General features: G+C 42.2%; 1 protein-coding gene across 2 annotated transcripts; it reads left to right on the forward strand.

Moving 5' to 3' along the window:
- Nucleotides 1-10,365: 10,365 nt before the first annotated feature.
- GLRA1 (glycine receptor alpha 1) lies at nucleotides 10,366-41,723 on the forward strand. 2 transcript variants are annotated; one of them, XM_088447161.1, is made up of 7 exons: nucleotides 10,366-10,407; nucleotides 19,844-20,067; nucleotides 20,321-20,403; nucleotides 26,026-26,163; nucleotides 27,446-27,660; nucleotides 31,956-32,102; nucleotides 40,903-41,723. In XM_088447161.1, the coding sequence occupies exons 1-7, from the start codon at nucleotides 10,393-10,395 to the stop codon at nucleotides 41,215-41,217; spliced, it is 1,137 nt and encodes a 378-aa protein (XP_088303287.1). In that variant the 5' UTR covers nucleotides 10,366-10,392; the 3' UTR covers nucleotides 41,218-41,723. The 2 variants fall into 2 exon arrangements, with proteins under 2 accessions (XP_088303287.1, XP_088303288.1); XM_088447162.1 differs by having other exon boundaries at nucleotides 40,927-41,723.
- The last annotated feature ends 30,366 nt before the right edge of the window (nucleotides 41,724-72,089 follow it).

Here is a 72,089-nt window from a genome sequence, read left to right on the forward strand (position 1 = left end):
GCTGACACCTGGGTGATCGGTGAGCTCACTCCCCTGGTCAGCTGGTCCCAGGCTCCTGGTCTGTAACCCTGATCAGCTGTGCTGTAAACTGAGATGCCAGGGCCACGGTGCTGGAGCCCCAGCAACCAGCTGGCCGGAGGAGAGAGCTCACCAATCAGCGGACCCCCAGCTTCAGGTAAGTGTCTGAGGTCTTTTTTTTTACTATTTTTTTTTTTAACAGTGATCAGCTTGTGCTCTATTTAGACCACAAAGCTGATCACAGAGGGGCCGGCTCCCGGCTCTGCTCTGCCTGTCAGAGTGGAGCAGGAGCCGGGGAACCCTGCTTAATGCCATTTCCAGATGGCGTTGTTATTGCAGGGCTCCCACCCGGTATTTTTTCACAATGCCCCCTTAGTAAATTTCAGGCAGTTCCAATTTCCCATTACAAGTATGAGAAATGCGATCTGTTTGCTAAAGAAATTAGAATTTAAGGGCTTGTAGTAGTTTCCACGAAAACTATTACAATTGCCTTTTAATACATTTCAGTTAAACTAAAATAATGTGAAAATAGTGTGAAAACCTCCTTTTCACATTATTTTAGTAAAAAAAAAAATTGATAAATAGAGCCGTTAAAGTGAACCAAAATAACATTACACTGTTCCTAAGAAATCACATATGTAATAGCACCATCTCTGGACAGTGACAACTATCAATTGTTTTGGACATTGTGTTAAAAATGATTCTAGAACTGAACTTCTTGTATGTGCTTGTATCTTATTATTATGATCAATTACTTACTAATGCCTTTGTATGAGCCTTTGTTAAGTTTTTTCGTGCCTTAGTATAAATGACATATGTACTTGACAACTTTTACATTTTAAAGGGCAGGATGTGGAGGGCATGGCACTTCAAATTTGTTTCATAGCAGCCTTGGGGAGCAAATCATGTCACAAACTACTACCCCCCTGGGAGTGCAGGAGAACTTGAATTCTTAAGTCTCCTAGACAGAGAGAGTAGGCAAGTGATGTGTTGTGCAATCTCTTTTGGACATCTCTCACTGGGGGAATAAATCACCTGTTTTTTTCCCTCCAGCTGAGGTCTTGGTTGCATTGATCACATTTGAGGTAACACATAATTAATCCACAGAGCTGACTCTGGGGGCAACAAAAAGAGTATAACTCCCTGACAACCCTCATCCAACAGGGTCTCAATGACATGAGGAAGGGGATGAGCGGCTCACGGTCAGAAAAATGCAACAATTTTTGAGGTGCCTGAAGGCCGAACTTTCAGGCATTTTTGGAAGAAATGCAGCAGAACTTGTGGACTTCTGGGAGAGGATGAACTATCTACACAATTTAAGGGGCCTACACACGGTGCGATTTGCAAACGATCCAATCTTGTTTGCGATTTCCCTTGAACTCCTGAACAAACGATATTGTGCCTACACATGGAACGATTGTACAAACAGCCAAACAATATAAATGGGTCATTAACGACTGCAAATCCTTAGCGGTATATCGTTTGCAGCAAACAACCTCACGATGCATCTGCAAGAATTTAAATAATGGGAGGAATTAACTAGGGGGTATATAAAGCGGGCATCATTTTAGGTCTGTACACATTCTGCTCTGTGACTAGTGAGGCTTGGTGCATACCTGCTGAACGCTGAACATTGCTATTCTGCTCTGCTTGGTTTTTGGCTTGCCTTTAACAAAGTGTGTTTATTCTGCATTCTATTCTGTGGTGATGGATTCCTATCGCTATAAGCTTTTGCTAACCCATGCCTATATGAAGCTAAGAGATGAGTGAGCTGAGGAAAGGAGGAGGAAGAGGTCCTGCTGGACGAAGGAGTGGCTGATGAGAAGGGACACTTGCTCCCACATGCCGCTGCTGATGGAGATTAAGAAGAACAACCCAGATGATTACCGCTACTAACGGCTCATGGATGACGCCACCTTCCAAGAGTTGCTGCGTCTAATGACCCCCTATATCTGGAGGCAGAACACTAATATGAGGAGGGCCATTCCTACTGAGGAGAGGCTGATTGCTGCCCTGAGGTTCCAGGCTACAGGATGGGGCCCTCATTTCCTCCCAGGCTTTGGGCGTCATCATTACGGACACCTGCAAAGCCATTGTGAATGCCCTGAAGTACCAGTACTATAAGGTGAGTAAAAACACTACACATGTATTTCTTGTGAAATAATTTATTTTTTTTCCAAAATGTAAAAAAAAGCAACCAACATGGCTGTATATTTGCAACATGGCAACCTTTATGGCTACATATTTGAAATGTGGCAACCAACATGGCTGCATTTTCTTAAACTGTCAACCAACATGGCTTAAATTGTTAATATAAAAAGTGAATTAGCAACAAGTTTTATCTGTCCCAATACATATGCTGCTCTATGGTATATGATGGGTCAGATGCCGGATTGAATAGGCCAAGAAACACATGGCGCAAGTGCAGATTGTGGCCCTGGCTTCCAACAATCAATGTGTTTAGTGACCGTTTCTAATCTGCGTCATCCCCACTGTATACCATAGAGTAGCTTGGGAGAGCTAAAACTTGTTGATATTTTTAAAAGCAAATATAAAAATTTAAATAACTTTTAATGGCTCCTCGTCCACCTCCAGCATGGCTCAGTAGAGAGCCTCTGAGGATGTGGAGGGGTAACTGGGTTGGGGAGTAGGGTAAGTGGGTTGAGGAGTAGGGTGGGATGGTGTTGGACTCATGAGTGTATTGGGCTGGGAGTGGCTGGGCGGTTTGAATGTTATTTGGAGGGACCAATCATCTGAAGTGGCTGGACAATTGGCTGGGGCAGAGGCTCGTCAGTAAGCCTTGTGGTGCTGGTCAGTTATTTTGCTTTATCCCTTATCACTGTTTCATATATTATTAGCTCGGCATGGATCTGTTTTTCTGGATCCATAGCATGGAAAGAACTGGCGATATGGGTGTCCAGATTATCAAACATATCAGGCGGTTTTTGGAGGGCTTCCTTCACTTGTTTCAACCTATCAGTCTCAGTCCTGATGACTGAGACTGATAGGTTGAGGCCTTGTGCTTATATCTTTGCTTGGGAGGAGGCTGACTGCATTCGCCCTTGCTCTCAGTGATGGCAGCCATTTGGGGGGTAGGGCTCAGGTCCAAGTCAGGTGTACAAGACTGTTGGAGGGGAGAAAAATTTGCATAAATATCATGTTATATTATTATTTCTTTCATATTTTATTCTCAAGTCGGTGAAGGAGTGGCAATCCATTGCTGAGGAATTTGATCGGAGGTGGAATTTTCCAAATTGCGGTGGAGCGATCAATGGAAAACATCCGCATAACCCCACCTGCCCACAGCAGATCTTATTATTAAAATTACAAGGGTTTTTTTAGTATAGTACTCATGGCGCTGGTGAATGGCAAGTGTGAGTTTATATTTGTTGATGTAGGGGAAAATGGCAATGCTTCTGATGGAGGATCCTTTAAAAAAACCCTCTTCTATAATAAGCTTACTTCCAAACACCTGAATTTGCCAACTACAGCAGAAACATAGCATGGCCTAAACTTTAATTTTGTGGCTTACGAGGTGTTTGCACTACACAAATACTTGATGAAGCCGTACGCGCAAAGGGGCCTGACTAAAGAAAAGCGCATCTATAATTACAGGCGTGTTGAGACCGCCTTTGGCATCCTAAGCAACCGTTTCAGAATCTTCCAGACAGTCATCAATCTACATGTCGACAAAATTGATTTGGTTGTCTTGCACAATCTTCTGAGAATCAAAGCAACCACCCAACATAGGACATCTGGCCCAGCTATGCCAGACGTCCCGGACCAGCCAGAGGAGACAGTCCAATTGCCCTCTGTGTCACCACCAATGAAGATAGAAACAATAGGGACTGTGCAAGCTAAAGAGGTCAGGGAGCAATACCTGGCCTATTTTAATGGAGTTTGGGCAGAGCCAAGGCAGGAGGACTATCTCTAATTAACCATTAACCCTAACACTCCCTTGGTGGCGCCTAACACTAACCTCTGGAGGGGGTACCTAACCTAACCTCTAGTGGTGCCTAAACCTAACCCCCCCTCCCCACACCCTAAACCTAACACTCCCAGGGGGGTGCCTAACCCTAACCTCCCCCCTAGTGGCGCCTAACCCAAACCCCCCCTTCCCCTAGCCTAACCCTCCTGCGGGGTGCCTAACCCTAACCTCCCCCACAGTGTTGCCTAAACCTAACCCCCCTTTTCCCTGTCGGGATATCGTTGCGGCATTTTGCCGGGCAGCGGGATGCAGGCGGTGGGATATTGACGCCCAGAATTCCATCTGTCGGCAATGTGACCACATACCATTGGAGGTACAGTGGGTTAATAACATTGGTGGTCCAGTGGGTACATTAATGGTACAGTGGGTTAATAACATTGGTTGTGAAATGGGTACATTGGTGGTGCAGTGGGTTAATAACATTGGTGGTGCAGTGGGTACATTGGTAGTACAGTCGGTTAATTACATTGGTGGTACAGTAGGTTAATAACATTGGTGGTGCAGTGGGTACATTGGTGGTACAGTGGGTTAATAATATTGGTGGTGCAGTGGGTACATTGGTGGTACAGTGGGTTTACATTGGAGGGGCTGTGGGTTCACATTGGTGGGACAGTCAGGCACACCGACAGACGCGCAGGGCACGGATGAAAGGACGTGTCCTAATTAGAGATTTTTCCAGAGCTGCGAATCAGCACTACATGCTGGGGAGGGGAGTGCTGTGAGCCCCTCAGCCCAGCGTATAGCCAGTGGGGGGTGTGATCAGTGAGAACACTCTGCCACAGGCATAGGAGACTGCTACGGCTGCTGCTTAGCAGGCGCAAGCAGTCTCCGAGTGCAGCCCAGCACACAGCAGCGTGTACTGGGCTGCCGTGATGTAAGAGGGGTGGTGGCGCCGGGCCCCTCCAGCAAGCCCAGGCTTGGTAATTAGTACCCGCTCCCCCCACCCCTCTCGGCGCCCCTGGGGACAGTGGAATCAGTGGTGCAGTGAAATATATTGGCGCTATGTATACTCACTAAATACAACAAGCCAAATCTCCCCAGATGATCCATGCTGCTGCTGTCTCCGTCGTCCTCGTTGTCTGGCACAAAATGGAGTAGGGGAGTGGCCAGGATCAGGATTGTGCATACACATGAAATTATGTGTGCCAAATCGTGAAAGATAGGTCGATATCCTTATGCAGGTTCAAGAGATCAGCAACCACGATCAGCAACAGCGGGAGCGCGCATCGGCATCGTGATCATCCCCACACATGGCACTTTTCAAACAATTGGTTGTTCCAATCGGTCGAAAACGGCCAAATGGTGTAAAAATTCATACCGTTTGGGGGGGCCTTTTGTGGACTACCATAATGGCAACCACTCCTCATGAGTTGATGCAAACCAATTGTTTCATTTGCAACATAATAACATTAAGATAAGAAGAGTCTGTACCTTTTACAGGTCTTGAGGTCTTTGCAATGGATTCATTCTGGACACTTCTCTATGGTAAATCAGACTTTCGGTGTGCATTAATCGCATTCACCACATACTGCACAAAATGCCCCAGCTTACCCATGCTACATTGTCTATATGGAGATCAAGTTTTCCTGTTAACAGAGCACTTTGGAAGGCAAAGATCCCATACACATGGGAATTGCTAAGAACAATTAGTCCTTTAAATCCTAACCTCATTGTTCTACTGCTAACGGCCCAAATAAAAGGCTGAGGTCACCATTTTGATTGACCTGGATTGTTCTTTTGTTTTAGATAAGTATTATGAGGACAAAAATGTCAGATGTCTAATTCTTGTTGGGACTTTGCGCAATAGGTTGACTACTCTTGTCTCATTATATGCTCCAAATCGAAACAAATTGTATTTTTTCAGTGCTCAACTTTCAACAATACTCTAGAAAATGTTAACAGACTATTGTGGAGTATGACGTATTAGATGTGTGGCAAGTGAAATACCCTACGACTCGTGACTATACTTTATATTTACATTTCTATACTTCATATTTTCCATTTCCATGTGTCATACTGCGGAATAGTTTTGGCGCTTGCAAATAAAAGGACCTTAAAGCATGTTAGTAAAGCGGATATTCTTCCCACGTCTTGTTCAGATGTATCCCCCTTTTGTTAGATTGGAATTGTACAGGATTTAGGGGTCTATGTACTAAGCCTTGAAGAAAGACAAAGTGAATGGAGATAAAGTACCAACCAATCAGTTCCTAAATGTCATTTTTCAAACACAGCCTGTAAAGTGACAGTTAGGGGTAAATTTACTAAGATTCGAGATGGTCCCGATTTTCAAAGTGATTTATCTCGCTTGTACTCACCAAAATTCAGGTGATTTAATCCCTTTTTTTTTTTGCAAATTTACCAACAGGCGATTTGAGGCTAAACGAGTTTGCTGATGGTGAAGCAGAACGAGATATCTCTCCTGAGTAATTCGTTTTGCAGATTACTCTCCCGAGATTGCAGTGTTTTCTCTCTGCAAATCTCTCCCGAGCTAGCAGCCAGCACATATTAGTGAGATATGTGTTTGCTACTTGTGTGTTAAACTTGTACAAAATAGATAAATGACGTGAGGTTCCCCCCCAAAACACTAACCAGCCCCGGGCTTTCCAGCCTGTCCTGGTTCTAAATTTACAGGGAAAAACATGTGTAAATTAAGTACCAGCAATAGGCAGCAGGGACAGAGCTGGTTTTAAATATACGGAGAAAAAAAATGACGTGAGGTACCCTGTATATTTCAAACAAGCCCTGGACCCTTTCTAACGGGGACTGATGCCACAGCCAGGGGTGCCCTTTCACCGGGCCCCCCAGCCGCAGCATCAGCCCTGACCGTTAGTTAGCCCAGGCCAGGGATCCCTGGGGAGTTGGGGACTCCCCCAATAAAGGGGTTACCCTTTCCAGGGCACCCCTGGCCTAGGCTGATACCCGGGGCTATCCCCGCCACCCCTGGGTGGTGGGTGGTGGGTTGATAGTGTTAGGTGTAATGTAATAATTAGATTTTTCATCATAGTCTTTACAGTGGAACTACAGGTCCCAGCAAGCCTCCCCCGCATGCTGGTACTTGGAGAACCACAAGTACCAGCATGCGGGGCATTAAGGGCCCACTGGTACCTGTAGTTCACCTGTAAAGAGATTGTTAATAAACCACACAACAGACCGTGATAATAAAGCTTCATTGCATCCATAAACACACTTACACATACTCACCTGTTTCCAGATGTTCATGTCCCCTTGTCAACGTAAAGTATCCCATCGAATTACCTGTAAAAAAAGATCCAATGCTCACCTTTATGTCCCTCGAAATCCAATACGGGCTCTTGATACAGTGTGACAACATGCTTCTGTATGCTGTTACACTGTGCTAATGTCTGCTCGTGGGAATGAGTTGACTGATTGGCCAGCGGCTAACATTAGCGGCCGCTCATTGGCTGGGACCCATGTGGGCTTAGCCAATGAGCTGCTCCTCCACGTGGGTCCCAGCCAATGAGCGGCCACTAATGTTAGACCATTCATGTTGCTGCATGCTAAAAAAGAGCAAACCAGCACACCACAATGTTGACATTGTCTGAATGTTGACATTGGGGTTAGGTATACGTGGGTGGTGGGGGATGGTGGTAGGGGTTAGGGCAGGTATACCCACCAGAATGTCGCTCTGTCAGACGACTCCACCGGAACTGACAGTCAAATGACCACTGGGACCCAGAAGACGCTGCTGGAGCTTTCAGGAGCAAGGTAAGCCACCACTGAGCCATCAGGGATGATATGTCGGTATTCTATCATGTCGACATTTCATCAGTGTCATGGGCAATGTTGACATTATGACCATGACAACATACCGTTAAAAAACAATGTTAAAACTATGAATGTCAATGTTATGAATGTCAACAGATCATACCCGACCCACCCTACTACTCCCCAACATTCCACAATGGATATTGTAAATTTTTTTAAAGAGCTCCATCTACTGGCTTTTGACCAAGCATGAAGTCGATCACTCAATGCTGAATGGACTGAAGATGAGGTCCGCCATACTATTGACTCTCTCGCTAAAGACATGGGTATTATTATTGCTCTATTAAACTCAGACCTAAAGATTTATGTTGCACCGCTGATACCGGCATGATTCAAGAGGACCAGATGGGGTTTGTACTTTGCAGACAGGCCTCAGATAATACACACTGTGCTATAGTATACTATATACTAGGACACTGCCTGTTGAAGCTTGGGTAAAGATTTTTTCAAATGGTTTCGGAATGTGAAGGTGCCATACAGAAAGTTCATCTAATTATTTCCCAGGCTTTATAACAGCGGAGAGACAGAGCAACAATTGGCTCTCTATTTCTAATTTTGTTACATGATTTGCAGTTATCTAGATGATACTCTCCATATAGTTGCCCAGTCCTCAAACTTTTCTGGTCAGAAATTGAAGCAATGATCAAACGGGTGACTGGAGGAGTAGCATTGATTTTTACCCTTGCTATTGCTCTACTGCATTTATATCTGGAAGAACTCTGATCCAGTGAGACATATGTGATGAGTCATATTCTAATTGCCACTAAGGCAGAGATACACAACTTTGGCACTTCTCTGCCTTTCCCACTATGCAAATTATAGAAGTAAATATACACAGACATTTGCATGACAATTGGGCACACATACTCCCCTGCAGCCTCTTCTTTGTTGAAGTAGTTTAACTGGCTTAAATACCATGTTGAAAAGTGGGCCTCTTAAAGTGGATTGTGCTGCCAGGATTGGTGTGTATATTAGTTCAATGTTAGTTCTGTTCTAGGGAGGTCAGCTTCCATTTCCATTGTATTGTTTGTGTGCTAGGTAATTCCTGATGTTCTGGATGTGGCTCAGATTTTAATTCTGTTGAGTGATTTATTGTACCTCTGAGTTGTATATGTGTGTTTGGGTTTTTTTTTTTTTTAGCGTAGAAAATGAACCCTCTTCCCTCTCCCTTCACCACTGTATAATGGTGCATACACACGGTCAGATTTGTCAGATGAACGTTGAACAATTTTTACAACGAATTGAACGATTGCATCAACGATGAACGATTGAACGAATTCTGACAGTATTAAAATGCAAGAAATCGTTCAAATCTGACTGCAAACATATCAGATTTCAGAGATTGTTATCTGACATGCAGGAACGCGTATCATTCATCGATGCATTCCCCACATGTCAAAGATATGAACCATTGAACGATTTTTAGAATCGTTATCGTTCATATATGAAACAAAATCTGACCGTGTGTATGCACCATTATATTTTCTTTTCTGTGCCCCAGTTTTTTTTATTGAAAAAACATTAATATTATTATTTTTATTTTTTTTAAATGATCTGCAAACTAATGTATACAGTACCTCTGGTCCTAGTCTGGTTAAAAGTTCTTAGAGTAGAATAGTATAGGGCTTATTTATTAAAGAATATTTGCAGGAAATATTAAGGATCCCCAGGGTGTAAGAGGGAAGGACTTCAGAAGATATCGCTGAGATCTGCCGCGGTCACTCCATTTCTAACAGCAAATCAGCTGCTATGCTGTTGGATTTATCATCTAGTGTGTACCGGCCTTTATATTGAGAATGAGAACATGCTGTAAATAAGTTGTTACTTTCACATTTTGCACCTTGGGGCCTAGGGCGCTTGCCTCCTTTGCCTTGTTTTCCAGTCTGCTCTACTTGTAGCAGTCAGGATTTTATTCATTTCCCCTCTTCAAGCGTGTTAGGAATTGCAATCTCTCTGAAACATTTGGAATTTAGAATTAAAGTGGCTATTTAAATAGTACATTTTAACAAAATAGTTTTAAAATGTTTTTTTTTTTTTAAAAACAAAACAACAAATTCTGTATTCAAAAATAAAGCAAATAAAGGTACATTATAAATGAAAATGTCTTAACAACAAAATCTATATTCAATAATAAAGTGAACCTAGGTACATTATAAATTATTTTGTATATCATAGAAATATCTTTATATACAACTATTCTGTTTGAACCATTAATAAAAGATTTAGGAATCAGTGTGATAAAAATAGAACTAATGGTCAAATCTTGCAAATTGGCCTGGAAGCAAACCTGCAGGACATTTGCTGATTTCTAGAATTAATATGCACACCATCATTCTCATCAAAAATACATCTCCACAAAGTCACTGGAGTATATACCAAGTTAATGTCACCAGTCTCTTATCAAGATCATACTTGCACCATTCAGTTTGATTGGTGTGGGTCTGCATCCCAGGCAAACTCCTCAAATGCCCTTATTGCAGTTCATTACTGTGTGACCTTTCCAAAAGAATTCATCTTGAACACTATAAGCTATCTGTCTCTCGACCATGCATGAAAATGGCATGCTGGATAACAGCACTCTCTCATACGGATAGCATTTCATGTGCATGACAATTGTAAGGTCTATAACATTCATAACAAAGCCCTGTTGTGTCAGCTTTTAATTATATATTGGCATGAGCAACGATATATCACTCAAACTAAATGAGACATTGATAGAACCATTTGTATTGAAGGAGCACTGAAGGTCATATATTAAGAGTAGTGTTCTTATTCTGCTCCTGCATCAATTTTATACTGTGCATGATTTTGAAACTATTGTTTATACCTGTATCCTATATATACACACATATACATACACATATATAATATAGATAGAGATAATATATAAGTAGAGCTGAGCATGCAAAATACACAGCTGGTACTTGCCTTTAAAACAGTGGGTGAAGTAATGATTACTGTGTTTTTTCAACTATATGTCATGCTGCTGGCTTGCAAACAGAAAGTTGAAGCAGCTGTGCTTGGGTGGGATTTGCAGGCATTGGGGCCTGCTGCAGCATAGGGAGAAGCCGGTACTGACAGCAAGCAAGGTCACACAATCCAGACTCATGAATCAGAGTAGACATAAAATCCTAAATCTTCAGGCAAAGGTAATGGCAGATAAAGCAAAGGTTATGGATTTCAGAGATCAATGAAAGTTGAGGTTTAGAGCAACAGATAAAAACAGAGGTATTATGCATGCATTATCATTATTTACTATATATATATTTATAAAGAACATGCACCCTCTAATGCAGTCATTCCCAACCTCGGTCCTCAAGGCACACTAACAGTCCTGGTTTTAGTGATATCCAGGCTGCAGCACAGATAATTAGTATCCCAGTTAATTTGATTTAACTAAGTCACCTGTGCTCAAGTATGGCTATCCTAAAAACCAGGACTGTTAGTGTGCCTTGAGGACCGTGGTTGGGAACCCCTGCTCTAATGGTTGGCCAAGCCTCTGTGGTGGCTGGCCACACACCCTATGGAGACTGGTTACACCCCTACCACTGCATTCCCCTGGTGGGCCCTCCATGCCCCAGTCCGACTCTGGTCACAGGTGACATCAACTTAGATCTGTACGGGGGGGAAAGGTGAGCGCACCTATTGATATTAATTGTGCATGTAAAAGAACACAGATGGTTCATATTATTAAATGTTGCGATAATGGCAATCAAGCAGAAACTCATGTCCCGCAGATGCATTGCACAAATAGGTGCTTAAATGATTGTGATACAGGCATGCGCATATCTAAATGACTATACAGGTAGGACCCTGACCATTTTGCCTCCCCCATGTGAAGATTCCCAGGAGTCTTTAAATTAGGTTATATACAAAACTGATTATGAAAGTGTTTCTTGAGTGTATCCGTATGTACATTTTTGGCTGGGATCCAAGATCTCTCTTCTACTAGGTTTTGAAGACTGCTACAAAGGTTAGATATTACTTCAGTTCCTACTCAGGTCCACCATCGATAATAAATAGGAGGGGATGAGAAGGAGAAATTGATGGTGTAGACTCAGAGAAGTGCTGATTTCAATAGCCAAACCTGGAAGACATTAGAAACTTGGGTGATGATGATAGAAATAAAGCAAATGATCTTGTGTTCATACATCTAGTAATCTCATAGGGTCCAATTTATTTGGGATTGACCCAATTTATCTGAACGTATACAGAGTTGTGATATTCATGGTGGGTTGTCAGACTCTATTGCCAACTTCGAAATCAGGATCTTGCTACAATTTTTATCCATAAAGTATCTGCCTTTGGAAACTACACAATGTAAGGAAGATCAAACTTCTTCCCAGATTTGTTTCATATGACAAACCGTAAGCCACCTTTCTATGGAATGAAGTAATATGAAGGCAATTAATTTGGGTTGACTGCAGCAACACAGAAAAAAAGTTTCCATGGATGAGTGTGAAGAGTTATGAGCAAACTCTACTTATGAGCAAACTATTACTTTGCTAACAGTAAAGAATCCCTTGTTGATATGTCAGAGGAAGCTGAAAGACCCCAAGAACCTTTTTAGAGATTTTTAGAGTCACAGTCCAGCCTATAACTGCATGAGCCTTTATTGGATCCATATGAAGACTGTCCTTAGAAGTAACGTAATCTGGGTCTGACGCTTCTGAGACAAATTGCATATTTTGAATGACTATGACTAGGGGGCCTATTCATCGAACGATAAATGGCCCGGTAACTAGTGCTAGTTTCCACGTATTTAGGTTACCAGGCTATTCATCATCAGGGGTCCAATAGGACCCCTTAGTATTCAGCAAACTCCGAACACTGAAAGTTTTTGGAGTTTGCTGCCGAGAATAAGCGGCATCTTCAGACTGCGCTTGTACTCGTAGCCCCACTGCTTCCTATGGGATGGAGTTCCGAGGATGTGAAGAGGGATCTGAGCGGATCCCTCCATCGCCTTTTCACTACCTCCCCGGTGGCTGTGCGCATGCGTGACCTGAGGCCGCGTTTGCGTAGATGGGACAACGGGGAGCAGGTAATTAATGCAGCTACTTCTGTAGCTGCGATACTAACCACAGGGACAACTGCTTTTCGGAGCAGTTGTCCCCGCACCAGAGCAGTGATGAATTCCTCCGGTGTCATGTTTCCCCCGCTGCGAGTTGGATACTTAAGTATCCCTCGCAGCGAGTTCAAAACTTCATCATCGTAGGCCATACGGCCTTCGATGATGAATAGGCCCCTGTATTTCTAGTGTTCAGAAAAAGACAGTGAAAAAAATCATAATATCATCGAGACATAAAGCTACAAATTTACCTAAAAGTTTTCAATAACCTGGAAAAGTGGCAATAAAATTAGTAACCCAAAATGCATAACCTAAAATTAGAAGTGCTTGTTTTTGCTGCCATCTTTTATTTGTCTCCTAATTCAATTATTGTAGAAGCATTTAAGATCAGATTTGGAAAAACTAGTGATTTCTTGGCCTGATTCAGAGATGGACACAATATTGATGTTGGACGCAGTGGAGGATATATATGCTCCAATGATGAATAGGCCCCAAAGTGAGCTGATGTGCTAGGCTATTGTAGTATAGTATAGTATGCGACTGTAAGACAATCATGGGGCCCTTCACCTAGTGAGCCTAAAAAAAGGTGATAATTGTCATCTAGCAGCCATGGATGAATGCTTTGACCAGTATCTAGACCAGTGTTTCCCAAACTCATTCCTCAGAGAGCACTAACAGTGCATGTTTTCCAGATCTCCTTACAGAATCACAAGTGAAATAATTAGCTCCCCCTGTGGATCTTTTAAAATGTGTCAGCCAGTGATGAATACACTTGTATATCCACTAAGACAAACGGAAACCATGCACTGGTCTAGAGGAACAAATGGAATCTTTAGACTTTCAATAAAAGTGCAATCAAGAACATCATTAACCTACACTAGCATCTGCAAGACATTTCAACTGGTTCTAACAAATTTTTCTGATTTATTAGACAATATTAGCTTGCCTAGTTTAGCTTCGTCAGATTCACATAGACAATGAAATGTCTCTATATACTTCAGCAATGATCAATTTTTTCAACAATAGAGACAAAACCTGAGAGTGGAGGTATTGTCTTTCCTCAGGTGTTAATCGCAGGGCCGTAGCAAGGGTAGTGTGACAGCACCGCAGGACAGGGGGCACTGTTTGGGTCTGACAATTTTCTGTTTATTATCATTCTCACTTGTAACTTCCTCTTATTTTATCCCCAGCATCTCCCGGCCTCCCCTATCTCTTCCCTGGCCCTTCCCCATGAGTCCATGGCCTTTTTTGGGTCTGTTATTTCTATATTTAAAAAAATAGGGGGGCGCCAATGCTCTTTCTGGCACAGGGCACCAAAAAGTCTAGTTATGGCTCTGGTTAATTGTGAGACCTCCATCTGCTTTGGAGGTTTTGAGCAGATTTCAACATATTAGGAAAAGGAGTTAACACAGAGTAGCGTAATAAGTCATGTTCTTTTATACAATCTTCTCTCAATGTTGGATAGTTGAATGGATGACTCCAAATATTTAGAAGCAAGGTAATGAACTAAGTAGTAGGCTTGGAATAACCTGTGATACTTTCTGATTCTAGCTGTACAGTAATTCACATCCTAGAGCACAGGTTCTCAAACTCAGTCCTCAGGACCCCAAACAGTGCGTGTTTTCCAGGTCTCCTCACAGAATCGCAAGTGAAATAATTATCCCCACCTGTGGCTATTTTAATATGGCTCAGTAAGTAATGAATACACCTGTGCACCTGCTGGGTGACCTGGAAAACGTGACCTGAGACTGAGTTTTAGAACCACTGTCCTAGAGACTACAGTCCAGATAGTATTGTTTTTCATTCTTATGGTCGTGTTTAAACAAATAGAAAAATCATTCAAAAGCCCTAAAGCTTCAAAAAATTAATCTATGGCTAAGGGGGTTGGACTGTGATGATCAAGGCAAAAAGCTTAAAGCAATATAATAAACAACCTATAATAAAATAAAATGATCAGAATCCCAAAGATATAAATCTGTCGATAGAATACTAATAATAGATAAACCGCACCAATTGGCAAATAAGCACAAGAAATAGGGGTATATTTACTTAAGTGCGGGTTTTTAGAAGTGGAGATGTTGCCCATAGCAACCAATCAGATTCTACTTAAAATGTATCTAGCACTTTCTAGAAGATAGTAGCTAGACTCTGACTGGTTGCTATGGGCAACATCTCCACTTCTAAAAACCGCACTATAGTAAATATACCCCATAGTACCTTGCTAAAACTATGACATAGACATTAGCAACCATAGATTGCAGAATAAAGTTGCAAAATTATTGGTATCAAAAAAAATATATCTATTGCAAAGATGTTGCAGCTTAGTTTAAAAAGAGAAGATTCTCAATGTTCCAATTTTATGATTGTCACGGCTTGTCCCTGTGTTTAGAAACTCACACATCCATAGTGAATATAGACAAGCTTGTAAGCAATACACTGGTGCGGTTTATCTATTATTTGTATTCTATCTACAGATTTATATCTTTGGGATTCTGATCATTTTATTTTATTATATGTTATTATTATTTTATTGTGTTTTATTTTTTGCTGTTTTATATGTAATAAATGTCTATTTTTTTATTTGGCTAGCGCCTCCAACATCCTCTTATATTCTTTTGGTTACATTTTTTTTGGAATTCAGTATTTCCCAATCTGTGTAGGGACAGCTGTCAATTTCTTGCTAATTAAGCACTATACAACAAGAGTTATTTTTTGCTAACTAAAGGCGGGTATCCACTACCCGATTAAACAGAGCGATTGAATGATAACAACATCGTTATCGTTTAATCGCTCGTTAATCGGGCACAAAAATGAGTCATGCAAATGTTAGAAACGACCAGCAATGCGCGCTCCCGCTGGTCGTTTCCAAAATCAATCATCGCCCGAACATGCTGGTCAATCTGCCGATAACGACAGATTGGCCATGTTTGGGGATGATGGAGGGTGCCTACACTGAATGACTGATCGTTCAGTGTAAGTACTGCAGGGGATGGGGAACGACGATACAATTATGATGTCGTAATCGTACTGTCTTCCCTGGGTCGGGTAGTGAATGTGCGGCATTAGTACTATACACTAATAGATATATTTACCCAGTAGGTCAGCGCCTAATTGTTTGTGTATTTGAGAAAGCTTAAAGGTCTCCTTGCAGTAATGATACAACTCCCAGGAGGAGATGTACTAAGACTTGGAGAGAGATAAAATAGAGAGATAAAGTACCAACCAATCAGCTCCTGTCACTTTACAGGCTGTGTTTGAAAACTGACAGGAGCTGATTGGTTGGTACTCTGGACCTCATTCAAAGTCGGTCGTTGCGAACGTTCGGTCGTACGCCACCGATGTTCGCTAAACTGCGCATGCGTAAAGTTCATAATAGCTAGTTTGCGCACGCGCATTGCGATCAGAAATTGCTCTCTCCTTGCACACAGCCAGGTCGTTAGTTTGAGTGACAATATGAGGCGTTTGTGGGTGGTAACAGGGGAAGGTGCTTGTGAACGGGGGAGTGGAGATCCAAACACAGGCGTGCTGACTATGCAAATGGCGTTTTATGGGAGTGCATAATTAACTAAGTAGTGTCAGGGCACATGTGACATGGGAGGTTTTTACACTGACTTGATCGTAGTGCTTAAGAGAGGGTATGGTCAACCTTAAGCTCTACGAACAGCTCTGATGGTTCCCGATGGTCTCGATTAATCCTTATGTGCCCGGAGATGATGTGTAGTGCGAACGAGAAGGGGGCGTATTTTTAGTCTTACGGCCGCATCCTCCCCTCGCACGTCCAGCTAACGATCCCATCTTAACGACGCAACTTGCGAGCACTTCATTTGCATATCCGGCCCCTTTTACCTTACGACCAAGCAGCCGCAATGACCGACTCTGAATGAGGACCTCTATCTCTCTCCACTTTATCTCTCCCCAATTCTTAATATATCTACCGCCCAGTCTTTGTTCTTTTGTAACAAATAAAATGGTCCTTAACTGAAAGTAAAGTTTTCATCTGCCAGAAAAGTCCTGAATAATGGTCCTCTGTGAATTAATCTGTATCAAAGCTGACGGTCCAGTCATGGTCTGCACAAAGCTAAGCAGTAGAAATACAGGACTCAAAGCAACAGCAAATGAATCATATAGCGGACAATGAGCAACTGTAAGAGCGTCTATTTAATAGGCAGCAGGCACCTGTCAGAGAACACAGTTAGGTCATGTTACCAAATGTCAAGCTAGACGCACTGGCTAACAACTCATGCGTGCCCATATAGATGAAATACAAGAAAGGTGCAGACGTTTTTACTTATCAAGTTGATAAAACGTGAGATGGAGCATGCTGCTTTTAACTGAGCTGCATTAATTTGAACTTAACTAATGTAGCGGCACAGCCAGTGTGCTGGACTTTACAAAAATGTGGCAGCATGCAATGAGTAATTTCTACAAATGGTATACATTCTTACAAAGTTGTTCTGAAATTTTATTTAACGTAAGATTTCACCCTTTAGTAGAAAATAGTAAAATATATTTGATATTTCTTTGAAGGGGAAACGCACCATTAGAGACCATTATATTTTATGCAGATTTGTTATTTTCTTGTCGCTCTTGATTAACAACAACAGATAAGCTCAGTTCTGTGCGTTGGAAACAATTGGACTGACACAACAGCTCTGTAGAATATAAAGTGGAGCAAGAAAGAAACAAATCTGCTAGGAAGGCAGAATTCAGCTAAGACTGCACTTTCCAAGTACTCTAAAGCCTTCTGCTTTTACTTTATATATTGTCTGCAATGTATGCCCACAAATAAACACTCTTAGATCACATGTACTGAAAGTAACATCGAAGTAAAAGGTTTTAGGTTAGTTAATTAGATTAACGCTAGCCTCTTCTGCATTAATGGATCGCACCTCTATTTACAGAGTATTGAGCCAAATCCTAATAAGAATGGAAGATAGCATAATCAAATTAACCTAATGCACCAGTGTGTCAATAATAGACTGGTGTGTCAGCAGTTTCACTCAGCATTGAAGGAAGGTGACTAAAGGAATTAGAAACACAGCTTTTCACATACAAAAATCCACAATAAAATCGGCCTGCTGTCTGAGATGTTTCAAAACTTGTTTTTCTGTATTTTGTGATCATGTTTGCAAAGCTTACAGCTGCACTACCACCTAAATGATCAAACATTGGATTTTGACAATTTAAAATGGCTGCAAAAGGGACTGTGTGAACGGGAGGACCTGTCCCTCTATCGCAAAGGACAGCTGTTACTGGGAGAGCTGACCTTTTGCGATTTTCTAGATACATACCAGTGATATTATCGCCGGTATGTAGCTAATAATTGGCGGTATGTACGGCATTGCAGATGTGATGTTTGGTAAATCCCGCCCTTTATATCAAACATGCCTACTCTCCCAGAAATGTGGGCCACTCTCTGCTCATCCACCAACCACACCATGTAGTGGGTGGGGCAGTCATCAGCGTTGCAAAGCCAGGAATTCCAGCAAAACACAGCTAGGGGAGGGACCTCAATTCATCATGGGCCCACCACCAAGTCGTCTACCAGGACCATCTTCTCCTGGGAACTCCCAAAGAGGATCTTGATAAAGTCAACAAGTACTCTTTATAAATAACTGTAATTTAGACTAACAGGACATTATAGAAATGGATGAACATTTCTACATGCTTGCGTAAGCTAGCAATATCACATAAACACCAAAGAACCTGATGGATCTGGTGGCTGTAAATCACCAAGCACTTCTCTCGCAAGCACTTACTGTGTTGTCTACTTATCCCACTTGTCAAACATGAGGATATATAGGTTTGAATTGTAAATAACAACTATTGAACTGTCTTGATGGTATCAGCTAAGTTCCGCGATTCTCTTTAATAATCAATGTTATTTGTGTGTTACACATGGAATATTATTTATATTTCTTATAATCCATAGTAATAACAAAGTGTACTGCTTACCATTTTAAAATATTTATTGGGAGAACCATGTAATGACCTTGAATTTCAGCAAGTAATCACATTGTCCCACAGGCACTGCATCTGTTATAGTCTGCCCTTGTGGAGTCATGTTGATGTGTTAATGCTATACAATCCCAACTGTAAGCAACACTTTGCCAACATGAATGAGTTATTGGAAGAATTACAAGCAACATCATCATGTAAATATGTTTAATATCACATTGTGATAAGCATACTATATTGCTATTTTTGCCTCTAGTCTGAACATAAAAACTGGAGTGTTATTTTCTCTTCACTGGTTAGATTAAAAGGTTACAACTATGGTGGTTATCATTTATCACCTTTGCCTCGAGAAGGATTTAACAAGTAGGTTCAGTGGTAATTGAAAATACAGGGCATATTAGCACTACCACATACGGAGGGACAAGATGACATAGCTCCAACCCCTGCCCGCAGCCATTTTCCCAAAGGCACCATTTTCTCTCAGCATGACATGTCTTAGAGAATAATTTTCTCTCAGCCTGAAATGTCTTAGAGGGTGTTGTGAGTAGGAGGATTAGTGAATAGCTATAATCATGGACATTCTGGGTTCTCATTTTTGTCCTCTCTCTCACACACCCGTTTCACAGCCATTTTAAATTGGTGAACAAAAGTCTTCACCTCTTTTCAATGCATTTTTTTTTAAACTAACCAATTCACACCAAAGTCTTCCCATATTGGCCAGTCCCAACTCTCAACTGAATTCAGTCAGAATCTCAACACAGTTATTGCTATGTTTTTCTTAAATGAGCTAAGACTCAACTGCATACAGCTTTGTGAGCCAAATACTGACAAATAGACATGTGAGCTGCACTTATGCTGACAAGAATGTATCTTATCAACTCACCAATCACTGAGGCACAAGGGAGGTTGGTTACAGTGGCTAAACTAAATGAATGGGTCCACAAAAGCTTTATAGTGACAAAAGCTTTATAGTGTTGTTGCAGGGTACTTTATTAATTGTATTTCTTATTATCCTTTTATTATAGGATTATAGACTGAACATTTTCCTCCGTCAGCAGTGGAATGACCCTCGCTTGGCTTACAGTGAATACCCAGACGACTCCCTGGATTTGGACCCTTCTATGTTAGACTCCATTTGGAAACCTGATCTTTTTTTTGCCAATGAGAAAGGGGCAAATTTCCATGAAATCACCACAGACAACAAGCTACTAAGAATCTTTAAAAATGGCAATGTCCTTTATAGCATTCGGTGAGTTGAAATACTACTCAGAAAGCAGAAAAAGTCATATTTACTTGAGCCTGTTCAATTCCATACGTATCTCTGTGAAAGTGGGCAGGGCTGATATTTTGTGTACATATTGACTGACAGACAAATTGTTTAAGCACAAGAGGCTTGTAATGCTCATGGGGGACATTATATCAGTAAACTCCCAACATGTAATCATTAATATTCTTGCCAAGGCAAAATCAGTAGATAAAATCAGTGAATGATTCTCTTGCAGGTTGACCCTGACGTTGGCTTGTCCCATGGATCTGAAAAATTTTCCGATGGATGTTCAGACTTGTATCATGCAACTGGAGAGCTGTAAGTCGATGGAAACTGAACTTTGGGTCATTTGATATTTCCTAAGAAAAATAATAATGATGACACATGTTACATGGTAGAAAACAGACATATATATCAGAAAATAGTCCAACTTAACTTCCTTAGTAACTTGGTAATTGCACTATTAGAGTTTCGCTGACCAGACATAGGCCCTCATTCAGAGCCGTACGCTCTGAGCAGAGCGCACGCTCTGCATGAGGGCCGGGCTCCTTTTTCATGGAGCGTCCTCCTGGACGCTCGTATAGCTGTGGGTCACCACCCACAGGCTATACGAGTGTGCATTTTGATGGCCGCGATGGTCGTGACCATCGCGACCATCGAAATTGCGAGCCGGAGCCTGCGGTTGAGGTTTTCAACCGCAAGCTCCGGAGTGATTTTGGCTCTATCAGAGCCAAAATCACTCCCACTGACATCACTAGTGATGTCAGTGGGCCGGCTTCTGACGGGAGGCGTTCCCGTGGGAACGCCCCCGTCAGGGAGGCACGCCCCCGGCACGCCCACCAAAGGGGGCGTGCTGTCAATCAACATTGACAGCACGCCCCCTTTGATCGGACACAACGAGCGAAGGAAAGTCCTTCGCTCGTCGTGTCTGGCGCATGCGCACGACGGAGCTCCCTCCGTCGTGCGCATGCTCAGTGCAGACCATCGACCCACTTGCGAGCGTACAGCCGCTCGCGAGTGGGTCTGAATCAGGCCCATAGTTCTTTGGTGCAAATACTTAATGATTTGATCTGTGGACAATATGGTCTGATGAGTAGATGGTCAAAGTGGATAGATTTGGTTGTTCAATGGGCAGACCAAGAGATTGAATTGTAAGGGGCACAATGTTGGCTGCTTCCACATAATATAATGGGCAAAAGGAGTTATTGTGCAGCCCGATCTAGATCCAATTTTTAATTGGCAAAGTTATCAATTTTATGCCTATGCACATTCTGATTCTTAAAAAAGTTGTCCATACAAATTACCACATTTACCAAAGTAATATTTACATGCAGTATGTGAGTAATATATTATTGTCAAGCTGAGGTGTCCATGTTCCACAAAATTAAATCTATATAAAGACTTACTATAGAGTCAAAAATTATACATTTTACACATTTTATTATAAATACATGTTAATCAATACAAATATTTGGTTGATGGGTGTATTGAAAAACTATATCATATTATAAGAACATTGTGTCTGTTTGTTCCAAGTAGGCGCAAAAACTATTGAACCGATTTTAATGAAAGCTGCATCATTGTGTAGTGAAAACTCTTAGAAATAACCTGCACTTTGTTTCATCTCGATCCATCAAGTTAAAGCTGAGCAATAACAAAAACAAAATTTATTGACACCTGGTAAGGGGTGGGGGGGAGAGGCACTTTGGGCTTGCGGTCACTTGAATAGGATAGGCTACATAGCAGTCTGTGCACAGGGCACACAGTGACATTGGTGTGAGAGGTGGGTGAATAGGATAGGCTACATAGCAGTCTGTGCACAGGGCACACAGTGACATTGGTGTGAGAGGTGGGTGAATAGGATAGGCTACATAGCAGTCTGTGCACAGGGCACACAGTGACATTGGTGTGAGAGGTGGGTGAATAGGATAGGCTACATAGCAGTCTGTGCACAGGGCACACAGTGACATTGGTGTGAGAGGTGGGTGAATAGGATAGGCTACATAGCAGTCTGTGCACAGGGCACACAGTGACATTGGCGTGACTGGTTGGTGAAGGCACTACGGCCACCAGTTTGTATAGAACTCTCGGCCACGTGGGCCACTCCCGCGACAGAGGCCCTGATTCAGAGCCGGATGCTCTGACTGAGCGCTCGCTCTGAATTAGGGCCGGGCTATTTTATTTTTAGAATGGCCTCCTGGCCGCTCGCATAGCTGTGGGTGACCATCCACAGCTATAGCAAGTGGCCAGGAAGATGGTCGCGATGGTCAAGACCATCGGGCTTGCGATGAGACCCTTGTGGTAGGGTCTCGTTGCCGCAAGCCCCAGAGAGATTTTGGCTCTAAGAGAGCCAAAATCTCTCCCACTGACATCACTCGTGATGTCAGTGGGGCCGCCCCCAAACGGAGGCGTTCACATGAGAATGCCTCAGTTTGGGCAGCCACCCCCCCGGCCCGCCCACCAAAGGGGGCGTGCTGTCACTCAACATCGACAGCGCGCCCTCTTTGGTACGAGACCCGGAGCAACGGAGTGCCCGTCGCTATCTGGGTCTCGCGCATGCGCACGATAGAGCCGGCTCCATCGTGCGCATGCACACTGGCCCACCATCGACCCAGTTGCGAGCGCACAGCGCTTGCGACCGGGTCAGAATCAGGCCCAGTGTCCATTTGCAAAGCATTACAAATGGAACACCTCAAATAGAAAAATATGTTGGCAGAAGCAATTTCATTGTGGGCGAAGCTGTGTGCAACAGCTAGTAAGGAGGTTTGTCTTGTGCCAAACATGCCATCTAGGTCAGATGTACAGTAGTTGCGATCTAATACTTATGAAGAACATTTTTTTTTGTCTGGTTCTCAACCTCAACCCTCATGTTTTCCAGGTCATGTTTTGAGGCTTTCTGTCTGTGGAAGCAGGTGTGGTAATTAATGACCCAGCAAAATAGATTAACTCACCTGTACATGATTAAAGACATCCCCAAAACATGACTTGTTGTCAGTGCTGTAACAGAGCTTTAATGTGCCCTTTGCTGGACCTGTCCCCTTTGGGCATGACATAACGTTGCATATAGGGGTCAGGGCCAGCCAGCACCCGGAAGTGTGGCAGTGCACGAAGCGTCTAGAAGACGCTCTGTCCAGCTGTATACATGGCAGGGTGCCTGTCTGTAGCAGTGTTACTGGCTGTAGGGTGCCGTTTCACGCACCCTGCTTGTCAAATGCAAGACCGATGGGGCAGCGATGTGACATTCACAGAGCTCTGTGCGGCGGCACCGGTCACACACCCCTAGTTATGGCACTGCCATTTGATGGTACTTGAGGACTGGAGTTGAGGAACACTATATTACACACAGGGCCAGATAAATAATGGGACTACAGCCCCAGACCACCACATAAAAATAAAACCCATCATCATGGCATCATATCGATGACCAGCCACCCAGCTTTCCACATGATCGGCCATGGGAGGTAGATAATTGGTTGGCATTTAGAATGTCAACAATCACATTGCCGAAAGCATAATGTTGAGCAGGGAATGTTATTGACAGACAATGTTATAGACAGTAATGTTATTTCAAGCATTTGAACAATTTAAACATGATGGTACAGCATCGGCATTCTCTACTCGACATTTATTTATTATTAACAGTTTCTTATATAGCGCAATATGTTCCATTGCATGTTACAATTGGAAACAACATTAATAGAACAAAACTAGGTAATAACAGACAGACATAGAGGTAAGAGGGCCCTGCTCTCAAGCTTACAATCTATATATCAACAATGTGATTTTCGACATTCTGAATGCTTACAAATCAGCCAGAAATCATAAATACTAAAATTGTATTTATATTTTCCTCTTAAAATAATACAATTTGTGTACTATTTTGTGCTTAGGCAGACATTGGAGCTGATATTCTAGTGGGGTATACAGGCACATGGCACTGGCCACACCCACACAGCACTGGTCTCACCCATATTGCACTGGACATGCCCCCACACAGAACTGGCCACACCCACATGGCACTGGCCACACCCACACAGAACTGGTCACACCCACATGGCACTGGCCACGCCCACACAGCACTGGTCAGAGCTCCTCCGCTTCTCACTAGACGCCCTTGATCATTTTCTGCCCCAGGCCTATGTAGACCTTAATCTGGCCTGTTTAGGCACCACTATACATAGGGCTCCATTTACTAACGAGTTCCTCCTTCAATGCTATTTAACGTTACCAAACACTGCATTTTTTATTTTTTTGTACTTTTATTTATCAATGACACACTCGCTAGCGAGCGGTAGTGTTAAAAAACTGGACGGCTCTGTTTTTATTGTCCAAAAGCCGAAGCGTGGCGAGCGTAGCGTAGCGAGCCCGCGAGGGGACACTTTTGGTCCCCCGTTAGCATCCCTGCCCCTCCCCCTTTCATGCCCGGTCACGGGGGGGTGACGTCACAGGTCCCCTGCAGCCCTCTATTCTAGTCATAACCATACCTCATAGTCACTTCAAGCACTGGGAGTTTGGGACTGGGAGGAGACAGTGCTGACACACGCCCACATAGCCGCCTAACTTGCCTATGAAAGTAAATACAATGGGCGGGGAGAGGCGGGGCTGCTGAGTGCTGACTAACAGCAGGCGACAGCTCTCAGCATGTCTGCTCTGCTGAGGCTGTGCACTGGCTCTGCTGCCGTGGTCCCATGACTGTCAGCACTCACAACGTAGCACGGCAGCACTAGTAGCGAGTAGTGAGTGCTGTGGGGTGGGCCCAATAAAAAATACACCATTGGCCCCACACTGAAGACATCCTCAACGGGATGTTTCCATAGAAAACCGGCACCTGCAAAGCATGATGGGATTACTTCTGGGTGCCAGGAAGGAGAGCGCTGGCCAGACACAGCCGGTCTGGTGTTTATCAGCAGCAAAAAGACTACGAAGGAGAATAAAGTATACGAGTGCTATTTTACACATAGCGCTCGTTAATAAATACACTCACCAGCCATCTGCCATGAGGGGGCAAAGTGCTGCTTAAAAACAGCTCTATCAGCAATAATACAGAAAACTGTTAATTATCACTGAAAATGCTCTTTAATTACTTAAACTCGTTAATGAATGGGGGCCAGAGGAAGAAGTTGTCTTAAACATACTACATGGCATCAACACTTCTGTCAGGCACAAGAACTTTGTACCGAAACCTCTTCAACGATTGTTCTGTTTCACTTATGCAGTTTTCATATGACGCTTGCCTGTATAATGTCTAAGGCTGCTTAGTATAACTGTTACCTGTGAAACATCACTAATACTGAGTGCAAATGCTAAACATTTTATGTATGGCCCAATTGAATTCTGCTAGGTCAATAATGATGGTTACATTTTAATCTTTTAGTATAGAGCCGCATGCTGTGCAATGGACAAAATTATCTGATGAAAGCTCCACATGTGGCCAATATTTGGACAAGTGAGATCAGCAATATGATCTCAATTACATTTATACAGTATTCTCGGGGATGGTGACACCACTAGTGTCCTCACATGTGTCTGGCTGGCTATTGTCACCTGAGGGACAAGTCTATGTCTTGTTGTCACAATAAAGGAGTATTAAGCTTTTTATTACTGAAAATTGTAGATCGATGCCTATTATTTTATCAAAGGTTATCCATTTGTAAGACTGAACAAGGTAATCTAGCAGTAGGCAGCAGCTACACCATCTTATAGGAGTGGATTATTGAATGCTTGGTCTATTTTTAGTTTATGAAGGTTTATGGCCCATACCTCATTTGACATCAGTAAGTCAAGCCATGCAGCATTTCTTAATCATGTGAAAGTTCTCTTCACAGAATATCGTATATACCCATTATTTTACGAGAAATACTGTACACTTCCTATTAAGCATTCATATTTCTCAACCAAAATACACAATACTGGATTTTACACCCGGTTTTCTCCATACAGTTGGTTACACAATGAATGATCTGGTATTCGAATGGGAGGAGGTGGGTGCCGTGCAGGTGGCTGAAGGCCTTACCTTGCCACAGTTTATCTTGAAAGAGGAGAAGGATCTGAGGTACTGCACCAAGCACTACAACACAGGTGAGTATTTATTGTGATCACCTTCTTCTGATCGCATTGGCCAGGACTGTTTAGTAGAACTCCATGGAATTACTTAAATCGGCAAGACCAATTACTGTATTCCCAAACTGGTTTATCTTATCCCCCAAATAAGCTTAGATATGTGCCAGTTTGCTTGTACATCAGTTTGGGATGTGGTCAATATCCCGACAGTCGGGATGCCGGCACTTAGAATGCCCGCCCCAGAATCCCGATACCGGTCAGAATCCCAGCGCCGGCATCCCGACAGTAAGGTCTGGGGTTAGGGGGAGGGTTAGGCACTAGGTGGAGGGTTAGGGTTAGGCACTAAGGGGGGAGGGATAGGTTTAGGGTGCGAGGAGGGGGGAGTTAGGTTTAGGCACCAGGGAGGGAGGGTTTAGGTTAGGGAGAGGGTTAGGATACTGACCGACAAGTGTCAGTATCCTAACCCTGTTGGGATGCTGGAGTCAGGATTCTGACCACTGGGATCTGGAGCACTGGCATTCCGTACCCAACCCATTGGTTTATCATGACCAAAGTTCAGACACCAAATCATTTAGATAGTCCTGCAATGAGCATCTCTTATTTTTGTTTGCACCATCTAGAGGGGTGAGGCAACATGCACTTAATTGAATCTTGCCTAGTCTAGTAGAGACCCATTGCAAGAGCTCTAAGCTAGTATTATTAGATAGAAAATGGACTTTAACTCTTTGCTATTTATTGTTAATTATTATGCAAAATCAGATTCGGACTGGCCCACAGGGGTACAGGGGAAACCCCCGGTGGGCCCCACTGATTGATGGCCCATCCCTTCCTCTAGGGATCAGGTTCAAGACTGTGCACTTGAACTATACATTATACGTTACATTATACTGCACAGGTCTATGGTGTATTTTCTATAATACATTGCTGTTATTAATTTGGTACTTTACCATACATGCACTAGCAGTATTTATTATATATGCATTTTAAAGGTCCCAGGCTATGCACTCTCTAATGGTTAGCCAAGTCTCTGTGGAGGTTGGCCACACCCCTAAGTATGGGCCTCTGTTACTGCATTCCCCCGGTGGGTCCTTCATGCCCCAGTCCGACACTGTGCAAAATAATGACTAAAAGGATATGAAACATAAAAAGGGCACTTATTATGTTAAACAGAACATAATTGGAAAATACTTTATGATGGATCATAAGATCCTATTTCCATTAACAGGCATGTAAGTCCTTTGTAGACCAAAGGATCTCTGAACTAGTGAGTTAATTAACTGCATTACCTTTCACATCCTAGGAAAATTTACTTGTATTGAAGCTCGGTTCCACTTGGAGAGACAGATGGGTTATTACCTGATCCAGATGTACATTCCCAGCTTGCTAATTGTCATCCTTTCCTGGGTGTCTTTCTGGATTAACATGGATGCGGCACCTGCCAGAGTTGGCCTTGGCATCACTACTGTGCTGACCATGACCACCCAGAGCTCTGGATCTCGAGCATCTCTACCAAAGGTTTGTAGAACAGAACCTCCTTTAAAATTATAACATTGAGTCTGTATGAAACTATATTGGTTGCATTTGAGGTTTTACCATGTTGTCTAATTACCCACTCCATGTGTGATATATTAAAAACCTTCACCTAAAGAGTATTGGCCCATGTCTAATGATTACAGTGCTCTGGCTAGTGAATGCAGCCCTGTCAGAGAATATAACACTGTATCTAGTGGATTTAGCTCTATGTCTAGCAGCCAGGGCACTGTGCTTCACTCCCTCGTTAATGCTCCTAGACTGAGTCAAGTATCAACAAAGGCATATAGCAGTTGTGCTGCCATTGTTTGCCCTCTGGTTGCTTATTGTGACTCACGTGTAGCAGCCACTCATATCATTCAAGGAGATGCAACTAAAGCACAACCAGAGACAGAACTGGCTGCTTGTAGATAGTTGGTAGAAGTGTACAACGACAACCCTTCTCGGTGGTGGCACTAAGTAATCTAGCATAAGTGGAAGATCATAAAAATAGAGATTTAAATTAAATGAAAGCACCACCTATGATACCCTTGCCTTAACTCTTATAATGGTCCATCCATATCTGGAATATATACAGAACAACTGTATACAGTTAACTCATGGAGTGACTGGAATCTGTGATTTTACTACATATATTGATGTTCTTGTAAATGTAAATATGTGTACATTTTTCTCTTCTTATTTTTTTATTTAATCATTTATTTTTTCATGGTCACTGAATAAGGAAACATTACTAAGAATGTGAAACCGCATGTTTTATGGCAGCTTGTAAACTGAGATTTGCTAAAAGCCAAAATATACATAATACCACACGATTTCAAAGAGCCAGTGCTGGGACCACAATCTCGAATCAGGACCACACACCTGGAGAGCGCTGGTCCAATGCTGGGTTGCACTGGCCACATCCTGGCATCCCTGGAGGTTAGGTACCAGGAAAAAATGGTAAAGTATAGTGCAGCCACTTGTGGCATTATAAGTACCAGCATGATCTGACAGCTCATGAGTGTTCTTGCATGGTGGCACTTGTAGAACTGCAAGCACCAGCATGCACATAGACACCAGTGTATGGTATCACTTGCAGTGCCACAAGTGTGCACTGCAAATGTTGCCCTAGGTCCCAGATAAAGACTAATGTCTCCAATCTTAAAGAAATATATTTGCCCACATGCAGAAATATTAAAGCCTTAATTATAGTTCAAGGCTTCATGCCTCCAATATCCTTAAACACTTTATGACCTGCTAATCCTTTCACTCTTCGATATAGTTAAAATATTCATGCTTCAATAAATAAAAAATAATTTTTGTCAATATGATTGGCTGAGTGGTAGAAGAGACTGCTCCTGATTGGCTGCCCGACTGCTCGCTCTCTGGGAACTGCTCTGAAGCAGACTGCCGTTTCAGTAGGGTTTTAATTTTCTTGAACATATGGTTTATCTTATTCCCATACGAATTACACCAGACCACGAGAGTTTGAGGGTGTCAGATAAGTATTCATTATGGACAGGTTTTGGGCTTTTTTTTAAAATTTTAAATGGTGATCAATTATTTATGTGGGCATGAATATTATAATTATCTTTCTAGATATTGATATCTTTCACTTAGTTTCTCTTTCCTCTATAACAAAAGACAGAGTCATTTCACCCTTCAAAATCATTCTAATTCTTTTCTCATGTCATTCTTCTTCTTTCAGTCGTCATTCATTGTATCCTTTCACATGTTGTGAGCACTGATGGTTTATTCCCTCTCTCAGTAAGGAAACAAAGGTACAGGAGGATCTGTTTTCTTCCAAGCTTTCTTTAAGGCAAGTCTAGTGACAAATAGGACTTTATGGTTTAGGCAGTTATAAGATAGCGGTAGAGAGCTCACTCAATGGTAGAACTGTAGTGACTGCAGCCAAAAACTGGTCCCATAGGTGAGGGGGGCCATGATGCATGGTTGGCACCCCTTCCAAGACCTCCGCACTGCTTGCGACCCAAACTGTGCTCTAATAGCACCAAGCGGAAACTTCTTCTAAAAGCTTTCTCAAGAGAGATCTGCAGTTTTTCTCTTTTGAGAGCAAAGCCAGGAGCCTGCAAGGGTAGAGTGGTATTGCTGGGCTCTCCCCCATAGTTTGCTTTGGAAGAGCACAGTTCCAGTCTTTAACACACCAATCAGAAAAGGTCCAGTAGTGCTTTCGATATTAGGTAGTATAAGTTAAATAAGTACAAATGTATATGTATTAGGGCAAAGCCACAAAGTACAGGCAGAAGGGTAAATCTTATGTAGGTGTTCCAGGGGGATGTAGTCACCATCCCGGCGGTTCGGAAATCCGGCTCCAGAATCCCGGCCGCCGGCATCCCGGTGGTAAGTATTAGGGTTAGGATTAAGGTTAGGCACTAGGTCGAGGGCTAGGTTGCGAGGGGGAGAGGGCTAGGCTGCGGGAAGGGTGGGTTAGGGTTAGGCTGCGGTGAAAAGGGGTTAGGGTTAGAATACTTACGTACTTGTGTCAGGATTCTGACTGTCGGGATGCTACTGTCAGTATTCTGAACACTGGGATCCTGTACCCAACCCGTCCCAGCACCAAATAACAGTTACATGCCTTCAGCATGAATAACAAACTTCAAGTACTTTTATTTTTGTTATATTTTTATTTATATATTACATATTAAAACGTTCATGGGAAAAAGTTTAACAGTGAGATAATGATACAGCAAAACGAGAGGCAGCAATATTAGAACTCAATGACTCCATGTCATTAACCGTAAACAGCAGAGTCACTGACTGTGAGTGATGCGCACTGAAGTGAGACAGGGTGAGATCCAAGAGGTCGGAGGGCCCTGCCCTTGAGACCTGACATGTAAAGAGATTTTCTCATTGAGCAAGGTTAAAGGAGACCTGCAGATCACACTTATAGTACACTTGCATATGAGGGGTGATTTGGACCTGAGTGGTGAGTGAATTATAACCATACCTGCCGACTTTCAGCTCCCACTTTCCGGGAGGGAGCTGCCCGGCTTCCATGGCAGGAGGGCGATTTGCGGCAGAAAGGGGGCTTGGTGCTGCGATGATGCAGCATTGGGGGCGGAGTGACCGAATGATTGTCATCGTTGCTCCGCCCCCTCTTCACAATGCCGATATTAACCCCCGCTGCGGGGGCTTCTAGTGTTACTGCAGGGGGGTTGGCGGCCACCGGGAGGCTTGCCTGCCTTTCCGGGGGGGGGCGGGAGCGACACCCGATTTCGGGAGGCTCCCGGACGAATCGGGAGAGTAGGCAAGTATGACTAAAGCATTATGATATACTGTCCCAGGTGAATCAGATGTAACTTTAGATATTTAAAAAGAGCTGCAATTGGATAAGGGCATGGTACTTTATTTATAACGCCCCTACAAAGGTAAGTGGTATAGAAGTTGTATGGTGAAGATAATCTATCTGTAAATCTGTCTGAGCATTGGTATACGAATTAATGATCCAAAATGTAAGTTACACTCACCATGGTCATCACCTCTGTGTACTTACATTTACTAAATTCTGCATCTGCTGATGTACATGGAGGAATAAATCTGTAATTAAGGTTTCTGATGCTATAACGAGTCTAAAATGAAGACACTTTAAAAGCAGAGGCATCTTTGCAATCATACATTTTCATTCCATCTTCACTTACAAAGTCTATTTAGGGTGTGACAGACATTTCTTGTCTAGTTTTAATAAACTACACCCACTTTTTACTCATCAGCATAAGAAGAGGGAGAAGTGGCAGAAAAAATGACTATACAATAATATATAATATTGAGCACAAAAAGTCCTAAATACAAGATAAGGCAGAATTTCCGTTATTCCTCTGACCTTAGGGGGTATATTTACCAAAGTGTGAGTTTTTAGCAGTGGAGTTGTTGCTCATAGCAGCCAATAAGATTCCAGCTATTATCTTCTAGAAGGTGCTACAGCTAGATAAATGAAACCCGCACTTTAGTAAATATACCACCTAGAAGGTTATGGAGACTGTCGTTCAAATCTTTTGCACCCCAGACAAGTAATTTTGTTTAACTCTGTCCCAGGCTCCAAAACAGATTATGATCTCAGTTGGTCAGAAAAACTGTATTAGACTATAAAATGACATGTATTTTATATATATGTGTGTGTGTGTGTATATATGTATATATATATATATATATATATATATATATACATATATATATGTGTGTGTGTGAAAATATATACATTTATTTGTAAATAATATTGATACAAATACATGAAAGAGCACTTATATTGTATTTCTTGCATGGATCTGTCTTTTCCCCAGGTGTCTTATGTGAAAGCCATTGATATCTGGATGGCAGTCTGCTTGCTTTTTGTCTTTTCTGCTCTGCTTGAATATGCCGCCGTCAACTTTGTATCACGACAACACAAGGAGCTTCTGCGTTTCAGGAGGAGGAGACGACACCACAAGGTAAGCTCCTCTATATCCCCTTAGCACTGGGAGACCTGTACTATGGAGTGACGTGATTATATTATATATTTAGATGTTAAAAGGAAAGTAATTACGGAAATGGTTCAGAGGTGAACTCTAATACAGCCATGACTAAGTCTTTTTCCGCAGCGCCTCTTTATACTAATGCCACAGCCGATGGGATTCGTACAGAGGCACCAACAGTCTGCTATGCTAGTCTGCCACTTTGCGTATTAAGACGCACCATCGGACTCACATCGGTCGTACCATTGAACATTTCACCAGCCCAATGGAGGCGCACAATGTCCGTCTGAACATGGCACCAAAATCAGCGCAACTGCGACAAAAGCCGTCCCTGACCTCGGCACGCCCATGTCTGGCTAGCCAACCCCCTGTTACCACCCAGGAACAACCACTGAAATTGCCTCACTCTGCAACAAAATTCGTTCTGTGTACCCTGGCGGTGGCTATCGGGGCGCATGCCCACTGTCACTTGGACGTAAGCGCAGACTGACAAAATTGTCCACTCCAACATAAACACTGCATCCACCTCTGAATCAGGTCTTATATATTCAATCAGTGCAGCAGAAACCACATATTTACATAGAACCTAAACATATATCCCAATTCTCCTAACTTAGATGAGACTGTACCTATTTCCCTAAAGCTGGCATGTTTGTCTTGAATACTGGGAAGTTAGGAGGTATGTTGTCATGGTCAGAGCAGGAAATAATTCAAGGGTGTTTTCAGTGGAGTAGGTTTGGGGGACCTAGACATTCCCCTTTTCCCGACAGCTTTGTATGCAAGTAACAGGCTAATAACAATATTGAGGAGTTTGTATTCGGGATTGGAGGGCATGGTCGCCACAAGATAAGAGTATAATCGCTTCATAGTGGCTGTGGCTACTTTGCCTCCCCATCAGCATAATGGTGAACATCGATCCCTCTGTCGTTGATGGTTAATGGTTTCAAACCATCAAACAGGAACCATCAATGGTAAGCTATTGATGGTTTGTGTTTTGCATATGTGCAGTCTGCACATGTGCAAAATGTATGTGTGTTTCACCATCGGGCTCAGCCATCGATATTATACCATCGGTGGCTGCCATCGATGATGAAGCTTCTCACCATTGACCCCGATCATCGACGGTCGCTGAACCATCGATGGTTGATGGCCAAACCTAGATCGGCATTTTAACCCTCCAAAAATGGCATCTGCTAGGGGAATGACACCTCACCCCTCACCCGTCCCCACACACACACCACCCCACTCCTCATGCAAATCAGGATGAACTTCCCGATAGTGGGAGCCCATATTGTGACAGCAGTACAGGAATTAGGAATTGGGCCGTTTGGACGCTATGTTACTGTACTTACACCATTTATTTATTTTTAGTTAAATACTATTTTATACGTCTAGGGAAGCACATATGAAAAAGAATGGATCAAAATGGTTGGTTGTCAGGTAGTTTTTTATATTATATTATAGCATAATAACCTGACAACAGGCCCAGTCTGTAACAGAGGATGATCACTGTGTTAGATGCCTTTTCATGCTTACATGAGATAAGAAAGACATTCACGGACAGGTATTATGCTATTGACTATACTCTTATAGTACTTTCCCTATACTGTATGCCATAGTGTGTGCAAACCCTGCGGCCTTCACTGGTATAAAAAAAAACCTAATGTTATACTAAATAGATTTCTCCCAGAGAACAGAATAATTGATGTTATTCATTACAATAGCACTGCAGAGTGCTGATCCCACTAATCACAGATTGAAAATACTGTTACAGCCTTTATTTTACCTCTGGTAAAAAAATAACACTGCAGAGGTAATTCTGTATGAAGGGACAACATGATCCATCTCCTACCATAACTCTGTCGGTAGGTCAGCAATGATTACAATCTCTACAGCAGTAAAGCGACTAAAACAAAATAGCTGCACAAGAAGAATATCCAGCCATTTATTGGTTCATTTGACTGTAGTCCAGCTGCTTTCTCTGCCCATCCAAGGATAAAGAAAGTAATGTACCTCTTACTTAGCAAAAGATTTTTGTTTTAAGTAATAGGACCCGATTCAGTGGTGGACGCTGCTGCGTCCGCTGGTACGTGTGTTTGCCCGTCGCCAGAGCGTTAATATGCGAATACAAGTTTTAGCCTTCCCCTTGTGTGTTCAGGTGCGTATCCACTTGCCGATAGAGGAACGACAGTCCGATTACAACATTGTAATCGTACAGTCATTCCTCATTCTGCAATGTGCCTACACTGAGCGATACGTCGTTCAGTGCAGGCACCCTCCCTCATCCCCGAACATGCACAATCTGTCATTATCGACAGATTGACCGGCATGTTCAGGCGATGATTGATGTCGAAAACGCCCAGCGGGAGCGCACATCGCTGGTCGTTTTCGACATTTCACTGAACGATTTATGAACTATTAATGAGCGATTGAACGCTAACGATGTCGTTATCGTTCAATCACTCATTTTAATCGTCAAGTGGTTACGCACCTTTAGTGTGCATCTGAAGGTGCAAGCCCTGGAATGCCCACTTTCACCGGTCGTGCAGCCTGTAACTCCGCCACCATCGTCATTTGCCTTATGTACAGTTCTCCATCTGAACATGGCCTTTGTGGAAGCGGTTATGCATTTGAGAATGCATTCCCTTCAGGTCACCTCCTAGTCACCGCCCAGAAAGTCCCATCGTTTTGCCTCTCGGTTTCTAATACCTTCGGTCCTGAACACAACAGCGCCTTTGTTCTGAATTTTTTGCATATGTGCAGTTGCAATTCGCTCAACTATGTGAACATAGGTATTGCATGTGGTTTGTGTACACCTCTCAATCATGCCCATAACCTCAACACATACTTTCAAGGAGTCTCTCAAATTTGTAAACAGCCGCCATCCCAGATCCCGTCTGCAAATAAGTGGGCAGGGCAGGACCACACTGACAAAATTTGCTGTGAATAGGGACTTCTTGGCCCACTTCCCGCTATGTACAGCAGTGATCCACAGCATTACACCTCAGAGGCAGCCACAGAGATACAATTTCTCAAGCCACACCCTACTCCTCCCACCTGGATCTGCACCTTCCAGGAAGGAATCATGAAAAGGTAGGTAAGTATGCCTCAACACATTTGCATACACCAATTGTTCCCAAAGTTGATCCTCAAGGCACCCTAACAGTCCAGATTATCAGGATATCAATGTTTAAGCACAGCTGGTTTAGGGCCTATTTCAGATATGTACGGAACTCAGATGTTCACATACATCTCAGATGGTTTGAGATCTACTTATGCCCTAAAGACACTCTGTCCATGCATAGATCTCGTCCTGTCACATTACTCGCAGTGCCTTGGACGCCGCAGCCTGATTGACAGGCTGTGAAAATCACTACCCTAAGTAAAAGCACAGGAGAAAATTATTTTCTCAGATAATGAATAGACCCCTTAGGGGTCTATTCAGCAATGATTTTATTACTTAAAAAATGCAGAAACTATCATTTCCACATTTTTAAGTATTTCCACTATTCAGCAAGAGGTTAATGTAGAAGATAATGCAATTATCTTCTCCATTAATTCCCATTTCGCAGAATATCGCACTGTAGGGATCAGACATTGCTCTCTGCAGTGCTTTAACACTTTTTGCAATTCAGCAAAGCAAAAAGAGTTAAATTACTCGAATAATCTTTACTTTATATAACACTATTATGGAAGAAAATACTTAAATATCCTGAAAACTGCTGGAACTGTGGGACATTTTCCCATAAGTCCCTGCAGGATCTTTAAACTCCGCCCCAGTCTCCGTCCCTGCTTTGCGGTGACCACCAACTGTAAGTCCAGCTCGTCAAAACACTCAGTGGTCACCGCAAAGCAGGGACAGAGACTATTCGCAATCGTATGACTGAGCTTGCGCAGAAGAAGAATCCGAAGGTTTTGTGTTCGGAATCCTGAAATCAATGCATTCTGCAACATTGCAGGGACAGCATGTTAATGCAACCGCTGTCCCTGCATAAACAATTGTTGAATTACATCCATAAAATGTAATAATTGATAAAGAATCGTGACGATGTTGCCTGATAATATCCATGGCAACATCGTCACTGTGGCTGAATAGAGCCCTTAGTGAGATGCATGCATTTCTGTCTCCTTTGCACTTCTTTCATTTTAGTTACAGCATACCTAGGGCCTGATTCACTACGAATCGCAATATAACATACGCACACAGATTTACTAGGAATATATGCAATCCATAGCGATCAAAATGCCACTGAATCATTACATAAGGACGCCCACTTCACCTACATGCACATCCGTAATGTTTAGCAAGACTGCGAAAACATTGGTACAATCATGTACCATCGGACCCATACTTAAGGCAGGTCAGACCTCACTCAGGAATTGCATTCTTCAGCGCACGCTATGAGCCCTCAGGCTGCATAGGGTATCGCATAGGATATTGCAGTGGATAATTTATGCACGCACTGGCACGCCTGCGTTTTCCTGACCACTCCCCCGTCACCACCCACAAATGGCACTTCCCGTCAATCACTCTGCGATGGGTCTGCGTAGCCACTGCAATCGCAATGACTGGTTCTCGCTCGCGCAATGCGATGCAGATCGCAACAATCGCATGCGTATAAGCAACTGCGATCCAAGCTGAATCAGGCCCCTAGTCTGCATTGAATTCATTTATATACAACTGAAAACACTACATGAAAACACAATCTGAACTGCATATAAAACAAAGCAAGCAAAATAACTTGCCATTAACGTTTTATTCATGAAAGCAGCCATGCATCTTAATTGTATGAACGACTGAAAATTTGAGAGGACCATAATTCATTTTAATTGTAGTGAAGGACTAATGAAACCGTTTTATGGATGCACCAACAAAGGAATAATAAATTGAAAGTCTGGAGTAGCTTGAGAAAAAAATAAAGAACTCTATTCAGCTCAGTCAAGAATAGATACTTGCTTTGATTACTCAAATGAATGAAGGCAAATGACATTATTAATTAGTTTAATCTTTTTTCACCTTCAGGTGACTTTAATTGCATTGAATTATATATTCCTTACTACAACTTTGACTTTTATCCAACTTGCTTGCTTTTGCGTTTTTTTTTTTTTTTTTTTTTACCAAAGTGTGAATTTGATAGCTTATTCTTGTTGCATATACCACACACACAAACACCTGTTTGTTTGGATAAAATTGTATCCAGTGCACAAAACCGAAATACACATCTCTGCCTATCGTAGTCAGGTTATAGGGAGATACACAGATAGAAAACAAAAACACAAAGAGGGCTCATTTACAAACACTTAATTTAGATGCAAAATGTGCACTGATCCACAGGAACATGGCAAAACATGGTTTTATGTCTAGATTTTATGATTATTACCCATTTACCACCTATGTTCAATATTCATAACTGAGCTCTAATGTATTTAGTAAAAGTTACAGGTGGACACATGAAAGCAATGAATAAAATACATCCGAAGGTGGAAAACCTTCCGTATTGGTTTATCACAACTATAGAAAATGGGTCACAATTAGGAACTATAGAAATGTGGACAATGTAATTTGTATTGTATTAATCTCCCATAGCACATAATGTAACTGTCAGCTCATTGTGTTTTAAGCTGATCATTGGTGATAAATTATAAAAAAGTGTATTTAAAGTGTGGGTAAGGGATGCAATGAGGGAGGGAGGGAGGCAGAGGCAAACCAGGGGATATGTGTAAAAAAAAATCAAAAATCAAAAAAATTTATCAGGACAACCATGCAGTAAGTTTACAATCTTATTAAAATATGGAAATCCTTGAAATTCAAAATCTTTTGCGTTCAGCAACAATTGGGTCCTTGCGGAACAGCCATAGTGAATTCCCAAATTTGCTTGTGGGATCAGGAAAAAGGATCCCCTGTTTTGCACCTGCATAAGATATAGCACCCCTCAACAAGGCTCCTCTAGAAGTATCATGACCTTCCAAGTCAGACAAGGAAAGAGCCATTTGGGCATCCACATAAGTCATTTATCTTAGAATCAATGGCGAACTTTGGAATTTATTCAATATTTATTTTAAAAATGATTAGTTTGGTTATATTGGTGTGCAATCTAGCAGTGGGCAACTGTGACTTGCGGAGGCAAAAACTGGTGTTCTGCAGTACAGTTGCTTACTCTCCCAGGGTGGTCAGCAGGCTCCTGAGTTATAGGGGTACCAATCTACCATAGATGATTAGCAACCACCAATGGTCTGATGGTGATGGTAACTAGTTTTACCATTGATGATAGGCCACTGATGGTGTACATAAGTGGTAGTATCCCGATGGCTTTGAAGTAAAACCATCAATGGCTTAATCATCAATGGTTTCCAACTGATGGGTTAAAGCCATTGACCATAGATGGTTAATCCTACCGAGTTAGGAGTGATCGCCTGGTCTCCTGAGAGAATAGATAATTCCCCCTTGGAGTAGGCACATGACACAGATCACACCCACCTTATTAAGCTTCGATGACAGCAGTGAGATGGCCTAAATTGTGTCACAATTCCACTGCCCTGCAGACTACTAAGGTGGATGGGCTTCATGACACAATAACCCTGCCCAGCTAATTCTTTATTGCCTCCGCTTTCTACTGTATCTCCTGGAAGCAAAGTAGTAAAAGTTGGCAGGTAAAAGCTAGTCAATTTGTTTTCAAGCCATAAAGTAGAAAAGTCTGTTCTTATATACCGGAGGTTCCCAAATTCTGCCATTTCATTTGAGGTTTTAAGGACATCTATGCTTGAATTAAGTCACCTGTGCTCAAGCATGGATATCCTTAAAATGTGGACTGTAATGGCGGTGTTTGGGAACCTCTGTTATATACAATTTAAAAAAAAATTGCATGTGCCTATTCTTACTTTGCTTTGTTTTTGGGAAGAGGATCTTGTAAATAAGATTTTGTGGAATGGGGAGGGTTAAGTGCATATCATTTATAAAGAAAATGCAATTTGGAAATGTATCCCCCACTATTAGATTTGTAATCTCTTTTGTGACATATGCTCTTTAATTCCTCCAGCTGCTGCCTTCGCTATGGCAACCCAAGATGGCTCCCTGAGTGCCGTTATTAAATCCCACTTTAGAGAACCGTGTATCAAAGGCATTAGCAGGTGTATCAACAAAAAATATAATTTAAAAGAACCGAGATTTGCACTGTAGACAATAAGTCTAATTTGTTGGACGGTTTACAAAGGAAAGTTAAGAAAAAGTTTATGAAACGCAGTTAAATCTTCAACCAGCTCAGAGTCTCCCTTTGGAATCCGGAAGCCCTCTTGCCTTCTACTACTGAGTTAAACCTTTTATTGAGTATTAGAATTAATAGATTAACATATGTTTCATGCCAACACTTATAGTCATCCATAATTGGATTACAAATATTGATGAGTAGTTTGAGGTATCTCGGTTCTATAATAGACAATTTGTTGATAGCAGCCATTTTAAGCATACCTTTAATAAGTCAGCTATGGCAACAATAGCTTTAGAATTGTAAAAAAAAAAATACACCAATCTGGCTAAACAAGCTTGAGTAATATTTCCGCCATCTGGCTAGAACAGGTATCTTATGGAATATTATGTTGAGTCCTATAAAAAGGACTGCTTTATTTAACATAAATTACATAGGATTTGAACTCAGTCACTTAGGGGTTTATTTAATAAAAGGGTGTAATAGAGCTTTTGCCTTAGAATATAGTGTAACCAATCAGATGCTAGCTTTCATCAGTCTGACCACATTCACATTGGACTGATAAAAGTTGATATTGGATTGCTTGCTCTAGGTTACAGCACTGTTGTTCTTTGCACCATTTGGTTAACCAAGCCCCTTTGCGCCTGATGTAGAGTTGAACGCAAGTGCTCCTGTATTACCTGCTCCAAAATACAGTGTATATATTTGCCCATATGCAGAGTTGTGCACATCTTTACGGGCTCCCGCTGCTGTCCCTTTGCTTAGTTGGATAGCGGTCATCATCAGGGAACACTTGCATCAGCATATCCTTGGTGCTGCCTCTGCCGACACGTCCTCTCTGAACTTTGCCTACGTGAGAACGTCCCTTCAGCCGCAAGTGGAGATGTGACTAAAATGCATGCATGGTTCCCTAGCATGTGTCGTACAAAAACACCCAGAGGTCGCTCTGCAAACTGGCATACATTCAACTCTGCTTTGACCCCTTTGCCTTTTATCATGCCAACCATGAGAACTTGCAGAAAAGACTTCTCTAGCTATGATGTTGAATGGTTGGCATATTGGTCAGAAAGATTTTTCTGCTAACATGGAAGTGACTGGGTTCTCATGATATGTAAAATATTTTACATACCTCCTTCAACTTCATTTAGCAGAATTGTTGAGAAAAATTAAAACTTAATTATTTCCAGGTTACATCATTGTAGGCATATGATGGCTGTACATACAGTGATATGCAATTATCACCTGACTGGATCTTCCTGATGCCTCAAATGACAACAGGAAGACACCTGATCAAATGTTGATTGTAATTTGGCAGTTTTTTCGGTCCCGTACCTGCTGTGATTTGGAGCCATTAAGGTCTAAGGGCCATAATTCGCTGTCCAAATCATAGCAGATCGAAACACACTGAGCCTTTCAGACTGGGGGAGAATTGTATAAACACATTTCTTTTATTGACTCCTACATTAGAACTTCATTTGTGTGGATGCCCAAATGGCAGGAGAAGAATGAGGATAGGATAGTGCAGAAAAGAGCCTGTTGGAGAGGGTGCAATGTTCCTGTCTTATTTTAAGTAGAGCCCTATGGTCAATCTTTTGCAGGAGGATGACACCGGTGAAGGGCGTTTCAGCTTTGCCGCTTATGGAATGGGCCCTGCATGTCTTCAGGCCAAAGACGGGATCTCCGTGAAAGGAAACAACAACAACAACCCAACCAGCTCTGGCCCCCCTGCATCAAAATCTCCGGACGAGATGCGTAAGCTCTTCATCAGCCGGGCCAAGTATATCGACAAGATGTCAAGGATTGGATTCCCTATGGTTTTTCTATTGTTCAACATATTCTATTGGATCATTTACAAAATTGTGCGTAGTGAGGATGTTCACAAGCAGTGAACAGGAAGTAGGTTCAGGGTGGGGTGGAGTATGGACAAAATAAAAAATAATAAAAAAGACTTTGGTTTGAAAGTACAAGATGAAAGAAAGAATAAAATGATAACTGAAAAGGAATTATGGGATAGAGGATAGTTTGCAATGAATTATTTCAGTGAAACTATTACTCGATGTAGCATTTGTGTCACCCACGCATTTAACTGCTTTATGTTGGGGACACACATGTCACTTAGTTATTTAAAAATGTTAGGATGAAAAATGGCACACAGTTTTGTGTACACATAGATAGGGGAGTTTATTAAGCAAGCAAAATGAAATGCATGGGGATACAGTTGGTACGCTCAAACAGAAAGACATGGAAAACTAGAGTGAAAGGCATTTTCTTCAAACACAAAAATGTATAAAGTCTGTGCAATAGCAATGCAGAAATGCATGATTTTAAGAATGTGGCAATATATATATAAATTCAAGGATTGGGAGCTGGTTAATCCATGAAAGTGGGAACAGTTGTGTAAATAGGCCTTCAGAGTGTTGAAAAGAGGACCGGGATCTTGCTGGTGTGGGGATGAATCCAGTGGAACCGTATGTAAAATATTGAAAAGTGCCAGGGTAATATATGTAAAATATGCAACATATAGTCATGCTAATTATATTCTAAAATGCACACTATATTATATTGTTATTTGAAAAATATTGTTTGCTCTTAGCGTATGAACTGGGCTCTGTGAGCCGTGGTTTATGGAGATGCATAGAAGTCTGGAAAAAGTGAGATTTATTTTAGTATTCCTAGATGCCTAGTAACAAATGAACTCCAGACCGTTCTACCTTTTTTTTTCACCAGAAGAAATGCAATAAAGAAGTAGTAATATTAATTGTGAAACATTTCCAACCCCCCCCCCAAAAAAGAAAACAATAAAAAAATATATATATATATATAAAACACACTTTGAGACAAGACAGCACTCCTGAAAAAAGTTCTTTAAAGATGCGGTGCCTGGTTCATATATATGTGCAGTTACTTTTATGGGGAAAAAAAGCAACAAAGAGCCAGCACTCATGTTAAATAGATTTATTGTGAAGGTCACATATGAAGATTACAACATAGTCAGCAGCAGCAGTCCGTGGGGTGGACTGCTGCTGGCTACTGGATGCTGTAGTTTTCATATGTGACCTTCACAATAAATGTACCAAACATGAGTGCTGGCTCTTTGTTGCTTTTTTGTCCCCCCAAAAGTGACTGCACATATATATATATATATATATAGTGATATCCAAGAAAACAGCATTCCAATAGGTATATGGTGTTTGAAAAATACTTATTGGAGTGCCGTTTTCTTGGATATAACTGAATATTAGTTTATCTGGTACCTAGTGTGATCATTATTGGCTTTTTTGGAGTGCCCATCTATTTCCACAAATTATGTATGTATGTATGTATGTATGTATGTATGTATATATATATATATATATATATATATATATATATATATATATAGATAGAAATATATATACATACATTACAATGGAGTGATCTAAGAGTCTTTGATAGATAGATAAATAATATATTAAAACTAACATGATCTTCAAGGGGTAATGTACAGTGATATCGTAAGATATTGTTTTGTATCCTATATTGACTGATTTAGAAGATAGTAATAGGGTTTATTGTTCAGATTGAGGAATAGTGTAATCTTTTTTCTTTTCCAGTCTTCCAGGTTTTCATTACGTCCTTTTTGTCATTAATGCAGAAGGACAAAGATTGTGTTATACTTGAAATTGTAGAGAAAAGAGGGTTGATGAGATTACGGTAGTGATATTTTTGTTATGTAATGCACCTTAATGGTTCAGTACTTAAAGTAATTGACAGAGTCTTAAATAACCACCATGGTATATATCTAACACATCACTGGTTTCTGAAACTGTGTCCATGGTCCTCCGGCATCAGCCAATCAATACTAATGAATGTATCCAGTGCCACACAAGATGGCTTCCCCTCCTGCAAAGAAATTAATGTATGCTGCTCTTCAGCATTGGATTCCACTGTGTAATGACACTTTGTAGAATGGATAAACCTGGCTGACACATTTTGAAATTACTGGTCACCTTTACTGAAGGTACAATTTTGTAGGCTAAACCAATATTCAAGAAAATTGAGCCTCTTCATTCACTATGTAATAGGGGGGACACTGAGGAATGAGGAGAATGCAGTCACTATGAACCAGAAATATATTGCCACTAAATAGACAGGCTAAATTTCTGATTCAGCACTTAAAATGGCTGCATCCGCTGCAAATACTGTAGGTGTAAAATCCACTTTAAGTATGTGTGAAATGCTGGGTATCTCTGCCTATATTCCATTGTCCCTTGTGTGATTTCTGGCCTACATTACCTCAGAGTAAATCCTCAGTCTACTCCTGAGCATGCTCTCTGGAATTACCCAGTCAACTCCTAGTCCAGAGTTCCCCAAACTCCACGATTACAGTCCAGGTTTTGAGGATATTCATGCTTGAGTCCAGATGGTTAAATCAAATTGACTGAGGTCCTAATTAAATCACCTGTGCTCAAGCATGAATATCCTTAGAACCTGGACTATAATGGTGGTGGTTCTGAACCTCCATACTAGTAATTGGAAAGGACTCCAGAAGCAATATGAATCTGTGGAAAGTGACTGGCGCGAAAAGCTGTTGCAATAACCTGTCTTCTGGCAAGGCAGTAGAATGCTGTACGTGCTTCTGCATGTTTCTGTTACTCTGACACATTTGCGCAAAAATATGTGGACTTGTGAGCTGCTCTCTCTTCAGCCGTCACATCCACTGAAATGGTTAAATATAGGTTTATACTAATTCATCTATTTGTGGAAATAGAATTCTGATGCAGTTTCTATCGATGATGTATTCAGATTCCCTTGGGTATTTTGGCACTTGTTAAGTTTACGGGCCTCTATACGCACAATTACCGGTTTTGTTTTTTTGTCATTTATTATGTAATTATTGGTTAATCTATGCAAAACTGTTAAGAATCTCTATTTGAGTACCATGCTAACATAGTTTACAACTATCCCTAATTTCCAGTCATTTAAAAAATTTGACACTGGCAAATTGTGTTTAGTGCAGTTTGATGCCATTATTTTCCTCTGTTTGATTATTATAATTTATAAAAGAAGAGTAGTTAAAATCCAAAAAGAAGTATATTGTAATTAACATTCAGCAGCCATGATGGGCAATGTAGTTCTCCAAGGTCTGCCAAGACAGTATTGCACATTAAGCAATGATTCATCAGCAGTGTCCCTCGCAATTATTTTCAAGTGTTGGCAGCAATGCTTAAATATATGCGGTGATTGTGTAAATCCTCGTACAGCAACGTGATAGGAATGACAGATATAGGATATTGCAAGATGCCTTGTTATTTTATCTTTTATTAGTGATAAAAAAAAGATTATAGAGAAAAAAGTAGGATAAGGCTATAACGGGTTGGGTATGGGATGCCGACGCTCGGGATCCCAGCGGTCACAATCCCGACAGAAGGATGTAAGTATACTCTCCTTCCCTAAACCCTCCCCCCCTGCAGCCTAGACCTAACTCTCCCCCCTAGTGCCTAACTCTAACCCTCCTCCACATTTTGCCTAACCCTCCCACCAATACTTACTATCGGGATGCCGGTGTCGGGATCTGACTGGTATTGGAATTCCGTTGTCAGCATTCAGAGTGCCTGAATAATAACTATATTCCATATTCCACATTATTTTCACTAGGACAAGTAAAGAATAATACGTATTTCAATAAACAGTTAATTAAATTAGTTTACGTTTAATAAGCATGGAACCAACACCGACACACAGCTGATGGGCTGTCCCTATAAACATGCAGCCTATTAATTTGTTCTAATCTAGTGACATCACTGAGTCATGCCAATTGGCATATTGGTGCAGCCCAGGAGGTGATGGGTCCACTTTAAAGAACAGGGCACTTAACTTTTTTGATCTGTTTTTAGAATAGTTATGGTACATGCTCACAGTGGTACCTAGTGCCCAAAGAGCTTAAAAACACCCCCTAAAACAAAATGTATGCAGTGCAGTCTTTTCAGGTGCTCTTCATAAATAGAGACACTTTATCCAGAGCCAATAAGGATCTACATCCCACTGTAAAACCATGAAAACTCCCCAAAACATGAAAATAAGTACTGCTAATAAAAAAAAGTTAAAGAATAATTTAAGGTCCAAGTCTTCAACTGGATCATAATTTTATTTTCTGTACTGCCAAAAGGCTAGTGAAAAACAAAGTGTGATGTGTACTAAAAAGGCACATTGTCAGTATGGCCCTCCCATACATGGCAAATTTTTGTCACTTCAGGGTCACTACTCAGAGGGCTCACTGTACCCTAAGCTTTCCTGTTAACAGGGCCTGACTAAAGCAACCTGTCCATGATAAAAAGGTTTTCAAAACAATTTGCCTATAATCACAACATCATGCCCCCTGTTCTGCCCATTTAAGTAAGCAGAATGCAGGAGCTTACCTGCTCTCCGTGGAGCCCAACATTCTGGAGTCTTCCTGACATTCCTGGAGAGTAGGCTAGTGGACCTCATTCAGACCCGGTCGCAAGCGCTGAGCGCTTGCAACTGGGTCGATGTTTAGGGCCTGTGCACGCGCAGCAGCCGCACTTCGTGTGCGCAAGCCCCGGAGCGAGAAATTCTCTCGCTCCGGAGCTCACTACAAAAGGGGCTGCTGTCGATGTTGATCGACAGCTCGACCCATTTTGTAGGCGTGGCGGGGGGGTGGTTTCACAAACTGAGGCGTTCCTTACGGAACGCTTGCCGTTTTGTGGGCGGCCGCACTGACATCAGCAGTGATGTCAGTGGGGAGCTTCCTGCTTGATCAGAGCAGGAAGCTCCCTGGGGCTTGCGGTTCCTAAGACCCAGCCGTCGCAAGCCCCGATGTTCTTGACCATCGCGACCATCAACCTGGTCGGTTGCTAAAGCTGTGGGTGGTAACCCACAGCTTAGCTAGCGACCAGGAGGCCGCACTTGAAAAGTCAAGCGGCCGCCCTCATTCAGAGCGAGCGCTCACTTCTTGTGACCGCCTCTGAATGAGGGCCAGTATCTTTATACTTGATCTTAGCCAAAATGCAGAAAAACTATGGCACTTAATTTATTATACTTATATCAACTTAGAACATTCATAGATTAGATAAAGTTCTAGCCTGGACAGGGATATATATACACACACACACACACATACTGTATGTGTCAACTAAGGGAGAACATTAAATTGCGAAAAGCTACTTTAGTTATGAAATGGTGTATATGTATTTTTTTTGTCTATTTGCTAATGTGTGGAATTGTTTATTGAAAACTACAGTGATGCTCACAAGAAAACATTGCAGTGCTTGGATCCCAATACTATCTAGCATAAAATGGTATGTTAAACAGAAGCAAATCTCATATGGTAATTCTGCCACCTTGTGTTTTCCAAAAGCACTGCAGATCTATTCCATCTTATTTCTCAACTAGAATCAAGCAAGGGCAGTGTGCAAAACTCTGTTATATGTTTCAGTCTCCCCACAATTTTCAAAAATGTATATTTGCAAACACAAGACAAAAGTCACCTTTCGCCAGCCGTGTAGACAAGGATATAGCTAGTTAATTAAAAGAGATGTACTGTAGCTCCAAATGCAGAAAACCACATTTTCTGTTAGTGAACTTTTTAAAAGCAAACTGTTTAAATGCAATTTGATCCAGTATATAAAGGCGTATTGTCTCTTCAAGCGTACATTCCTACATTTTATTCCTTTTATCTTCAGTTATCCTGAAGCATCTGCTCTACTTTCCTTTCCTGTCTACTTACTTTGTGCACCATCTTTTCCCAATGTTCTCTTTTACTCATGCTGTCTCTCTGACAGCTCCTTAGCTTTGGAACTCTATTGGTGGGTACACACTGGGCGATATTACTGAGCGACTGCACGATTACGTCATCGTAATCGTGCAATCGCTCAGTAATCGTGCACAAATCGTGCACCTTTATGTCAGAAACGACCAGCGATGCGCACTCCCGCTGGTCGTTTCCGACATTGTCCATCGCCTGAACATGCAGCACAATCTGACGATGTCGTCAGGTTGCTGCATGTTCGGGAATGAGGGAAGAGAGCCTGGCGCTGAACGATATCGTTAATGATATCGTTCAGCGGCTGTGCTCAATGTCATGAACGACATTGAGCACAGCCTACCGGGGACACACTACACGATATCGCTCAGGGAGCATATCATGTAGTGTGTACGCACCTTATAATAGGGGAGGGGATGTTCCAAGCTCTGGAAAGTGACACATTGGAGAGTGATAAACTACCAGCCACTCAGCTCCTGTCACATACTGTTTGAAAAATGACAGCTAGGAGCTGATTGGTTGGTAGTTTATAACTCTCCAGTTAATCACCTTACAGAGCTTAGTATATCTGCCCCTAAGCCTCTCAACTAGTGCCAAATTTTGCCACTATCTTCCTTCAAATTTGCAATCTCTTGCCAGTTTAGTAACTTTGGCAAATATTTATATATAATACATATATTTATAGCTATATATTTATCTATCCATATATACACACAAACATATATACTGGCACTTTAGTTGTCTAAAATACTGCATGGCATGCCATATACTGCATACACAGCATGGACCATGCAGCTTAGAGGGGGATTGATCAGTACCCCCCTGAGCTGGAAGTAAAGGAGCTCAGAGGGATTGGTGCTCAAACATAAGCTCACAAAGATTGCAATGTATACTCATCCAAGCTGATCGCAAGTCATTCTGTAGCGCACAATGGACACGTGATACGGCGTTCAAAAAGAATATTGGCACCAAAGACAAGCCCATCAAGGAAGACGAAATTACTTCCTTCTCACTCATCAGTGAGTCTGCTGAACTGGCTGGGGAAGGAGCAGAGTCGCAGTCGCCTGGGAAGGGAGATCATGGAAAACCCACCTTTCTGCAGTCACATTCCATGCTATCATGTCAGACCAGTGGTTAAAACACAATCAGAGTGGTCAGGCAGGATCCTCTGTCTGTCTCGGATCAGGATGACCCTTCCCTGGTGAGGTGCATTCACCTAAATTTCCCCTCCTTCTCTTCCCCAGTTCTGTCACTGGTCCAAAAGGCTTTTACATGATGAAATAGAGTCTGTGCTTCAAAAATTACCTATGTGTTTTAGCTAGATAATTAACAAGTAAAAGAGAAATCTGCGCTTTTTAATCTGTGCTGGGACACCAGAAATATCAAAACATGAAAAATAAGTGATATAGATTTAATAGGCTGAAAATCAGCACAAATTATCAGGATTCCTGGCTTGAAAAAGGCTACAGCTGTAGCCGAAACACGTTGCTGTTTCCCTCTGCACTACTGAACTGGTTTTGGAGTCAGTACCTGTCCCATTGGTCTATTCAATAGAAGGCTGACAAACATACTGGCTACATTGCTGCCAACTTCCTATTATTTGGAGACGGGAGCTGTCCTTGCCCGACTACCTGTGTACCAGTCTCTTTGTTTTGAACGGTTGACCCTGCCTGACCAATTGCTGCCCTGGTCCCAGTAATTGACCGCTGATATCTTCACGCCGTTTCCTTGGGACGGATAGCAGCCGGCTGCTGCAGCCATCCTGAACGCCGCTACCATCCTGGAGCGCCCAGCAGGTGTTCTATTGCAGTTCATTTACACCGCCTACCGTTCCTTTCCACAGTGCTCCGTTGATTGAGGATATCTGGAGAGGAGTATACCCCCATGAGTTACCTTACCAGAGCCATTTACCACCTCGCTCCCATCCTCCGATGCTTTATTGCGGTTCAATTACACCACCCACCGTTCCTTTCTACAGTGCTCCGGTGATTGAGGATATCTGGAGAGGATTTTTTCCCCCGTGAGTTACCTTACCAGAGCCATTTACCACCTCGCTATCATCCAGCCGCTGCGGTCTAGACACGGTACCCAGCAGGCATCTAGCGGGTTTATTACCACAAAGTTGCTCTCCTCTCACTTACAGAATCCTGACCTATACAAGGTAACTTTTATATTAATATTGTATTGAATAATACAAGGAATCTCCACACCAATTGACATTTGATGGGTCACCAGCATTTGGGATATTATTAATATTACTATATCCTTTTGCTCATTTAAATATTCCATATGACTGGTGCCATTTACGAGACTGTCTCCCTTTAAATTAAGTGTTAATTTGCCACACAGGTGAATCTTTCCTGCCGGTTCATTATCCACATTGATGTGATTGTCTGGTCATTTGTGAATATAGTTTTTAATTTATTTTGTGTATATATCTATTTGTATCTCTTCACACACGGATACAAATAATTTTTATTAGTGTCCTTAGAACACTGCAACTTGTTACCTATTGTTAGTAATCATTGCGTTTATGTATGTTTGTTTCGAATAGAGTCTGATCAACTCTTTATGTATTTATGTGATAATTTGTGCTGATTTTCAGCCTATTAAATCTATATCACTTATTTTTCATGTTTTGATATTTCTGGTGTCCCAGCATAGATTAAAAAGCGCAGATTTCTCTTTTGTTTATCCAGTATATAAGGTTGACAATCACCTTATTTTTTGTCTGCTGCATTTCTTTCTGATTTCCCTGTCTATATTTAGTGCTAGGTATTTTTCTGTGTAGATAATTAACAAGTATCAGAATACCAAGTGCAATAGTACAGACTGGGACTGTCCTTATAAAGAAGATCAATTTACCCATACCTTCCAACATGTGTAATCAGATCAAAATAAGCTCTGCCCCAATCCACTCAAACCATGCCCTGGAACACCCAGAAACAGCAGCTTACAGACAAAATGCTGCCCACTTTTGGAGAAGCCTCGTCCCTTTTGAGATCGGTGGATTGGGACAATTGGGAAGTATGATCTAGCCCACCCACCTACCAAGTACCAATTGATGCTTTGAGAGTGATCTGGAAGCAATCAATGGCGTAGAGGCTGCATTTCAATCAGAGCCATAACTAGACTTTTGGTGCCCTGTGCCAGAGAGGGCATTGGTGCCCCCCCCCCCACACAGACATTTTTTAAATAGAGACATAAGATAGTGCACCTGAAAAAGTAGCGATATGGTATTAACTTACCCTTGTTATCTCTTTTTCTACGAGGTCCATAGGGTCCACAGGAAACCTTGGGGCATAGGTGATGACGAAGACATTCAGGCACCATGCAGTTAAACTTTTTCTCCCTACTCGGTCTGTAGGCCCTTCGTGGGCAGCTAGTCGTAGTGCCTCGACTGTTCAGCTTTGTAAAGTGGCCACGTGGTCTTCTATCCAGACCTTTTTGAGGTATTATGCCTTTGATACCTTTGCTACTGAGGATGCTTCCTTCGGGCGGCGGATTCTCCTACTGCTTTGGGAATCCCCAAGGTTTCCTGTGGACCTTCTATGGACCCTGAAGTAGAAAAGTAGAGAATGGTAAGAACTTACCCTTATCTCTTTTTCTACGAGGTCCATAGGGTTCACAGGTGCCCGCCCTGAGACACCTGTGCTTCAGATGGGCTTCTCTCTGGTCACCGGTTTTCAGTCTCCTTCTGTGTGAGAATCTTATTCTAGTTTGTTCCAGACTTTTTTTTATCTTCCGGCCTTTGGCTTGCTACGTAACGGAGGAGCCTGAGGCCCGACGAAAGGCATGGATCAGTACCGGCGTCTCAGCACCAGCAGGATGATGATGCAGCCGTGCGAACATCCACTGGACTGTTCAAGCTGACTACACTTAGAAATACTTGAAATTTTCAGGGCTGTTAGTAACAGCCCCGTTGCAATACAGTGACCAGACTCCGGCCGGGCACCAAACAAAACTGAGGAGCCTCTGGCCCGGGGGCAGGGTATAGAGGGAGGCCCCGTTGCATCCAGGGAGAAAAAATTTAACTGCATGGTGCCCGGATGTCTTCATCATCACCTATACCCCAAGGTTTCCTATGGACCCTGAAGTAGAAAAGGGCCATAGCCTCATGGGGAAGGGCCAGGGAAGAGATAGGGGAGGCCAGGAGATGCTGAGGATAAAAGAAGAGGAAGCTACAAGTGAGAATAATAATAAACAGGAACATTAAAAGGCCCAAACAGCGCCCCTGCCCTGCGGTGCCCTGTCGCACCACCCTAGTTACGGCCCTGATTTCAATAACCAGTTCCCTGCTTTAACTGCTAAGTAGACATACTAGAATTCCTATTGTTTTTACAGTATTTCCATAAAGAACCATTACACATACATACAAATTTAAGCAATAATTAATACAAGAGTAACTTAAATGTATCACGAGCTAATCAATAAAGATACAGATTTGACTTTGGTCATGCAGGCTGTACATTGCATGTAGCTACCGGGACATTTTATATTTGAAAATATTACTAGATGCTTTCACGTATTTTATTAACTCTTAAGTGTAGTATTACCAATAAATGATTTTGCACACCATTGGTGACAAGTAATCAAATTCATATGTTGTTAAATACTAAGAAAGATATCTTCTCCAAAAGCAGTGATTCTTCACATCGCAACCCCTTTTGAGAATGCAGTCATGCAAGGTACTGGGGGAGATGTACTAAGCCTTGAAAAGTGATAAAGTGGAGAGTGATAAAGTACCAACCTATCGGCTCCAAACTGTAATTTTTCAAACACAGCCTGTAAAGTAACAGGAGCTAATTGGTTGGTACTTTATCACTCTCCACTTTATCACTTTTCAAGGCTTAGTACATCTCCCCGTGTATTCTTTATCACATAAATCTCTCTCATAGACCTGAGCCTGATTCTCACTGCTTACACTTCCAAAGTTGAGGTAGTATTCAATAGTTAGGACTCCATACATTCCCACATTTAAAATATGAGGAATAGAAAACAGACAGCCAGATATGACATACATTTTGATCAAAATAAAACCCAGAATTTCAATTAATTTGCAATAATAATCTGTATTCCATTTAATGCAGATTTTAGTTTAGTTTTTGGTCAAAAGTTCAATAAATGGAGTGGTTTAATAATTGTCTGACAGTGCTGTGATCTCCGCCTTCATATATATTGGGATACTTTCAGCTAGAATACTTACTATGCAATATAATTTTGCAAAACTGCCCGTCATTTAAATTTTGGTGTTTTTCATTACCAACACTCACATTTTATATTCTCCATATACAATTTTCACTTACATTCAGAAGATACCTAATCAAATTGTTAAATATAAATGGACACAAAATAAATGACACCACCAAAATCTAACCATTTTGACAAAATGATGCTCTATACCAGAGGTTCCCAAACGCGGTCCTCAAGGCTCCCCAACAGCTCAGGTTTTAGAGATATCCATGATTGAGCACAGGCAACTTAATTAGTACCTTAGTCAATTTGGTTTAACCACCTGTGCTCATCCATGGATATCTCTAAAACCTGAACTATTGGGGAGCCTTTAGGATCTCGTTTGGGAACCTCTGCTCTATACTGTTTGTCCATGTCCATCTTGAGCCTAAAAAGAGGCCTATTTTGGAGGTGTATTACCTTCCTTTATTATTATTATTATTATTACTATTAACAGTTTCTTATACAGGTTGAGTCTCTAATATCCAAAATGTTTGGGACCAGGGGTATTTTGGACATCAGAATATTCCATATTTTGGAATATTTGCATACCATAATGAGATATCTTGGGAAAGGGACCCAAATCTAAACACATATACACCTTATACACACAGCCTGCAGGTTATTTTATATAACATTTTCAATAATTTTGTGGCTAAAAGTTTGTGTACATACATGAAATTCATTAATGGTTCATGTACACCTTATAAATACAACCTGAAGGTAATTTTATACAATATTTTTAATAATTTTGTGCCTTAAACAAAGTTTATGTACATTGCACCCTTAAAAAGCAAAGGTTTCACTATCTCAATCATGCTAAAAAAATAAATCCGTATTTCGGGAATATTTCGATATGGGAGACTCAACCTGTATAGCGCAGCATATTGCGTTACGCTTTACAAATGGAAAGAACATTAACATGGATAGTAACAGACAGACATAAAAGGTAAGAGGGCCCTGATCGCAAGCTTACAATCTAGATTCCTTTACACTCTTTATTCTCTAGGACTCCCCTCCGCTATCTCATCTATTTATCATTAAATCAAACATCCTAGTCCATGTCTACCATCAGTTCCGATTGTCTAGTGACAGTCCACATTTTTGCCAGTGAAACAGATGTGTCTTTGCTGAAAACAGGTGTTGCATGTGTTTATCTGGGCATGGTATGGATGCATCTGGCATGGTCTAACTTGTCTTGATTTTTCCACTGGAAATATTGGGATGTATACTACCTCTATTACATTGCTTTATTGTGTGTTCCACCTCCAATGACTGAACAGCTTCAGATTCTTTGTATAGATTGTATTAATATAATTTCAGGCAGCTATTAGCTTATATTTATATAATGCCGGAATATTGCAAACCATTGCTCAGAGAATGTTTATTCATTCACATAAAGCATACAACCAAAATGTAGAAATTGTTTGCTTTTTGTTGTAAGTTCTATATGATTTCTGCTGTATTAGGTGTGGTGCAATAGGTAAATCTAGACAGTTGCCTATAACTACCGAATCCTTGGGTCCCCAGGAATTAGAATCTTATTGGATGTGACAAATATACAACTGTATTCTGCTGTACGTGACTTATATTACCCCTATGTGTTATACATGTTTGGCAAGTACTGTGTGGTGTGATGTGTGCCATCCATTAAAAAAATAAACATTCGGCGCTAGGTAAGAAGGATTTGTTTGTGAAGTGTAATACAAGATTAATAGATCATATAACAATGAAACGGGACAAAATATTATAAAACTAAACTAATAGCTCTAATAGGATGATGTACTCATTATAGATCTGAAAAATGTTTCTCAGATACAGTCCGTATTGAGAATTGTATTTGGTTTGTAAGGCACTATTATTATCCTTTATTTATATGGCACCATAAGTGTTTTTGCAGTGCCTTACAAAGTACATAAACAAACAGTATAAACAAAATGAGAAAGTAAATCACAACGAAAAATAGTGTTCCACATTGGCGCATAAACACGTGTTTCCCAAAGTTTTGTGCCATTATAGTCCCTTACACAAATTTTCCTTTCATTTGAAATCCGTCAAGGAGGTTTCTTTCACCCCTTTGTGCATCCCAAATTTCAATCCTCAAATGATTTTATCTCTCAAAGAAAGGGACGAAAAAAAAATACTATCACAAATTAAATGGAATGTTTATTCAAGTATTGCGCTCACATTTGATAATGCATGCTTCTGAAGAAGGCCTAGCAAAGGTCTGAAATGCATTAAGCTGAGGATGACCTCCACTGGAAAGACCAGTATCCCTTAAGCTGCATACACACACAACGATTTAGTTAATGAACGATTTTAGTAAACGATTTTTTCCCTTGAAAAAATTAACTAAAATCGTTTACTAAAGTTGTTCATTTACTAAATGTAATGAACGATTTTTTAGAACTACAAATGATTTTTGCATATTAACTTACTGAAAATCGTTCAGTTGACAAGTCTGACTGAACTACAAACTACAACTACAAACGTGAACGCGCATGAACGATAATCGTTCATCGTTTGACTCAGAAAGTGAACGATTTTTACAAACAATTATCGTTAAACGATATCGTTTAACGATAATTGATCAAAAAATCGTTGTGTGTGTATGCACCTTAAGAGTTTCACTATGGATATTATGATACAGTATATGCAAATGTTTTAATTAACCAAATGTGAGTGCAATGTTTAAATAAATATGTTCTTTAATTTGTAAACATTATTGCACTGTGTTCTTTATTCTGATTCTATTCGAGATATAAATTATTTATTGGGAATCAGGAGAAACAGAGAACTTCAGGAGAAATTATCGTCTAAAGACACACCTTGGATATGGTGATATATGCCAGTTTGTTATCAAATGTGAGCACAATAATTTAATAAACATTCCATTTCATTTATGATAGTATTACACTATGTTTTTTTTTCCTTTCTTTGAGAGATAAAATCATTTGAGGAGTGAAATTGGGGACGCACAAAGGGGGTGAAAGAAACCTCCTTGACAAATTTAAAGTGAAAGAAACATTAGTGTAAGAGACTATGGGCCGTATTCAATTTGAGGCGAAAACGGGTTATCGGCAATAATTTAGCGCCGATTAAGTCATTTTCGCCTGTTTCAATAATCCCTGTATTCAATTACAAAGACTTTTCGCCTGTGCAAAAAGTATTTTTTAAAAAACGGGGATAAATTTTCTCCACACAATAGGTGACGGAAAAAAATGCAGAATTGAGGTTTAGGGGTGCAGGCTTAAAAAAAATAGCTTGCACCCCTGGGAATGTCCTCTAAAAGTAATGTGTGTCCAAAAAAAGTAAAAAAAAAAAAAATCGGGACACCCCAAAAAATTTACTTTAATTATGGGGGTAGAATAAAAAAATGGGGAACTTCTAAAGTAGCGTAATTGATTCCAGAGGAGTTCCCAAGTATGCGGCAGGTGTTTTCTTTATTGCGGGTGGTAGCGGTAGTTGCATTTTTGAAGAATTTTTAAAAATCACTTTAGAGTCTTTACAAAATGCTTGCACCCATTTTCATGTACCCCAAATTTGATGGGTATAGTTATTTTTGCCAAAAAAATAAGTGCTATTCTTCACTACCTTCTTCAAAGCCGCACTTATGCACCTGCCGCAGCTATTTAAAAACCCGACTTCCCTTCAGCAGGCAAAGTCAGGAGTACCCATAGTGATCCCCCATGTCTGGACATCTTTAGGGGGATGCAAGGATGATTTCCTCGAAAATTGACAGGACTTTTCGCCGGGTCCCGTTTTCGCGTCCTTAGAAATTGAATACGGGGATAAGCGGGGACACGTGCAATACTTTTTCGCCTGCAAAATAGGCGAAAAGTCCGGACTTTTCGCCTCAAATTGAATATGGGCCTATATGGGGTAAATTTATTAAGGTGGGAGTTCTATTAAGAAATGATGTTGCCCATAGCAACCACATTCCATGTATAATATTCTAGAAAATGCTAGATAAATGAGAAGTAGAATCTGATTGGTTGATATGGGCAACATCACTTCTTAAATAGAAATTCCATCTTAGTAAATTTACCCCTAATAGCACACAACTTTGGGGAACGTGTTTATGCGCCAATGTGGAACACTATTTTTTATTGTGATTAAGTTTATTTTTTGAGTGTGGTGAAGGCTCTATTTGTGTTACACAGGCAGCTTGGCACTTTATGTTTGCGCATTTCCGATCTAATTTTTGTTGAAAATGAGAAAGAAGTCACTTACAGTACAGAGCATTGCAGGACATGGTTTATAAACATCATAGTACCCAAATAAGCAGCAGGGCAGCAGAACCCAAGGGTCAGGTGTCACTGTAAGCAGCAGGGAGGACATGATGGTATAAGTGAGGGAAAAAAGTATATGAAGGAGGAGGGCCCTGCTCATGAGCATTTACAAATCCCTGCAGCACATTGACCTGATGCTCCAGCCTTGCTCACATATGTCAAACATACAAGTCAGACATACTGTATCCTAAAATGGCTATTATATGAATCTATGATATTGAATGCGAGACAAAAGACATCATAGTTGCCAGTTTTCCCTAAATCCATGCCCAGTTCCAAGTTTCTGTAAAAAGTCCCTATTTTTTTTAAATGACCAACTGTACAACAAAATTCTTCTTTCCTTACATTTTATTTCCGTGTTCTCTATTTTGAGACATTAATATTTATTGAAGTATTTAAAATTCATAAAATTACACAACTTAAGTAGGTACAGAAGGGCTCCAAAGTCTGTCAAATCAGTATCCTGCATAACTTGTAAGGAGGCAGCTACTCAGCAACAAGGGGTCCCTGGAATCAATTCTAAACACTTTGCACCTGTGACACAGTAAGGATTATTTATTAACAAAAGGTAAATGTACATTAACCCATTAAAACCAATGGGATTTTTTTTTTTGCTGTTATTCTAAAACATTGATTACTAAATTAGCTTAAGAGTATACTGAATATCGGATGCTGCTCCTTGTAACACCAAAGAGATTCAGGTCTACAAATGATGCATGCTGCGTTCTGACAGTAGAATCACTTTGGTGTGAGAAGGATACAGTGCTTCACTTTATGTTAAGTGTATCATTGCTTTCCAACACTAAGGTATTCTGTTTAAAAAAATTACACAAAAAATACAGATTGATACTGCTTTTTCTGTTATAGTGGTCTGCTCCTGATATCCTTATTTTTCCATTCGCAGAATTAGTAATTTGAGAATTTATGTCACTTTATTGAAGCTATTTTTCTATTTATTGAAAACTACTACTTAATCAATGCTGCACCCCTATGTATTGAAAATTTGGTGGTCCAACCCAATCACCTGTTTATAAAGCCTAATGCTTGTAATTTTGCCTGCAATGCTATATAGCTCTACTGAAGCGCTATGGATGGACTTGAGTCCTCCAACAGCTGACTCTTCGATTCAGGTTACATGAGAGGTTCTAGTTGGGAGCCTCCATTATTTGCTGTATAGGCAGGACTAACTAAGAGGAACAGCAAATTACACATAACCTTAAAGTCATATTTGCCTACTTTTCCTACCTCCCCTTTGGGTACATTGAGGTCCCGATGTTCATTTGGTTGATGGTGCAGAACGGGCTTCATCTTCAGAGCCACGGCCCTTCCTATTGGAAGGAGATCCAGAGTGCAAAGAGGTATTCACTTGAACCCTCCACCTCCTACAGCTCTCTTTGTGCATATGTCTGAATTAAGGGCCTGATTCAGCCTGCTGATCGCAGATTCCCAATTATCAGGAATCTGCACGTGCACAGGACACATTCTGCAAGTGTGCAGAATGGGTCCTTTGTAGTCACACGCAGACCCTTGAATACCTCTGCCTGATTGACAGGCAGAGGCGTTAAAGGGGCGGCCGGTGTTCCCGGAAACGGGGGCGTGTCCACCCCATTTTCCGGGAGTGGCCAGCCCAGGATCTGCGTCGATTAACACAGTGTCCTGGGCTCATAAGCCAGTCAGCCTGAGTAAGCTGACTGGCTTGATGGTGATCCCAGCCTGTGACCTCCGTCGCAGTGCTGGGATCGCAAATGCAGCAGGGGGTGTCATACACCTCTTGCTGCATTTGCATAATAGCAAGGATCGCAATTGCAAAGCTGCCTGCGTGCATAAATCATATCTAGAGCCTGCGTGCAGCTTTGCAATTGCGATCCTTGCTGAATCAGGCCCTAAGTTCACATATGTGCCGTTACATACAAATTAATTTCCAAGGCATATGTCATAGTTAGATGGAAGTAATTTACCTGTATAATGTTCTAGCAAAAATGTATTCAGTCACCTCGTTTTAGCAGAATGATCACTCCCTTAGAGTTCTACTAATATGCCACAGGCCAGATTTCTGCATGTTCCCAGTGACCTGTGTGTGGTACTTAATGTATCTTAGTATAGTATGTAATAGTGTTAAAAAGCATCTAAAATTGTGATAAAATGGACTGAAACCATACTCTCCTGGAATGTTAGTGAGACTCCCGAATTTAGTCCTTCCACACTCCTGTGAGAGTAGACCAGCCACCTGGCTCCCATATACATAGGCAGTCCAGTGACTTTAATATATGATGTTGCAAAGCACGGAACACCATGCCCCCATACTTCTGACTTCTACCTCTCCCCTGGAATCTCCCAGAGAGAAGCATTTAAAAGTAGGCCAGTATAACTTAAAAGCCACTTTAAAATGTCACCTTCCACAAATGATTTATGCTTTTAATTTCAGTTTAATGCACAGCTAGTTTTGATTCGCTACCCGATTGTGCCAATATACCCAATTTCTTGAACTACAGAAGTTGGCTTGTGAGATTAAAATTATATATATATATATATATATTTTGATATTTAAACTGGTATTTGTCCTATGGCATATGTGCTCGCCAGAAATTTTGAAGGATATGTTAGAATTAGATTAAATAAGACATAACCCTGTTCCTTTGCTAAATATTGGACTATACATCAGGTTCGGTTGGAGCTATATTAAACAGTTCCATTTCAACCCTACCCCTCAGTGTTCTAGGTATTTTCCAAAGCCAAGAGTTGTTCAAAAGCCAAGAGATGTAAGATGAACACAAGAGCACATCTGTTGTGAAATAATTAACAGAGAAACTGTAAGGACTTCTTGGTTCAAAATGTCTGTGATATATCTTTATCAGTGGCGCCAGGTGCTTCCATATTCTGCAGCTCGACAAAGACGAATAATGCAAACCGCTTTCTTTATGCAATTATTTTATAAAATGGCGTAATTAATGATAGAAACTGAATCGAACAAATACTTATAATCTTTTGCATGAAAATAAAAAAGCAAAAGTTAACAAAAAAAATATTTTTTTTGGCTTGTTAAACAAAAAGATAAAACAGAAAAAAAATTTACAGATCTTTTGAGTTTGAACATGGAATGTAACATTTGTTGTAATTGTACATAAAAATACAAATATATTTATAATCCCATGTACCATTCATTGCAATTCAGATTGAAAATAAAGTTTTCTGAAATTTTTCTGTGTTTTGGATAGAAACTTCATTTGAAATATTGTTGGTGGCACACAGAATTACGGAGTTGGTAAGTGTATCCGGCATTCTTGAAAACATTTAAAATTAATTTAGGCAAAGCGATTGGGGCTGTGGTCTTTAAGAACTGTGGCGAGTGGATCAGAGGCACGATCTATTTAACCTGTCCCTACACAGAGAGATCACCCCTAAGACCTGAATGGTCAGTTCTAAGTCCAGATTGGTCATAACCTGCCATTTGGGCACAAATGGTGCTGCAGGACTGTGCCGTAGTTGTGAGCAGCAGCTGAAGCCTGATTTACTACCATATACAAATGTGAGAATCAATAGGGCTAACGCAGGGGTTTGTGTGTCTGCAAGCATTCCATCAGATGATTTTATGCTGGCTGCTGTTACCGTCATCATTAGTATCGGCACTTGCACAGACCCTTGCTAGGTGGAAGAGATCGTCAGGAACATGCTTCCCTTCCCTGTACTCACGATTCAGAAGTGCTTTAGACACACGCCCATGACACTCGGTGCGGTTCTGTGTGCTCCCAAAGTTGGTGCTCAGTTGCTACAATGAGATGCCCAATTCCATGGAAAAACAGATCCGGACGAATTCTGTATGACTGTATGTGCACTGAAATCCTTCCGCTTCAGAATCAACCCCAGTGTTTGGTCACCTAGTGGTAGAATTCAATTAGAAGGAAGAGCAGCAGCACACTGCCATCAGGACACTGTGGAAACTGTCAAAATTCCAGCACCTCTCAGCCATAAATAAGTATGTTTAATAAGAAAAATGCTCTTAATACACAAATGCTGCCCTGAGTGAGCAGCTTAAGTGCTACTGTATTGCTGCATTATCCTGTCCAGTGTACGTGCATAAGGCTGGCAAATGTGCCAGTAATGCAAGAAAGAGCCCATGTTTAGGAGTCCGTTCTTTTCTCCTTCAGCCATTCATTGCAGCCCTTCCACACGGATCAATTGGTTCACCAGACAGTCCAAACAAAAGGTTCACAAGATAATTTTTTAGTTTTAAACAATTTTTTTTTTATCACACGCTGAAACTGATCATATGGAGACCACACAAAAAACCCAAAGGAGAAAGCAAAATTAATAAATAAAAGCACCTGTGAAAACGATATTGATACAAAGTGGTTCATGCATTAATTGAGCAAAAAACTTTGATAATAATCAGGAAACATCAATTCAATAGCTCAAAAAAAATGGCAGCGAGGGGACCCACGAGGTTGTAGCAACCATTTAAAAGAATAGAATGCTGAATTTAGAGTCACACGGGGAGATATAAATAGAATTTATGAAGTTCCTGATGGATTACGGTTATTGTGGAGGGTAATCAGCAAGCCCAAACTTTAAGGAAAATCCATAATCCACAACAGTATCAGTATGGACTGACTACATGGCAGTTGCATGCAAAATCCTATTGGGAATAGCAGTCATGGAAGGTTGAGGTGCTTTCTTCCAGTTACAAGGAATTTGGAGTGTTGCTGGACTGCAAATGTGGTGAACCAATTTACTAGAAGATGACTGGTCATATTTAATTGCAATTAATTCGAACTGACTTTAGGTAATTGTATAAGACAAACATGCTTCATCAAGTCTAATAAATCATCCTAGAATTGAAAGATTACCAGGCAATGCCACCAAAAGTGTAGAAAGATCCTTATTTGCACACAATGCCACCAACATTGGCAGGATGCATGAAGGTAGATGGAGGCCTTGTAGCCATCTAGTATAGATTTTACAGCAGTTTTGATAGTGGACAAATGAGCGACCATCTTTCCTGAGCGATCGATATACCAAGCTCCTGTTCCCTTGCTAGTTTGAGGATTCTATATATTAGGAAGGAGGTGATAAAATAGTGTTTGCACAGTAAAGATATAGTACTTGGGCTAGGAGGGTTGTATTATACCTTTACGTTCAAATTGAGTTGGAGATTTAAGTTGGGAGGATTTTATCTGAGCCGGAATTAAACTTTTCAGTTGACCATAGTAGAGTTGAAATGTAAAGGGAATGGTACATTCTTCAACCTAAACCACCCAGAATTTGAAGAAATCTATCTAATGGTGCATACACACGGTCAGATTTTCCAGGACGATATAAATGATAACGATATCGTTTATCGTTATATTGTTTATATCGCCCATTTTTTGGACCCTTCCAACCCCCAAACGACGGACAACACGCTGGCACAGATGATCGATAACGACCATCGCCCGTGCATGCAGTCCAACCTGGTTGATATCGACCAGGTTACTATACGGACCCGCGATCAAGTCGTTTGGGTGTTGGTGGTGTGCTGGATGATCGATATTGATCATCCAGCGCATGCAGGACGATCAGACAATGATATCATTATCGGTGTCTGATCTGACAGTGTGTATGCACCATAAGCCTACAAAAAGCCAGAGTTGTGCAAAGGCTGCAGTAAAACCTACTGGTAAAAGTGGGTTTTACTGCAGCCTCTGGTGTTTCAGAAAGGTGTACGTGGAGAAGTATACATAGCCAGCTGTAACAACTTATTATTTCATTTATTGCAGATCCCCTAAAACAAAGGTTAAAGGTCCTTTGTTTCATTTATTCCCTGAAGACTACATGAGAACAAAGACAGACATGTAACTTATACCTTATAAAGTAAGCACGTGTTTAGTAACATGCCCTCCCAATGTCAAAATTAGGACAATTGGTTAACACAAAAAAAAAAAAAAAAAAAGGAGGACAATGTACAGTGAAAATGATAATTTGAAACATATAAAACCAACTAGTGGTGGGCAAAAACTTCTGGTAACAGTAACAAGTTAAGTTGAGGCACAGGGTCAGATAATGCAAGAATAGAAGCAAGCATGAAAATAGAGGGAACCAAAATTCTCATTGTGATTTGATTTTGACTCACGTAAGACAGTACTGTGCGAAGTAAGGTTAATAGGTCTGTAAACCTTGCAACACGTGCAATTTTTTAACATTACTGGATTATAAAGCGGGCATTGATTGACTACAACCCAGCTCTTGAATTGTCTGCTACAGGAAGTTGCTCTTTGTTTTGATTAACACTGAAGCTGCGTAAAACAGCACAGCCAGGGGCGGATTGGGTTCCCGCTAGGTGAGTCCCCACAGTGGCCGGCGGCTGCCCTGCACTTAGCCACCCTCGCTGCCGCAATCGGACAGCTGTATAACTTACGCTGCGCATGTGCAAACGCTGCTGGCCAAAAAAAAAGGCTGACGGGGGAGCTGCTGGCTCCTCCCCCAAGCCTTCGCGGAGCCTGTCGGTCACCACTGACTGCTCTGCCTCCGTCCAGCCCCTCTGAGGCCTGGCCAGACTCCCAGTCCCTACTTCCAAGACAGCAGCAGCTGAGACAAGCTGCGGAGCTGCAAGTAAGTGGCAGCGGCTGCACGGGGGTGTGGGGGGGAGGTTGACACAAACACGGGCAGGTGGGAATGAGGCTGACACATTGGGGCTAGGGCACACAGGGGCTGATGGGAATGAGGCTGACATACATTGGGGCTAGGGCACACAGGGGCTGATGGAAATGAGGCTGACACACATTGGGGCTAGGGCACACAGGAGCAGGAGGAATGAGGCTGACAGTGGCTGGCGTACACAGGGGCTGGGGGGAATGAGGCTGACACACAGGAGCTGAGACACACACTGGGGCTGGGGGGAATGGGACTGACACATTGGGGCTTGGGAATGGGGTTGAGACACAATGGGACTGGGAGAAATGAGGCGGACACACACTGGGGCTGGGGAATGGGGTTGAGACACACTGGGTCTCGGGGGGGGAATGGGTCAGAGACACACACTGGGTCTGAGGGAATGAGGCTGACATACTGGGGCTGAGGGAATGAGGCTGAGAGCTGCAGGTGGGCCTGGGTATGGAGATGCAGGAGGTCCTGGAGAGAGACATGGAGGCTTGGAGATGGAGAGAAAGGCAGCCTGGAAAACCACAAGGGGCCTGAGGATGGAGAGAAGTAAGGGGGTCTGGAAAGACACAGAAATTGTTTTATCAGGGAAATTCACATTTTGCCCTGCACAAAACTTGTTACTATACAATATCTGGTTATGATGACGACATTGGTTATATTTTTACGTAAACAGGCATCTTCCAGACAGTGTGATCTACATGAATAGTGAATACCGGCTGAAGAGTGCCCAGTGAGGCTCAAATTCTTCAGTGGTTCCCCGTTGCAGAGAAACCGCCATATAGGTAAGAAAAAAAGACTTCCAAACTGACTGGCCTGTACCTAGTGCAGAGGGATGGAGGGCCTCAAAAAGTGTAACATTCACCAAGATTTGTGTTGCTGACCCTGCTCCCCTCAGTGGCTTGCAAAAGCCCCTCCAGGCCCTAAGAGGGAGTATCCTGCCCTCTTCCACAGACCCCACCCCCTCAATAGACCCACCCCCTCAGACCCACCTCCGTAAGGGCTGCTTCCAGAAATTTCCCGGGCTGGTTTTCCATCCGAATCCACCCCTGGACGCAGTCACTAGCTTGAGCATACCCAAAAAATTTAGCCAAAGCCCATGTGTTTTCTGGGACGCTGCCTGACACCGCACCCAAAAGGCCACAGCCAATCAGGCTGTGGTGTCTGGGATTTGCAAACAAGCTTGCAGAAGGAGACCTGCACATGTACAGTACAGATCCTGAGCATGCTCAGATCTTCTAACATCGAGATGTACGCAAACCATTGGGTATTTTTTTCTTGGAATAGCTCTATGTCAGTGGGTAGTGTAAGTCCCAAAGTCATTAACAATGGGTGGTAAACTAAACAGCAAAAAAAAAAAAAAACGTTAAGGAATAGTCATTTACTGATGTATTTACTTTCCTTGAGCTACTTGCATGGCAGTCATCAAAAAGTGAGCTTACACTACAGTCAGCTGAGTAAAAGTGAGAGGACTTAACCAGGTGGTATGCTCCGTGATATGTGAAACTATATAGGATATGATAAACTTCCCAAGCGGTCTTAGAAAACAAACAGATATGGGGCGGGAAGTATGAAGCCCTGGAGAGAAAATAAGTGGAGTTTCTCACTGTCATTTCAAAGGCAGTGCTAGATAAATGACACAAGGTGTGTACACATGGTATGCTATCTATGAACGATAACGTTAAATGATAAATCGTTCATATAGGTCATTTATATGCAGTGAACGACCAACGATGCGCATTCCCGCATGGACGATAATGATATCTATGGTCGTCCGTACATGCAGGCCAACTTGGACGATTTCATCACGATTTGCATGTTCAGAGATGTGGCAGGATGACTTCACTGAAAGATATCCATCATAGATATCTTTCAGTGTGTACACCCAATATCGTTTTTTCTGCACTACAGAAAAGTTCAAGGGAATTAGTTTAGCGATATCATTGGAAGCAGATTGGTTGCTTTGGGCAACTTTAGATGTCTAAATCCCATTGTAATTTGAATACTTAATTTTCAAACTCCACAGCTGCCAGCTACCAATGGGAGAAATAAATGAAATAGAAGATAAGGTACTTATAATGCAACAGTGCAAGAACAAATAATTGCAAAAAAAGACTTAGGGGATGATTCAGAGATGGACGCAGTTGAATTTTTGGCGAGCTGCTGTGTCTTTATGGCAAAGCGCTTCACATCAACAATGGAGGATACATATTGAGGGCCAGCTCTCTACAGGTCTGAGCATTCAGCACAGTAAATAGTACATGATTTTCATACCGTGTCTGCAGCTCTATGCTCCCTCCCTACCCTCCTGCGTTTCTGTCCCCGTCTTTATCTACACTCTGTAGCCTAATATATGTGCCTCTGCTCCCCTACCCCTTCACATGGGTGCACCTCTGCCCCCTTTCACATGTATGCGTCTGCTTCTCACTCCACTCCCTATGTGTCCATATGCCCATCCAAGGGTGTGCCTCTGCCTTTCTCCACTCCATGAGTGGCCCTTCCTCCACCCCAGCAGTGCCTCTACCTTACTTACTCCACTCCCCACATGTGCCTCTGCCCCAGTCACTTTTTTCTTTTCCTTTGTCACATTTTCTCCTCATCCAATGTTTCCCATCCTTCTTCTTTTATCTACCCTCACAATTAACATCCATACACTACAAAGAGCATCCCAGTCACCCACATAAATTAGCCAACATTCCAGTGACCAACATTAAGTACAGACAGCATCCCAGTGACCACCATACAGAGAACATACTAATGATTACTATACAATAGAAAGAGAATTCTATTGACTGCCATACAATAGAGAATCTGAGCAAATGCAATATATTACAGAGATCATCCTAGATACATATCTACACAACTACATAAAGCAGCCCATACATAGCAGTGTTGAAAATGGCCTCCACTAACAGGCCCTAGCTTGGTCTAGTAGAAAGCAGGGCCCAGAAGCATTAGAGTGTGCACTGAAGTACAAAAACTGCAATGCTGCAGAACTAGCCAAGCATGTCCAAGAGTGTGTTGACTGTTAAAGCAGGATGGTCCCAGTTACTCAGTCCCTGTGACACTGGAGGCTACTGCACTGATTACTTAGATGGCTGTAACAGCTGGCACCCATGTAGCAGGTGGGGGACAAGAGAGGTGAAAGGGCACTACCTGCTGGGTAGTGCAAGTCGGAAAGCAGGGCAGGATCATGATTATCAAGCCTGAGCTGCAGTGTTGCCAAAGTACTGCTGACTCTCTGCAGAACCTCACAATTGGCTGGGGGTAATGGATCCCCAATGTCAGAAGATTACGTTTAGCTTGTTTGGAAGGATCCGCAGATCACCATCCTTTAAAATGGTGCTCAGGTCATTCCACAATCACCGCCAGAACATCTCCATGATCCTGTATTCATTGCCAGTGAGCAGGATGGGGCAGATCAACAGTACATATTAGTCCATCACTATTCTACACCATTTACGAAGAGACAGCACGGCCTAGAGACTTACTTGGTTGCTGCAGACCAGCTCTAACATTTTCCATGGATTAAAGCTAAACACGGGCCACATACTACCTCGCTGGTCCCATCAGTCACACTAACACGATCTACAGGGAATAGTATTAAATCTAGCCTCCGACTTATCGGCTACCACACAACTTCCATGTGGAATCACCCACTCTTGCCTCATGTCCAATGTGCTGAAATGGCTACAACATGGAAATAAGTAATGTCAACAATGATCCATCACATAATAGGCAATTTTGCCTTGCGTACAACTGTAGACTTTCACATTCAATTCTACATATTTGTCGCTCCTTCTACTTTTCCATTCTCCATTAACCATGGTAGATATCACACACCCACTGACATTTATTGCATTCCTCACCAAAATTATAGTGGTTCTATATCTCGTCCCTACTACACTAAATGACTTCGGATACCCCAGTTAATTTATTCACGAGAGAGCATTGGAGGCCACTCTTGGTCATTCATTGGGGGCAGACAGGAGATAATTGCACCACTTATTGAGGGTTTCAAGTAGGGGTGAGCGGGTTCGGATTTCTGAAATCCGAACCCCCCCGAGCCCCCCCGATCCGAGTCCGATCCGAGTCAGGCTCGACTTTTCCCGCCTGACTCGGATCTGAAATCGAGGCAAAACGTCATCATCCCGCCTTCCGAGTCTCGCGGGTTTTGGATCCTATATAAGGTACCCGCGTCGGCGCCATTTTCTCACTCGGCTGTGGACAGTGAAGAGGGAGGGTGGGAGTTAGGGCTGTGTAGTGTAGTGTAGTGCTGCTGTTGTCCACTACTTCAAAGTCCATAGGGGCTGGCTGTGTTGTGCTGTGCTGCTGTTGTTAATAGGGGCTGTGTCCACTACTTCAAAGTCCATAGGGGCTGGCTGGACTGTGTTGTGCAGTCAGTTCTCCATAGGGGCTGTGTCCACTCCAAAGTCCTGTGCAGTGTCCCAGTCCTAAAGGAGTGCTGTAGTGTTGTCCAGGGGGTGCTCTGTCCATCAGGGGTGCTCCCCCCAAGTGCTAAAAAAATAATATATTTTCTGTGTTTGTGAATTGTGTGCGCAGTAGCCGCACGTGCATCAACAAAGTAGTGCCAAGCGTGCGCCTGTGTCATAAGTAAAGGGCCGGCTGGCTTGACCGTTAAAGGGTGCTGTAACCCCCGAAAGTACACTCCAGTCCAAACCAGAAAAAAAATTATTTTCTGTGTTTGTGAATTGTGTGCGCAGTAGCCGCACGTGCATCAACAAAGTAGTGCCAAGCGTGCGCCTGTGTCATAAGTAAAGGGCCGGCTGGCTTGACCGTTAAAGGGTGCTGTAACCCCCGAAAGTACACTCCAGTCCAAACCAAAAAAAAATTATTTTCTGTGTTTGTGAATTGTGTGCGCAGTAGCCGCACGTGCATCAACAAAGTAGTGCCAAGCGTGCGCCTGTGTCATAAGTAAAGGGCCGGCTGGCTTGACCGTTAAAGGGTGCTGTAACCCCCGAAAGTACACTCCAGTCCAAACCAAAAAAAAAATTATTTTCTGTGTTTAGCCGCACGTATATATCAAATCGATATAACATAAATGGAGGACCAAACTTTCTCCGATAAAAATAAAATAGAGAAAGATCAAGAACCACTTCTTCCTAGTGCTGAAGCTGCTGCCACTAGTCATGACATAGACGATAACATGCCATCAACGTCGTCTGCCAAGGCCGATGCCCAATGTCATAGTAGAGGGCACATACAATCCCAAATGGCAAAGTTCAGGAAAATGACCTTGAAAAAGACATTTAAATCAGCTGAAGAGAAACGTAAACTTGCCAATATGCCATTTACGACACGGAGTGGCAAGGAATGGCAAAGGTCGATCCCTAGTATGTTCATGACTAGTGGTTCAGCTTCACATGACGATGGAAGCCCTCCTCCCACTAAAAAAATCAAAAGAGTTAAGCTGGCAAAAGCACAGCGAAGAACTGTGCTTTCTAAGAAGATATCACAAATCCCCAAGGAGAGTCCAAGTGTGGTGGTGGTTGCGATGCCTGACCTTCCCAGCACTGGACGGGAAGAGGTGGCTCTTTCCACCATTTGCACGCCCCCTGCAAGTGCTGAAAGGAGCACCCACAGTCCACTTGCTGATATGCAAATTGAAGATGTCACTGTTGAAGTACAACAGGATGAGGATACTGGTGTAGCTGGCGCTGAGGAGGAAGTTGGCGAGGAGGATTCTGATGGTGATGTGGTTTGTTTAAATCAGGCTCCGGGGGAGACAGTTGTTGTCCGTGGGATGAAAAAGCCCATCACGGTCATGCCTGGGCAGAAGACCAAACATTCCACCTCTTTGGTCTGGCAATATTTCTATCCAAATCCGGACAACAACTGTCTTGCCATATGTACCATATGTAAAGGTGAAATAAGTAGGGGTAGGGACGTCAACCACCTAGGAATATCCTCCCTTATACGGCACCTGCAGCGCGTTCATAAAAAGTTACTGTCAAGTTCAGAAACTTTGGCTAAGACCGTAAGCAGTCCAGGGACACCTAAATCCCGTTGTCCTGTTGTATCCAAGCGCCTGCAAACCACACCGTCAACTCCCTCCTCGTCAATTTCCTCCTTAGTCAGGATCGGAAGTAGTCCTGCAGGCCATGTCACTGGCATGACTGACTCTCCTATCCGGGATTCCTCTGGAGGATCCTGCATTGCTACGCCTACTGCTGCCGCTGCTGCTGTTGCTGCTGCTGGGAGTCGTTCATCATCCCAGAGAGGAAGTAGGAACACCACTACTTTTACTAAACAATTGACCCTCCAACAGTCCTTAGCGAGGAGGATGAAGTACGACAGCAGTCATCCTGAAGCAAAACGTATAACTGAGGCCTTGACTGCTATGTTGGTGTTAGACGTGCGTCCGGTATCCGCCATTAGTGCAGTGGGATTTAGACAATTGATGGAGGTAGTGTGTCCCCGGTTCCAAATCCCGTCTAGATTCCACTTCACTAGGCAGGCGATACCGAGACTGTACAGAAACGTCAGAAAAAGTGTCCTCAGTGTCCTGAAAAATGCCGTTGTACACAATGTCCACTTAACCACGGACATGTGGACAAGTGGAACAGGGCAGACTAAGGACTATATGACTGTGACAGCCCACTGGGTAGATGTATCACCTTACGCAGCAACAGCAGCAGCGTCACCAGTAGCAGCATCTCAGAAACGCCAGCTCGTTACAAGGCAGGCTACGCTGTGTATCACCGGTTTCAGTAAGAGGCACACCGCCGACAACCTCTTAGAGAAACTGAGGGAAATCATCGCCCAGTGGCTTACCCCACTTAGACTCTCCTGGGGATTTGTGATATCTGACAACGCCACCAATATTGTGCGGGCATTACATCTGGGCAAATTCCAGCACGTCCCATGTTTTGCTCACACAATAAACTTGGTGGTGCAGAATTTTCTGAAAAGCGACAGGGGCGTGCAGGAGACGCTTTGGGTGGCCCGAAAAATTTCTGGCCACTTTCGCCATTCAGCGACTGCGTGCCGAAGACTGGAGCGCCAGCAAAAACTCTTGAACCTGCCCCGCCATCACCTGAAGCAAGAGGTTGTGACGTGGTGGAACTCAACCCTCTATATGCTTCAGAGGATGGAGGAGCAGCAAAAGGCCATACAAGCCTATACATCCACCTATGACATAGGCAAAGGAGGGGGTATGCACCTGACTCAAGCGCAGTGGAGAATGATTTCCGTGTTGTGCAAGGTTCTCCAGCCCTTCGAACTTGCCACACGTGAAGTCAGTTCAGACACTGCCAGCTTGAGTCAGGTCATTCCCCTCATCAGGCTTTTGCAGAAGCAGCTGGAGAAAGTGAAGGAGAAGCTAAGACGGAGCGATTCCGCTCGGCATGTGGGACTTGTGGATGAAGCCCTTCATTCGCTTTGCCAGGATTCCAGGGTGGTCAATCTGTTGAAATCAGACCACTACGTTTTGGCCACCGTGCTCGATCCTAGGTTTAAAGCCTATGTGGTGTCTCTCTTTCCGGCCGACACAAGCCTGCAGAGGTGCAAAGACCTGCTGGTGAACACACTGTCAGCTGAAGCGGAACGTGACACGTCAACGGCTCCTTCTTCATTTTCTCCTGCAACTGGGGCTGCCAGGAAAAAACTTAGGTATCCTAAGCAACCCGCTGGCGGTGATGCAGGGCAGGCAGGACCAAGTTTGGACATCTGGTCCGGACTGAAGGACCTGGCAACAATTTCTGACATGTCTACTGTCACTGCATATGATACTGTCACCATTGACAGAATGGTGGAGGATTACATCGGTGACAGCATCCAAGTAGGCATGGCAGACAGTCCATACCTGTACTGGCAGGAAAAAGAGGCAATTTGGAGGCCCCTGTACAAACTGGCTCTATTTTACCTGAGTTGCCCCCCCTCCAGTGTGTACTCCGAAAGAGTGTTTAGTGCAGCCGGGAACCTTGTCAGCGAAAGGCGTAGGAGGTTGCTTCCACAGAATGTGGAGAAGATGATGTTCATCAAAATGAATTATCAGCTCTTCCAGGGAGACCAGCCTCCAGAAGGTACAGAGGGACCTGTGGTGGTGGATTCAAGTGGGGACGAGTTAATACTTTGTGAGGATGAGGATGTACACACTGAAGAGGGTGAGGAATCGGTGGATGAGGAGGATGAAGATGACATCTTGCCTCCATAGAGCCAGTTTGTGCAGGGACACATTAATTGCCAGCTTGTTTTGTGGGAGCCCAAACGAACCAATCATTTCAGCCACAGTTGTGTGGCAGACCCTGGCGCTGAAATGATTGGTTTGTTAAAGTGTGCATGTCCTGTTTATACAACATAAGGGTGGGTGGGAGGGCCCAAGGACAATTCCATCTTGCACCTCTTTTTTTTCTTTGCATTATGTACAGTTTGGGGCCTAGTTTTTCAAACTGCCATCCTGTCTGCCACTGCAGTTTCACGCCTAGATGGGTCACGTGTTTGTGCCGCCCACTCGTGTCGCTTAGCATAGTCATCCAGCTACCTCGGTGCAACGTTTTGGACATAAAAACACTATTGTGAGGTGTGAGGTGTTCAGAATAGACTGGAAATGAGTGGAAATTAAGGTTATTGAGGTTAATAATAGCATAGGAGCAGAAAAACCTACAAATTCTGTGATTTTAGCTGTTTTTATGCTTTTTTAAAAAAAAATACAGATCCAAAACACAAAACCCAGAACCCAAAACACGGAAGGGTGGTTTTGGCAAAACCAATCCAGATCCAAAACACGAAGAAAGATCCAGATCCAAAAGCAAAACACAAAACACGAAAAGTGGCCGGTGCACCCCCCTAGTTTCAAGATAGTTGAACAAAGGAAATTCAT

This window comes from Taudactylus pleione, unplaced genomic scaffold (genome assembly GCF_031769625.1).
Source record: "Taudactylus pleione unplaced genomic scaffold, aTauple2 ptg000422l, whole genome shotgun sequence".
Classification (NCBI taxonomy): Eukaryota; Metazoa; Chordata; class Amphibia; order Anura; family Myobatrachidae; genus Taudactylus; species Taudactylus pleione.

Coding starts and splice junctions, on each gene's coding strand:
- GLRA1 (XM_088447161.1), top strand. Junction 20,068..20,320: donor AATGTCCTTTATAGCATTCG/GTGAGTTGAAAT, acceptor ATTCTCTTGCAG/GTTGACCCTGACGTTGGCTT. Junction 32,103..40,902: donor GGAGGAGACGACACCACAAG/GTAAGCTCCTCT, acceptor TATTTTAAGTAG/AGCCCTATGGTCAATCTTTT.